At 46.6% G+C, this 63,761-nt stretch overlaps 3 protein-coding genes and 2 pseudogenes across 3 annotated transcripts; 2 read left to right on the top strand and 3 right to left on the bottom strand.

The window, feature by feature from the left end:
* Window positions 1–706: 706 nt before the first annotated feature.
* On the top strand, window positions 707–14,981 carry LOC112266283 (annotated as a pseudogene).
* Window positions 14,982–24,876: 9,895 nt separating this feature from the next.
* On the top strand, window positions 24,877–29,671 carry LOC112242113 (alpha-crystallin A chain). Its single transcript, XM_024410081.2, has 3 exons — window positions 24,877–25,273; window positions 27,099–27,221; window positions 28,647–29,671. Exons 1-3 carry the CDS (start codon window positions 25,076–25,078, stop codon window positions 28,857–28,859), a joined length of 534 nt encoding a protein of 177 aa, XP_024265849.2. The 5' UTR covers window positions 24,877–25,075; the 3' UTR covers window positions 28,860–29,671.
* A 9,974-nt stretch (window positions 29,672–39,645) lies between these two features.
* LOC112267644 (serine/threonine-protein kinase SIK2) lies at window positions 39,646–51,025 on the bottom strand. The gene is made up of 13 exons (XM_042314375.1): window positions 50,932–51,025; window positions 50,429–50,605; window positions 49,855–49,971; window positions 49,019–49,082; window positions 48,299–48,460; window positions 45,968–46,092; window positions 45,558–45,681; window positions 44,120–44,355; window positions 43,658–43,958; window positions 42,418–42,759; window positions 41,874–42,081; window positions 41,498–41,640; window positions 39,646–41,014 (listed from the first exon to the last, which is right to left on the bottom strand). The coding sequence occupies exons 2-13, from the start codon at window positions 50,573–50,575 to the stop codon at window positions 40,428–40,430; spliced, it is 2,556 nt and encodes an 851-aa protein (XP_042170309.1). The 5' UTR covers window positions 50,576–50,605; window positions 50,932–51,025; the 3' UTR covers window positions 39,646–40,427.
* Window positions 51,026–51,069: 44 nt separating this feature from the next.
* LOC112266284 lies at window positions 51,070–53,956 on the bottom strand (annotated as a pseudogene).
* A 192-nt stretch (window positions 53,957–54,148) lies between these two features.
* On the bottom strand, window positions 54,149–63,512 carry LOC121844352 (heat shock transcription factor 2 binding protein). Its single transcript, XM_042314374.1, has 8 exons — window positions 63,356–63,512; window positions 59,683–59,830; window positions 59,452–59,555; window positions 58,855–59,004; window positions 56,827–56,971; window positions 56,233–56,350; window positions 55,740–55,843; window positions 54,149–55,019 (listed from the first exon to the last, which is right to left on the bottom strand). The coding sequence occupies exons 1-8, from the start codon at window positions 63,500–63,502 to the stop codon at window positions 54,766–54,768; spliced, it is 1,170 nt and encodes a 389-aa protein (XP_042170308.1). The 5' UTR covers window positions 63,503–63,512; the 3' UTR covers window positions 54,149–54,765.
* Window positions 63,513–63,761: the final 249 nt, after the last annotated feature.

The raw sequence follows: 63,761 nt of genomic DNA, 5'->3' as shown, positions 1-63,761 counted from the left end.
ATAACCCTGGGTCTTTAGGCAATACAAATTAGCTGGACACACACAATTACCTCCATTAATGATTAGCCCTTCTGAACAGGGGTCATTTCTTTCAATTGTAGTGCCTCACGCCTAGCAACTCCGGTATAGGAGCCAATCTGGCATTTGGCCTTTCTCATATTTTAAGTGATTGTTTTTTTCATTGACCTGAGGATGTTCACTGACTTAAACATCAAACGTGTTGAGGTAGTGCGTCTGCCTGAGTCATTTGTACCTGAACTGTGGGGCTCCCAGTACCAGTCTTCAGAGGGACGTACAGCATGGCATGGTGGTGTCAGGTGTGCAGCTTAATATGCACCTCACTAGGCCTCTTGGGGTCAAACGTTTTAGATTTTTTTTTGTGTCATTTTTGTCAGGAATGTTCTTAATGTCTTCCTGACTGTAATTAGTTTGAAGTCGTCAGTCTGTCCAGCAGTGTGTATAGTATGAGACAGACAACAGCAGCAGCTCCTCCATTCCCTCAGACCGCTAGGTGGTGTTGAAACGTTGTCTGGACGTTGGACTCTTAAGTAGCCCCAAACCACTGATACAGGGTCAGATCACTTATTGTCCAGCTAACGGTTACAATTAGGACTGGGGTAAGGGGAATATGATCCTAGATCTGTGCTTACGAGCAGGACAGAGGCTACGTGCCATTTACTAGCCCATGTGCCATTTAACTTCCTAGGTGAGACATGCCTGCGGTCCCCTCCCTTAAAGACAGCAGCATCCTGGGCCCTGTGTGCCCGCACGCTGCCAGGCTACGCGTCACCAACGGCAATGGGGACGCCAACGGATCCTCCAAGGTCCAGGAAGGGCTGTTACAACTCCCAACCAAGGGGGGCATCAGAGACAAGCTAGAGGTGGACGTGACTGGAACCATCCAGGCGGTGGGGGAGAGGAAGTGGATCCGTCCCGACCTTCCCAGCCGGTGCACCTGGAGACTGGGGGGCAACCACGCCGACTCCCCCCACACCCATCCTCAACAGTAAGACTGGTGACCCTAACCGTAACCCTCAACAGTAACACTGGTGACCCTCAACGGTAAGACTGGTGACCCTCAACGGTAAGACTGGTGACCCTCAACGGTAAGACTGGTGACCCTCAACGGTAAGACTGGTGACCCTCAACGGTAAGACTGGTGACCCTCAACGGTAAGACTGGTGACCCTCAACGGTAAGACTGGTGACCCTGGTGACCCCTCAACGGTAAGACTGGTGACCCTCAACCGTAACCCCTCAACAGTAAGACTGGTGACCCTCAACGGTAAGACTGGTAACCCTCAACGGTAAGACTGGTGACCCTCAACGGTAAGACTGGTGACCCTCAACGGTAAGACTGGTGACCCTCAACGGTAAGACTGGTGACCCTCAACGGTAAGACTGGTGACCCTCAACGGTAAGACTGGTGACCCTCAACGGTAAGACTGGTGACCCTCAACGGTAAGACTGGTGACCCTCAACGTGAGACTGGTGACCCTCAACGGTAAGACTGGTAACCCTCAACTGTAAGACTGGTAACCCTCAACGGTAACACTGGTCACCCTAACCGTAACCCTCAACAGTAAGACTGGTAACCCTAACCGTAACCCTCAACAGTAAGACTGGTAACCCTCAACAGTAAGACTGGTAACCCTCAACGGTAAGACTGGTGACCCTCAACGGTAAGACTGGTGACCCTCAACGGTAAGACTGGTGACCCTCAACGGTAAGACTGGTAACCCTCAACGGTAAGACTGGTGACCCTCAACAGTAACACTGGTCACCCTCAACAGTAACACTGGTCACCCTCAACAGTAACACTGGTCACCTTAACCGTAACCCTCAACAGTAAGACTGGTAACCCTCAACGGTAAGACTGGTAACCCTCAACGGTAAGACTGGTAACCCTCAACGGTAAGACTGGTGACCCTCAACGGTAAGACTGGTGACCCTCAACGGTAAGACTGGTGACCCTCAACGGTAAGACTGGTGACCCTCAACGGTAAGACTGGTGACCCTCAACGGTAAGACTGGTGACCCTCAACGGTAAGACCCTGGTGACTGGTGACCCTCAACGGTAAGACTGGTGACCCTCAACGGTAAGACTGGTGACCCTCAACGGTAAGACTGGTGACCTTTTATGTTATTCCTTCCATCCGTCTCCTCCTCGACTCATTTCCACTTTAATCCATTATCCATCTTTTAGTCAGATTCATGTCAATGTGGTATTCATCAACGTCGAGTTAGTCAGTGACATAATAAACTCCCCTCTTCCAGGACCAAAGCTCCTAAAATCCTCACCAACATCCTCCGGAGGATCGGTGACACCCCGCTGGTGCGCATGAACAAGATCCCCAAGACCTTCGGCCTCAAGTGTGAAGTCTGTGAGTTTATCAGGGAGTCTTTTCTCAGAACCCTTTTGAGATGAATGGTTGAACCTTAACTTGCTACATGGGTGCAAATGTTTCCCACTCAATGTTTCAGCCTTGTTTGTGCACTTTTCTCACGGAGAGTTACCAATTTATTCGTGCCACCATGATAAAACCTATCCCAGAACCTTGCATTATCTGCCAGTCAGACATAGTCCTGAGAATACTGTTCAGACAGTATTCAAGGCTGTCTTCCCTCCACGTCTCTTTCTGTTGAGGCAGACATAGTCCTGAGAATACCGTTCAGACAGTATTCAAGGCTGTCTTCCCTCCACGTCTCTTTCTGTTGAGGCAGACATAGTCCTGAGAATACCGTTCAGACAGTATTCAAGGCTGTCTTCCCTCCACGTCTCTTTCTGTTGAGGCAGACATAGTCCTGAGAATACCGTTCAGACAGTATTCAAGGCTGTCTTCCCTCCACGTCTCTTTCTGTTGAGGCAGACATAGAACACAGGCAGTCAAAAACCTTTTTCATTGGTTGGCTTAAGAAGTCGTGTGAATTGGATTTACTTTGGGGCGTCTGTGTTCAGCTGACTTCTTTTGTAGATTTCTTCATGCTTGACTCCATGATCCCATTTGGGACTTATTGACAGTTATATTGTATCGAATGTAACAGTTTAATTATATTGTTGGCTTCGACTTTTGCACAGAAAATGACCCCACTTGTGCTCCATACATTTTATGGTACAATGGAACCAATGGAATAGCTACAAAAGTGCAAACTCTAAACTAAATGAGATGAACATGTTTGACCCAGGTCTGGTTACATTATGAGATGTTTTCAGATAAGGTGGTCTTTTAATTCAGAATTAAAAACATTTGAATCTGTGTGTGTGATCCAGTGTGTACCGTTCTGTTTTGTCTCTGTGCAGTGGCCAAGTGTGAGTACTTCAACGCGGGCGGCAGTGTGAAGGATAGGATCAGTCTGCGTATGGTGGAGGATGCAGAGAGGGCTGGACATCTGAAACCAGGAGACACCATCATAGAACCCACCTCAGGCAATACAGGTAACTGTGTGTGTCTCAGTTCAATGAATAGGAATGTGTCTCACTAGTGGTAGATTCACTGAAGTGTGTGTGTCCCTGTGTGTGTGTCCCTGTGTGTGTGTGTGTGTGTGTGTCCCTGTGTGTGTGTGTGTGTGTGTGACAGGTATCGGTCTGGCTCTGGCTGCAGCTGTGAAGGGTTACCGCTGTATCATTGTCATGCCTGAGAAGATGAGCATGGAGAAGGTAAGACTGCTGTACGTCTGCCTCATCAATCTCCCCTCTGGGACTTTCACAGAACCTATTTGATTGTGAAGTCTGCACAAGTGGTCATGAAACCGCTGCCTGTGTGTGTGTCTGCATGCACCCAGGTGGATGTTTTGAGAGCCCTGGGCGCAGAGATCGTCCGTACTCCCACCAGCGCTCGTTTCGATTCGCCAGAGTCTCACGTGGGCGTGGCTTGGCGTCTGAAGAACGAGATCCCCAACTCTCACATCCTGGACCAGTACCGTAACCCTAGTAACCCCTGGCCCACTATGACACCACAGCGGAGGAGATACTGGAGCAGTGTGATGGTGAGACAGACTTCCTCTCGGCTCCCTCCCTCTATTCCTCCCTCTCTTGTTCTCTTGTTCCATCTCTCTTGTCTTGCTGGCATTCTCTCTTTCTCTTAAAATACTGTGATTGAAGAAAATTTGTTCAGAGATTAAGTTATTTAGAAATGTAAATTCATTTTCTATACGCTTTCTACCTGGTTTAGGTTCAGACTGGAGGATTTCTTTCACAGAATAAGTAATAATAAATATATAACAAAACACTTCTTTTTATTTTATTACTCAGACACCTGCTACCCATTCAAAACCTCGTCGTCATCCACTAGCTGAGAATCGCTGTTATACAAGTGTGTCTGAATAAGGTTCAACTCGTGGTTTTGGTCAACAGCAAAGCATTGTCTGAGCAGTTGTGTGGGCTTGTAGCCCTGATAGAGTCACTGTTCATGATCTGTATGAGCTAACCTGACACCCTCCACGTCTGTGACCTGGCAGGGAAAGTGGACATGCTGGTGGCAGGCGCTGGCACAGGCGGCACCATCACTGGTATTGCCCGCAAACTGAAGGAGAGGTGCCCAAACATCCAGGTGAGTGAACTCTGGGTGTCCACCTGGAATCAATTCCCATCCCCAGGTGGCTTCTGACTAGGGTTGGGGACAGTTCAATTGAAATTGCTATTCAAGTATGGAAAGATCCATACAAATAGAATCAGTCTCAACTTGGATCTTCACATTCACTACTTCAACATGATGGAATAGAAACGGTTCTGGTTCTGATCACAGGCTATGGCCGTCCTTACTGGGTGTTAACTTGTGTCTGGTGTGGTTCTGTCTGGTCTTGTCTGTTGTGGTTCTGTGTGGTTCTGTCTGGTCTTGTCTGGTGTGGTTCTGTCTGGTCTGGTGTGGTTCTGTCTGGTCTGGTGTGGTTCTGTGTGGTGTGGTTCTGTCTGATCTTGTGTGGTTCTGTCTGGTCTGGTGTGGTTCTGTCTGATCTTGTGTGATTTGGTGTGGTTCTGTCTGGTCTGGTGTGGTCTGGTCTGGTGTGATTCGGTATGGTTCTGTCTGGTCTGGTGTGGTTCTGTCTGGTGTGGTTCTGTCTGATCTTGTGTGATTCGGTGTGGTTCTGTCTGGTCTGGTATGGTTCTGTCTGTGTGTGTGGTCAGATCATCGGTGTGGACCCTGAAGGCTCCATCCTGGCTGAACCAGAGGAGCTGAACAAGACAGACAAGACCCAGTACGAGGTGGAGGGCATCGGATACGACTTCATCCCCACTGTACTGGACCGATCAGTGAGTCAGATGGACACACACAAACACACACACATAAACACACACACACACTACCTCACCAGGGTGTGTCTACCTGTAGGTGGTGGATAGCTGGTACAAGTCCAACGATGAGGAGTCCTTCAACATGTCCCGTATGCTGGTCAGAGACGAGGGCTTGCTTTGTGGTACGTTTGTCACCGTTCTGTTTCTCTGTCATTCATCTCACTGTCACCAGTGGTGACTCTGGCCGTGTTCCAGGTCATCCGTATTGCACATCAAATGAAGGTGGTTCCTGAGACATTCAGTACTTCTCCAGGGACTGGGATATCTGCACATTCCCACTTCAATAAAGACCACCTGGAACGCACACTATGTCATGTTCTGATTTGTGGGTTGACCTGGCCACGGGTCGTCATGCCAACCAGTGTGCCTGTCTCTTGTCCCCTGTGCCAGGTGGCAGCTCGGGCACGGCCATGGCAGCAGCGGTGAGGGTGGCCAAGGACCTGAAGGAGGGCCAGCGGTGTGTGGTCATCCTGCCAGACTCCATCCGCAACTACATGTGAGGAACCAGGGTCTAGAATATACTGTTATATTATGACTATAATATACTGTAGTCCTATAGTGAATCTAATGATCTGTCAGCGTTTAGCTTAGCCTGGCCCCTTGTGGCCATGTCTGAATATTGCAGCTGTTGCCTCGTGGGAATCACTGATTCATGATCCTCTCTTTAATCTGAACCATTTACAGCTGTTCCTAGTGGATGAAGTAACTAACAACCCTTCTCTTTAATCTGAACCTTTAACAGCTGTCCCTAGTGGATGAAGTAACTAACAACCCTTCTCTTTAATCTGAACCTTTAACAGCTGTTCCTAGTGGATGAAGTAACTAACAACGACTTCCGGCGCATGCAAATACTTCCGGCGCCGACAGAGATGGCCGCCTCGCTTCGCGTTCCTAGGAAACTATGCAGTTTTTTGTTTTTTTACGTGTTATTTCTTACATTGGTACCCCAGGTCATCTTAGGTTTCATTACATACAGTCGAGAAGAACTACTGAATATAAGATCAGCGTCAACTCACCATCAGTACGACCAAGAATATGTTTTTCGCGACGCGGATCCTGTGTTCTGCCTTACAAACAGGACAACGGAGTGGATTCCATGCAGCGACCCAAAAAAACGACTCCGAAAAAGAGGGAAACGAGGCGGTCTTCTGGTCAGACTCCGGAGACGGGCACATCGTGCACCACTCCCTAGCATTCTTGCCAATGTCCAGTCTCTTGACAACAAGGTTGATGAAATCCGAGCAAGGGTAGCATTCCAGAGGGACATCAGAGACTGTAACGTTCTATGCTTCACGGAAACATGGCTCACTGGAACGACGCTATCCGAGGTGGTGCAGCCAACGGGTTTCTCCACGCATCGCGCTGACAGAGACAAACATCTTTCTGGTAAGAAGAGGGGCGGGGGCGTATGCCTTATGACTAACGTGACATGGCGTGATGAAAGAAACATACAGGAACTCAAATCCTTCTGTTCACCTGATTTAGAATTCCTCACAATCCAATGTAGACCGCATTATCTACCAAGAGAATTCTCTTCGATTATAATCACAGCCGTATATATCCCCCCCCAAGCAGACACATCGATGGCTCTGAACGAACTTTATTTAACTCTCTGCAAACTGGAAACGATTTATCCGGAGGCTGCATTCATTGTAGCTGGGGATTTTAACAAGGCTAATCTGAAAACAAGACTCCCTAAATTTTATCAGCATATCGATTGCGCAACCAGGGGTGGAAAGACCCTGGATCATTGTTACTCTAACTTCCGCGACGCATATAAGGCCCTGCCGCCCCCCTTTCGGAAAAGCTGACCACGACTCCATTTTGTTGAACCCTGCCTACAGACAGAAACTAAAACAAGAGGCTCCCACGCTGAGGTCTGTCCAACGCTGGTCCGACCAAGCTGACTCCACACTCCAAGACTGCTTCCATCACGTGGACTGGGAGATGTTTTGTATTGCGTCAGACAACAACATTGACGAATACGCTGATTCGGTGTGCGAGTTCATTAGAACGTGCGTTGAAGATGTCGTTCCCATAGCAACGATTAAAACATTCCCTAACCAGAAACCGTGGATTGATGGCAGCATTCGTGTGAAACTGAAAGCGCGAACCACTGCTTTTAATCAGGGCAAGGTGTCTGGTAACATGACCGAATACAAACAGTGCAGCTATTCCCTCCGCAAGGCTATTAAACAAGCTAAGCGTCAGTACAGAGACAAAGTAGAATCTCAATTCAACGGCTCAGACACAAGAGGCATGTGGCAGGGTCTACAGTCAATCACGGACTACAGGAAGAAATCCAGCCCAGTCACGGACCAGGATGTCTTGCTCCCAGGCAAGACCAGCTGGCCGGTGTGTTTACGGACATATTCAATCAATCCCTATACCAGTCTGCTGTTCCCACATGCTTCAAGAGGGCCACCATTGTTCCTGTTCCCAAGAAAGCTAAGGTAACTGAGCTAAACGACGACCGCCCCGTAGCACTCACATCCGTCATCATGAAGTGCTTTGAGAGACTAGTCAAGGATCATATCACCTCCACCCTACCTGACACCCTAGACCCACTCCAATTTGCTTACCGCCCAAATAGGTCCACAGACGATGCAATCTCAACCACACTGCACACTGCCCTAACCCATCTGGACAAGAGGAATACCTATGTGAGAATGCTGTTCATCGACTACAGCTCGGCATTCAACACCATAGTACCCTCCAAGCTCGTCATCAAGCTCGAGACCCTGGGTCTCGACCCCGCCCTGTGCAACTGGGTACTGGACTTCCTGACGGGCCGCCCCCAGGTGGTGAGGGTAGGCAACAACATCTCCTCCCCGCTGATCCTCAACACTGGGGCCCCACAAGGGTGCGTTCTGAGCCCTCTCCTGTACTCCCTGTTCACCCACGACTGCGTGGCCACGCACGCCTCCAACTCAATAATCAAGTTTGCGGACGACACAACAGTGGTAGGCTTGATTACCAACAACGACGAGACGGCCTACAGGGAGGAGGTGAGGGCCCTCGGAGTGTGGTGTCAGGAAAATAACCTCACGCTCAACGTCAACAAAACTAAGGAGATGATTGTGGACTTCAGGAAACAGCAGAAGGAACACCCCCCTATCCACATCAATGGAACAGTAGTGGAGAGGGTAGCAAGTTTTAAGTTCCTCGGCATACACATCACAGACAAACTGAATTGGTCCACTCACACAGACAGCATCGTGAAGAAGGCGCAGCAGCGCCTCTTCAACCTCAGGAGGCTGAAGAAATTTGGCTTGTCACCAAAAGCACTCACAAACTTCTACAGATGCACAATCGAGAGCATCCTGGCGGGCTGTATCACCGCCTGGTACGGCAACTGCTCCGCCCTCAACCGTAAGGCTCTCCAGAGGGTAGTGAGGTCTGCACAACGCATCACCGGGGGCAAACTACCTGCCCTCCAGGACACCTACACCACCCGATGTTACAGGAAGGCCACAAAGATCATCAAGGACATCAACCACCCGAGCCACTGCCTGTTCACCCCGCTATCATCCAGAAGGCGAGGTCAGTACAGGTGCATCAAAGCTGGGACCGAGAGACTGAAAAACAGCTTCTATCTCAAGGCCATCAGACTGTTAAACAGCCACCACTAACATTGAGTGGCTGCTGCCAACACACTGACACTGACACTGACTCAACTCCAGCCACTTTAATAATGGGAATTGATGGGAAATGATGTAAATATATCACTAGCCACTTTAAACAATGCTACCTTATATAATGTTACTTACCCTACATTATTCATCTCATATGCATACGTATATACTGTACTCTATATCATCGACTGCATCCTTATGTAATACATGTATCACTAGCCACTTTAACTATGCCACTTTGTTTACATACTCACCTCATATGTATATACTGTACTCGATACCATCTACTGTATCTTGCCTATGCTGCTCTGTACCATCACTCATTCATATATCCTTATGTACATATTCTTTATCCCCTTACACTGTGTATAAGACAGTAGTTTTGGAATTGTTAGTTAGATTACTTGTTGGTTATTACTGCATTGTCGGAACTAGAAGCACAAGCATTTCGCTACACTCGCATTAACATCTGCTAACCATGTGTATGTGACATAAAATTTGATTTGATTTTATTTCTCTTTTTTTTCAGGACCAAGTTCCTGAGTGACAAGTGGATGTTCCAGAAAGGCTTCCTGAAGGAGTCAGACATCATGGTAAACAAGCCCTGGTAGGTCTGAACAAACCCCGCTGGGTCTGTCTCTCTGAATAAACCCTGCTGGGTCTGTGTCTCTGAATAAACCCTGCTGGGTCTGTGTCTCTGAATAAACCCTGCTGGGTCTGTGTCTCTGAATAAATCCGGGTGGGTCTGTGTCTCTGAGCAAACCCTGGTGGGTCTGTGTCTCTGAATAAACCCTGGTGGGTCTGTGTCTCTGAACAAACCCGGGTGGGTCTGTGTCTCTGAACAAACCCGGGTGGGTCTGTGTCTCTGAACAAACCCGGGTGGGTCTGTGTCTCTGAACAAACCCGGGTGGGTCTGGGTTCTGTGTCTCTGAATAAACCCGGGTGGGTCTGTGTCTCTGAATAAACCCGGGTGGGTCTGTGTCTCTGAATAAACCCTGGTGGGTCTGTGTCTCTGAATAAACCCTGGTGGGTCTGTGTCTCTGAATAAGCCCAAGTGGGTCTGTGTCTCTGAATAAACCCGGGTGGGTCTGTGTCTCTGAATAAACCCGGGTGGGTCTGTGTCTCTGAATAAACCCGGGTGGGTCTGTGTCTCTGAATAAACCCTGGTGGGTCTGTGTCTCTGAATAAGCCCAAGTGGGTCTGTGTCTCTGAATAAACCCGGGTAGGTCTGTGTCTGAGCATGTCTTCATCTAGTGCTTCATTGTCTATTTGTTTGTAGTTTTCTCTTAAAGGTGCAATATGTAGCTCTATGGGCGACCTGACCAAACTCACATAGAAATGTGAGTTATAGATCTGTCATTCTAATTGGAAGCAAGTCTAAGAAGCAGTAGATCCGTTCTATGTGCTATTTCTGTGCTTCCTGTCCTTAAGTGTAGATTTGCGTCTTTTTACTTTCGGTTTGGTACACCAGGTTTAAACAGTTAAATACTGTATATTTTGTTTATTGAAAATAGGTTTCACAGCGGTTTAGATGGTGGAATGATTTTGCACATTGCTTGTTTTGTCACAAACTGATAACAGGTGTAAATTGTAGAGTTTTAGCAACCAGGCAATTGTGGGGTGATGTCTGTATATTATGCCTTTTAAAGGTTGTATTAAGTTTTTATTTATTTAATTGGTCGTCTATTTCTCTCTCTCTCTCTTCCTCCCCAGGTGGTGGAACCTGAAGCTGCAGGGGTTGAACCTCTCTGCCCCTCTGACCGTCCTGCCCACGGTCAGCTGTCAGAAGACCATCAAGATCCTGAAGGAGAACGGCTTTGACCAGGCCCCTGTAGTGGACGAGGCTGGGTGGGTGTCCTCCTCTACTGTCTCATCTCCTGCCTCTTTCATTAACCAGAGGCTGTTTCCCAAATGGCACCCTATTCCCTTCATAGGGCACTAATGTTGACCATGTAGGGAATAGGGTGCCATTTTGGACATATCCATTATCTTTGTGTCACTTACTAGTTCATGGTGAAGAAATTAAATGATTGTAGAGAATCTGAAGATATCTTCCATTGAAATAACCCTGGAATTCAATTCATTGAATTCATTGTTGATTTGTAAATGTTGTAGACCCATGTTTCACCTGTGGACACTGACCATCTGTTTCAAGTCATTCAACTGTTCTGGTGACATTATCCATGGGTAGTGTTGTTCTGCTGCTAAAATAACTGTGTGTGTGTAGGCTGGTCCTAGGAATGGTTACTTTGGGGAACATGCTGGCCTCTGTGCTGGCTGGGAAGATCAAACCCTCAGACCCAGTCAACAAGGTGATCTACACCCAGTTCAAACAGGTCAGTCTCACACACACACACTCACACACGTGTTTGCAGGCACACACTTTTTCTGTAAGTAGTGCAAATAGGTCTCACACACACTGAAATCACCCATGTTTGTTTATATGATGAAACGGTCCTGTCTTATTTTACGTCTGACTGATAACCTCACGTCTCATCCTATTCTCAGATCCGTCTGACTGATAACCTCTCGTCTCATCCTATTCTCAGATCCGTCTGACTGATAACCTCACGTCTCATCCTATTCTCAGATCCGTCTGACTGATAACCTCACGTCTCATCCTATTCTCAGATCCGTCTGACTGATAACCTCTCGTCTCATCCTATTCTCAGATCCGTCTGACTGATAACCTCACGTCTCATCCTATTCTCAGATCCGTCTGACTGATAACCTCACGTCTCATCCTATTCTCAGATCCGTCTGACTGATAACCTCTCGTCTCATCCTATTCTCAGATCCGTCTGACTGATAACCTCACGTCTCATCCTATTCTCAGATCCGTCTGACTGATAACCTCTCGTCTCATCCTATTCTCAGATCCGTCTGACTGATAACCTCTCGTCTCATCCTATTCTCAGATCCGTCTGACTGATAACCTCTCGTCTCATCCTATTCTCAGATCCGTCTGACTGATAACCTCTCGTCTCATCCTATTCTCAGATCCGTCTGACTGATAACCTCTCGTCTCATCCTATTCTCAGATCCGTCTGACTGATAACCTCACGTCTCATCCTATTCTCAGATCCGTCTGACTGATAACCTCACGTCTCATCCTATTCTCAGATCCGTCTGACTGATAACCTGACGTCTCATCCTATTCTCAGATCCGTCTGACTGATAACCTCACGTCTCATCCTATTCTCAGATCCGTCTGACTGATAACCTCACGTCTCATCCTATTCTCAGATCCGTCTGACTGATAACCTCTCGTCTCATCCTATTCTCAGATCCGTCTGACTGATAACCTCACGTCTCATCCTATTCTCAGATCCGTCTGACTGATAACCTCACGTCTCATCCTATTCTCAGATCCGTCTGACTGATAACCTCACGTCTCATCCTATTCTCAGATCCGTCTGACTGATAACCTCACGTCTCATCCTATTCTCAGATCCGTCTGACTGATAACCTCACGTCTCATCCTATTCTCAGATCCGTCTGACTGATAACCTGGGGAAGCTCTCTCGTATCCTGGAGACGGACCACTTTGCCCTGGTGGTACACGAACAGATCCAATGTAAGTCTTTCTGCCTGCTATAATGGTGAACATGTTGCGATAAGAGGAGTGAAGGTTCGTTGACCTTTTCTGAGGGCAGTAACAAGGTGGTAAGGTGGCTGGTCTGAACCCATTTAAACCAGTCTGGTTTAATGTCTGCTGTGTGCATGTGACTGATATACAGCGCATTTGGAAAGTGTTCAGACCTCTTGACTTTTTCCACATTTTGTTACGTTACAACCTTATTCTAAAATGGATTAAATAAATAAAAAGTCTGGTCAATCTACACTCTATCTCATAATGACAAACTGAAAACTGGTTTCAAGAAATTTTAGCACATTTATAACAAACAAAAAACCTTATTTACATAAGTATTCAGAATTTTTGCTATGAGACTCGAAATTGAGCTCAGGTCCTTGCTGTTTCCATTGAATCATCCTTGAGATGTTCTACAACTTGATTGGAGTCCACATGATTTGGAATGACACACACCTGTCTCTACGTAAGGTCCCAGACTTGACAGTGCACGTCAGAGCAAAAACCAAGCCATAAGGTCGAAGGACTTGTCTGTAGAACTCAGACAGGATTGTGTCAAGGCACAGGTCTGGGTAAGGCGACCAAAAAATGTCTGCATCATTCTTAAATGGAAGAAGTTTGGAACCACCAAGACTCTAACTAGAGCTGGCCGCACGGCTAAACTGAGCCTTGCCAGGGAGATAACCAAGAACCCGATGGTCACTCTGACAGAGCTCCAGAGTTCCTCTGTGGAAATGGGAGAACCTTCAAGAAGGACAACCATCTCTGCAGCACTCCATCAATCAGGCCTTTATGGTAGAGTGGCCAGACGGAAGCCACTCTTCAGTAAAAGGCACGTGACAGCCCGCTTGGAGTTTGCCAAAAGGCATCTAAACAAGATTCTCTGATCTGATGAAACCAAGGTTGAACTCTTTGGCCTGAATGCCAAGTGTCACGTTTGGAGGAAACCTGGCACCATCCCTAAGGTGAAGCATGGTGGTGGCAGCATCCCTAAGGTGAAGCATGGTGGTGGCAGCATCATGCTGTGGGGATGTTTTTCAGCGCAGGGACTGGGAACGAGGGAAAGATCCTTGATGAAAACCTGCTCCAGAGCATTCAGGACCTCGGACTGGGGCGAAGGTTCACCTTCCAACAGGACAACGACCCTAAGCACATAGCCAAGACAACGCAGGAGTGGCTTCGGGACAAGTTTCTGAATGTCCTCAAGTGGCCCAGCCAGAGCCCGGACTTGAACCCGATTGAACATCTCTGGAGAAACCTGAAAATAGCTGTGCAGCGATGCTCCCCATCCACCCTGACAGAGCTTGAGAGGATCTGTAGAGAAGAATGGGAGAAACACCCCAAATACAGGTGTGCCAAGCTTGTAGCCTCATACCCAAGAAGACTCAAGGCTGTAATCACTGCTAAAGGTGCTTCAACAAAGTACTGAGTAAAGGGTCTGAATATTTATGCAAATGTGATTTAAAAGAATAAACTTTCTTAGCAAACATTTCTAAAAACACTGTTTTTGCTTTGTCATTAGGGGGCATTGTGATGTCATTATGGGGTATTGTGATGTCATTAGGGGGTATTGTGTGTAGATTGAGGAGGCGGGATAAAACTATTTAATACATTTTAGAGTAAGGCTGTAACGTAACAAAATGTGGGAAAAGTCAAGGGGTCTGAGTACTTTACAAATGCACTGTATGTGCCAGTCTCAAAGTCCTCCGTTGTTTGGTCCCAACATTGATTTGGGCCTGCAACCAACCATAACCCCACCCTCCCCTCGTCCAATGATGGCTGTAAGAGGGAGCTAATGCCACCCTCTCTATCCTTCCCTCTCCTACTCTCAGACTTGACGGACGGCTCCCCCAGCCTGAAGCAGATGGTGTTTGGTGTGGTGACGGCCATCGACCTGCTCAACTTCGTCACGGCCAGGGAGAAGAGGGAGAGGTCCTTCTCTGAGTGCAGTGACCTGTGACCGTGTCCCCGTGACGGCTGGGTCATGTGCGCACAAACACCTCGTGTACACACACACATGGAACACGTTAATTACACCTACAGCTCACAGCCATACACAAACACACTGTGATATTAACGACAATATATAAAGAATGAGGTCGTATGAACTTGATTGGTGGACAAACTGTTGTTGCTGCTTTCTCATGACATGTGAGTCATTTAGCAGATGCTCTTATCCAGAGCGACTTACAGATAGTGAGGACATACTGTTTCTCCCCAACTGGTCCCCGTGGGAATCCAACCCACAACCCATTTTCATACTGTTTCTCCCCAACTGGTCCCCCGTGGGAATCCAACCCACAACCCATTTTCATACTGTTTCTTCCCAACTGGTCCCCCGTGGGAATCCAACCCATTTTCATACTGTTTCTCCCCAACTGGTCCCCCGTGGGAATCCAACCCACAACCCATTTTCATAATGTTTCTCCCCAACTGGTCTCCCGTGGGAATCCAACCCACAACCCATTTTCATACTGTTTCTCCCCAACTGGTCCCCGTGGGAATCCAACCCACAACCCATTTTCATACTGTTTCCCCCAACTGGTCCCCCGTGGGAATCCAACCCACAACCCATTTTCATACTGTTCCCTCCCCAACTGGTCCCCCGTGGGAATCCAACCCACAACCCATTTTCATACTGCCCCCCCCCCAACTGGTCCCCCGTGGGAATCCAACCCACAACCCATTTTCATACTGTTTCTCCCCAACTGGTCCCCGTGGGAATCCAACCCACAACCCATTTTCATACTGTTTCTCCCCAACTGGTCCCCGTGGGAATCCAACCCACAACCCATTTTCATACTGTTTCTCCCCAACTGGTCCCCGTGGGAATCCAACCCACAACCCATTTTCATACTGTTCCCCCCAACTGGTCCGCCGTGGGAATCCAACCCACAACCCATTTTCATACCGTCCCCCCTGGTCCCCGTGGGAACTGGTCCCCCCCCAACTGGTCCCCGTGGGAATCCAACCCACAACCCTAGCATTACAAGTGCAATGCATTCATATGAAAGTCTTAAATCTTTGCTATATTTTGTGAGCTTGATCATAGAATGTAGACACTGCCTACAGAGGGAATTGCCATGTTACTTTGTAATGTGTATTTAATTGATCAGACTGTACCCCATCCCATGTACTGAATCAATAATTGTGAAACCAATCTTTACTGAAAAAAAATGGTTTTAATTGTGAAAACATCAATCAACGCATTTCAACGCTATGCATAATGACACAACCCTGCACAATTACAACAGGTTTGGGAAACAGACCTGTATGTTGATGGTTTTAATTGTGAAAGCATCAATCAACGCATTTCAACGCTATGCATAATGACACAACCCTGCACAATTACAACAGGTTTGGGAAACAGACCTGTATGTTGATGTGTTTTTTAAAGGTTCAATGCATCTGTTTTTATCTGGATATCAAATCATTTCTGGGTAACAAATAAGTATTTTACTGTGATTGTATTAAATTAAAACATGTAGTTTCTTAGCAAAGAGCAATTTCTCAAGCAAGACTTTAGCTAGGACAGTTTGGGTGTGGTCTGAGTGGGGAGAGAAACTCAAAACTAGCTGTTATTGGAAGAGAGGTATGGAACATTTTTCTGTTGGTCTATTAAAAAAAAATGTGATGTCACAATGGAAAGTCTAACCTCCCGCCCATACAAACCTGCTGATTAGAAGGCCCTGTGTAGATTGCATTTTCAACCAGCAACTATCAGGAAATAACACTGTCAGTTTCATCAGCTGTATGATATTAAACACAGGAAAAACAGAATTTTTAGAGTGTTTTTTTTCTGTGTTTATATGCTGTCGCACCAAAACAGGCTGTGATTTCAAACAGCTCTTACCCTACAAGGGCATCAGAATGTTCGCGATTTACATTCAAGTTATTTAGCAGACGCTCCTATCCAGAGTGATTTACAGTAATGAGTTATTTAGCAGACGCTCCTATCCAGAGTGATTTACAGTAATGAGTTATTTAGCAGACGCTCCTATCCAGAGTGATTTACAGTAATGAGTTATTTAGCAGACACTCCTATCCAGAGTGATTTACAGTAAGGAGTTATTTAGCAGACGCTCCTATCCAGAGTGATTTACAGTAAGGAGTTATTTAGCAGACGCTCCTATCCAGAGTGATTTACAGTAAGGAGTTATTTAGCAGACGCTCCTATCCAGAGTGATTTACAGTAAGGAGTTATTTAGCAGACGCTCCTATCCAGAGTGATTTACAGTAATGAGTTATTTATCAGACGCTCCTATCCAGAGTGATTTACAGTAATGAGTTATTTAGCAGACGCTCCTATCCAGAGTGATTTACAGTAATGAGTTATTTAGCAGACGCTCCTATCCAGAGTGATTTACAGTAATGAGTTATTTAGCAGACGCTCCTATCCAGAGTGATTTACAGTAAGGAGTTATTTAGCAGACGCTCCTATCCAGAGTGATTTACAGTAATGAGTTATTTATCAGACGCTCCTATCCAGAGTGATTTACAGTAATGAGTTATTTATCAGACGCTCCTATCCAGAGTGATTTACAGTAATGTTTATTTAGCAGACGCTCCTATCCAGAGTGATTTACAGTAATGAGTTATTTAGCAGACACTCCTATCCAGAGTGATTTACAGTAAGGAGTTATTTAGCAGACGCTCCTATCCAGAGTGATTTACAGTAAGGAGTTATTTAGCAGACGCTCCTATCCAGAGTGATTTACAGTAAGGAGTTATTTAGCAGACGCTCCTATCCAGAGTGATTTACAGTAAGGAGTTATTTAGCAGACGCTCCTATCCAGAGTGATTTACAGTAATGAGTTATTTAGCAGACGCTCCTATCCAGAGTGATTTACAGTAAGGAGTTATTTAGCAGACTCTCCTATCCAGAGTGATTTACAGTAATGAGTTATTTAGCAGACGCTCCTATCCAGAGTGATTTACAGTAATGAGTTATTTAGCAGACGCTCCTATCCAGAGTGATTTACAGTAATGAGTTATTTAGCAGACGCTCCTATCCAGAGTGATTTACAGTAATGAGTTATTTAGCAGACGCTCCTATCCAGAGTGATTTACAGTAAGGAGTTATTTATCAGACGCTCCTATCCAGAGTGATTTACAGTAATGAGTTATTTAGCAGACGCTCCTATCCAGAGTGATTTACAGTAATGAGTTATTTAGCAGACGCTCCTATCCAGAATGATTTACAGTAATGAGTTATTTAGCAGACGCTCCTATCCAGAGTGATTTACAGTAATGAGTTATTTAGCAGACGCTCCTATCCAGAGTGATTTACTGTAAGGAGTTATTTAGCAGACGCTCCTATCCAGAGTGATTTACAGTAATGAGTTATTTAGCAGACGCTCCTATCCAGAGTGATTTACAGTAAGGAGTTATTTAGCAGACGCTCCTATCCAGAGTGATTTACAGTAATGAGTTATTTATCAGACGCTCCTATCCAGAGTGATTTACAGTAATGAGTTATTTAGCAGACGCTCCTATCCAGAGTGATTTACAGTAATGAGTTATTTAGCAGACGCTCCTATCCAGAATGATTTACAGTAATGAGTTATTTAGCAGATGCTCCTATCCAGAGTGATTTACAGTAATGAGTTATTTAGCAGACGCTCCTATCCAGTGATTTACAGTAAGGAGTTATTTAGCAGACACTCCTATCCAGAGTGATTTACAGTAAGGAGTTATTTAGCAGACGCTCCTATCCAGAGTGATTTACAGTAAGGAGTTATTTAGCAGACGCTCCTATCCAGAGTGATTTACAGTAAGGAGTTATTTAGCAGACGCTCCTATCCAGAGTGATTTACAGTAAGGAGTTATTTAGCAGACGCTCCTATCCAGAGTGATTTACAGTAATGAGGGCAGACTTTTTCAGTCAATCTAATGTATTTATAAAGCTCTTTTATATCTGCAGACGTCACAAAGGCCTTATACAAAAAACTCAAAGAGCAAGCAATGCAGATGTAGAACATATTAAATGTACTGTACTCTTCAACGATGAAAAATCTGAGGTTGTGTTCTGGAATGGTCAAATATGTCTAGCTAGTAACTACCAAAATATCATTTTTTACATATGTCTAGCTAGTAACTACCAAAATATCATTTTTTACATATGTCTAGCTAGTAACTACCAAAATATCATTTTTTACATATGTCTAGCTAGTAACTACCAAAATATCATTTTTTACAAATATGTCTAGCTAGTAAGTACCAAAATAGCCTTTTTGACAAGATCATATGAAATAGAATGATTGATATGCCAGTATAATACAAAGTCAGAGATAATTTGGTGTGCCAACAATGTATTTGTATGGTTGTTTATGCTTTTCACTTTGGATGTATCAGAGTAAAAAGTCCTATCGGGATTTGTGTGCTATAAAATCACTTTATAATCTTATGAAAAATAAAGTTGTTAAAACATCTCTGAATTTATATTTGCTATGCAATCATTTTGTGTGTAGAATGTGTATAGTGCAGCGCCAGCTGTGCCATCAGAGACTCTGGGTTCGCGCCCAGGCTCTGTCGTAACCGGCGGCGACCGGGAGGTCCGTGGGGCGACGCACAATTGGCCAAGCGTCGTCCGGGTTAGGGAGGGCTTGCCCGGTAGGGATGTCCTTGTCGCATCGCGCACCAGTGACTCCTGTGGCGGGCCGGGCGCAGTGCGCGCTAACCAAGGTTGCCAGGTGCACGGTGTTTCCCCCGACACATTGGTGCGGCTGGCTTCCGGGTGGATGCGCGCTGTGTTAAGAAGCAGTGCGGCTTGGTTGGGTTGTGTATCGGAGGACGCATGACTTTCAACCTTCGTCTCCCGAGCCCATACGGGAGTTGTAGCGATGGGACAAGATAGTAGCTACTAAAACAATTGGATACCACGAAATTGGGGAGAAAAAGGGGTAAAATTCAACAAAAAAACACAAAAAGAATGTGTATAGTGAAAATGTATGAGCTTTTAATAGTAGTTTGAGATTCCATTGTGATTAAGATAAATGGTACTCTAATTATGTTGACCCTAAGCCATTACCTGTTTAGAATGTACAAAGTGGCTGCGTGGTCGAATTCTCTGGACATCTCTTCTCGATAGCTAAACAACCGAACCTTCTGTGATAAAATGTGTAGCCGAGCTGTGCATATGAATAACAGTATCAGCAGTTACACCACCCTACCACTAGGCGACAGTGAAAGAGCATAGATTTGGTTGGTCTAACATTCTATGTATGACTGCTCTCGAGTCTGCTTGGGCTTGCAACAATTTCATTATTTAAGGTACTGTTTAGGGTTTTAAAGGGTACATCCATTTTTGGACTTTTAATTAATTACATTTCTTGAATACAATTTATAAATGCCCCATGAGCTTAGTTCAACTGACACTCTACCAGGGGTATCCAACTCTTACCCTACGAGGTCCAGAGCCTGCAGGTTTTCTGTTCTACCTGATAATTAATTGCACACACCTGGTGTCCCCGGTCTAAATCAGTCCCTCATTAGAGGGAAACAATGAAACAGGCTTTGTGGTCCAGAGTTGAGTTTGAGGGCTCTATATCATCCAAACATGGTTAAAACCATAATATTGATAACATGGATGGTGAGTCCTCGCATAATTGTCAGTCTTGTAGGCTAGAAATGTCCTTCAACCATGCAAACAGCAAGCTGTTTAGTTATTACATGTTAACACATTATGACCAATCCAAATCACACTTCAAATAGCAATGGAACATATAAGCTCATTCATCATTTCAACCATTGAAATATAGACCGCTCATTGAGTTTTGAATAACAGTGACTTATTAATGCCTAAACTAGTCAATTCCTGAAGTATTCTAGCTACTGTACAACTAGCTATAGTAAGGGTAGGCAACACTGCTCCTGGAGTGCCAGCTTATAATGTTGATTTAACCAGCCTGGAAGATCAGGTGTGTTGATGTTAGGCCATCACTGAACTGACCAATTAGCTCAGTTGGCCAGGTGTGTTGATGTTAGGCCATCACTGAACTGACCAATTAGCTCAGTTGGCCAGGTGTGTTGAAGTTAGGCCATCACTGAACTGACCAATTAGCTCAGTTGGCCAGGTGTGTTGAAGTTAGGCCATCACTGAACTGACCAATTAGCTCAGTTGACCAGGTGTGTTGAAGTTAGGCCATCACTGAACTGACCAATTAGCTCAGTTGGCCAGGTGTGTTGAAGTTAGGCCATCACTGAACTGACCAATTAGCTCAGTTGGCCAGGTGTGTTGAAATTAGGCCATCACTGAACTGACCAATTAGCTCAGTTGGCCAGGTGTGTTGAAGTTAGGCCATCACTGAACTGACCAATTAGCTCAGTTGGCCAGGTGTGTTGAAGTTAGGCCATCACTGAACTGATCAATTAGCTCAGTTGGCCAGGTGTGGTGAAGTTAGGCCATCACTGAACTGACCAATTAGCTCAGTTGGCCAGGTGTGTTGAAATTAGGCCATCACTGAACTGATCAATTAGCTCAGTTAGCCAGGTGTGTTGAAGTTAGGCCATCACTGAACTGACCAATTAGCTCAGTTGGCCAGGTGTGGTGTCAAGCTGGAACACTATCCTGCAGTGCCTGCAGCCCTCCAGGAACAGGGTTGCTTACCCCTGAGCTAGAGCAAGCACACAGGCCCTAAGCAAGGCCTCTAACGGCTTCCTTCCTTCTATCTATCCAGCCTTCCATCCTTCCTTCTTCTCTCCTTCCATCTTTCCTTCCTTCCTTCCATCCTTCAGTAGCAGTGGTTCAGTGAATCACACTTATGTGGTGAATAACCGTTCCAGAGGTCCAAACCCCCAATTTAGCTCACTGTGCTAAAACAGTCTTGTTGTGCACAGGAGACCTGGATTCAAACCTTGTCTACCACATTTCCTTCCTGTCCTATTTCGCTATCATTTTGTGATCACCTAAAGGAAGGAATACAAATCAGACTGTAATGGTAACGTACACAGTCGGCATGTATAAAAGGTGCAGTGAAATGCTTCTGTGCTAGCTCCCTCAACATTCCAGTACACAAATCAATATCACACCCTCAGGTTAGCCTCAGGTTAGCCTCAGGTTAGCCCCAGGTTAGCCTCAGGTTAGCCCCAGGTTAGCCTCAGGTTAGCCTCAGGTTAGCCCCAGGTTAGCCTCAGGTTAGCCCCAGGTTAGCCCCAGGTTAGCCCCAGGTTAGCCCCAGGTTAGGGTTAGCCCAGGTTAGCCCCAGGTTAGGTTACACACCACTGTTCCAACCAGAGCTGACGATGAATAGCCTGACCTGTCTAGCATACTGTAGGATATACACAGACCAGGGCTTCTATTGTCTGGCTCATTGATAAAACCCTCTCTGCCCCTAAACCTGCTGACAGGGCTGTAACAAGGCCCAACCCCGCTACGTCCGGCACCCCTATCCTCTCCTCCATCCCCTGGCCTCCATCCAGCCCCACAACATCCCCTAGGCGCTCGGCCCTGGCCGAGGCCGGTTGGTCTTGGCGGGTGCGTCTGTGGGCTGGAGAAAGGGCCTGGCCGGTGCTTTGTGTAAGCCTCTGTGCTGGACCGGGTGAAAGCCCAGGGGGATTAGGTTAATACAGCAGGGGCGAGGCCCGGAGGGAAGTCACCGGCAGAGGGATCAGAGCCATGGGAACTGGGGGTGGGTGCAGTGGGCGTGGAGGGGTCTGTTTGGGTGCATAGCTCCTCTCTCTGAGTTCTTAGGCTTTTAATACACACATACTGGTTCAGACAGACACACACACACACAATTGTTCAGACACAAACACACAAATGGTTCAGACACACACACAGGTTCAGACACACACACACACTGTTGCTTTAGAAACAATTTTGCACGCTACTTCACACAAACACAATGATACAGACACACACACACACACACACACACACACACACACACACACACACACACACACACACACACACACACACACACACACACACACACACACACACACACACACACACATACAGTGGGGCAAAAAAGTATTTAGTCAGCCACCAATTGTGCAAGTTCTCCCACTTAAAAAGATGAGAGAGGCCTATAATTTTCATCATAGGTACACTTCAACTATGACAGACAAAATGAGAGGAAAAAATCCAGAAAATCACATTGTAGGATTTTTTATGAATTTATTTGCAAATTATGGTGGAAAATAAGTATTTAGTCAATAACAAAAGTGTATCTCAATACTTTGTTATATACCCTTTGTTGGCAATGACAGAGGTCAAATGTTTTCTGTAAGTCTTCACGAGGTTCACACACACTGTTGCTGGTATTTTGGCCCATTCCTCCATGCAGATCTCCTCTAGAGCAGTGATGTTTTGGGGCTGTTGCTGGGCAACACGGACTTTCAACTCCCTCCAAAGATTTTCTATGGGGTTGAGATCTGGAGACTGGCTAGGCCACTCCAGGACCTTGAAATGCTTCTTACGAAGCCACTCCTTCGTGTGTTTGGGATCATTGTCATACTGAAAGACCCCGCCACGTTTCATCTTCAATGCCCCTGCTGATGGAAGAAGGTTTTCACTCAAAATCTCACGATATATGGCCCCATTCATTCTTTCCTTTACACGGATCAGTCGTCCTGGTCCCTTTGCAGAAAAACAGCCCCTCTAGCATGATGTTTCCACCCCCATGCTTCACAGTAGGTATGGTGTTCTTTGGATGCAACTCAGCATTCTTTGTCCTCCAAACACGATGAGTTGAGTTTTTACCAAAAAGTTCTATTTTGGTTTCATCTGACCATATGACATTCTCCCAATCTTCTTCTGGATCATCCAAATGCTCTCTAGCAAACTTCAGATACTGCTGTTTCCCCTGCTGTTTCCCCTGCTGTTTCCCTGCTGTTTCCCCTGCTGTTTCCTCTGCTGTTTCCCCTGCTGTTTCCCTGCTGTTTCCCCTGCTGTTTTCTCTGCTGTTTCCTCTGCTGTTTCCCCTGCTGTTTCCCTGCTGTTTCCTCTGCTGTTTCCTCTGGTGTTTTCCTGCTGTTTCCCTGCTGTTTCCTCTGCTGTTTCTCTGCTGTTTCCCTGCTGTTTCCTCTGCTGTTTCCTCTGCTGTTTCCTCTGGTGTTTCCCTGTTGTTTCCCTGCTGTTTCCCTGCTGTTTCCTCTGGTGTTCTGTTTTTCCTCTGCTGTTTCCCTGCTGTTTCCCTGCTGTTTCCCTGCTGTTTCCTCTGCTGTTTCCCTGCTGTTTCCCTGCTGTTTCCCTGCTGTTTCCCTGCTGTTTCCCTGCTGTTTCCTCTGCTGTTTCCTCTGCTGTTTCCCTGCTGTTTCCTCTGCTGTTTCCCTGCTGTTTCCCTGCTGTTTCCTCTGCTGTTTCCTCTGCTGTTTCCCTGCTGTTTCCTCTGCTGTTTCCTCTGCTGTTTCCTCTGCTGTTTCCTCTGCTGTTTCCCTGCTGTTTCCCTGCTGTTTCCCCTGCTGTTTCCTCTGCTGTTTTCCCTGCTGTTTCCCCTCTATTTTACATTCCATACTGGTCAATGGGACAAATACCCATCCTCACAATGTTTGACCGCTGTTGTTGTGATGTTGACCTCTCCACGCCCTCACACAGCCACCCCCAGACTGTATTGTGACTGAAGTCTGCTCTTCATCCCAACAAAGTACCAGAACAATAGTGTGTTTGTGTGTATGTGTGTGTGTGCGTGTGTATGTGTGTGTATGTGTATGTGTGTGTGTATATCTGTGTATATGTGTGTATATGTGTGTGTGTGTGTGTGTGTGTGTGTGTGTGTGTGTGTGTGTGTGCGTGCGTGCGTGCGTGCGTGCGTGCGTGCGTGCGTGCGTGCGTGCATGCGCGTGTGCGTGCGTGCGTATGTGTGTGTGTATGTGTGTGAAAGACAGAGAGAGAGAATGAGCATGTCGGTGCTCCACACCCAGACAGATTTAATTCCCATCCCCCGTATCCAGTGTCAGAAACCCCACCAACCACAGGAGGCTGCTGAGGGGAGGACGGCTCATGATAAACCATGTTTTTGATTTGTTCAATACCATTCTATTTATTCTTTCCAGCGATTACTGTGAGCCAGTCCTCCCATATTAAGGTGCCACCAACCCATTTCTTTTCACCCCGACCTCCTGATTCTCTCTCCGTCTCCCCCTTTTCCTCCCCCTCTTCCTCCCCCTCTTCCTCACCCTCTCCACAGGCCAAGCCTCGGCTTGTTTTGTCAGAACCTTGTCGTCCGGTTGGCGCTGGCACAGGTCCCGCCACGTTACGAGGGCCAGGCTGTAGCTGGACGGGCCAGCGGGCACTCCACCCACCGATTCTGCTGACTGAGCCCGTCCCACCATGAGATAATGCCATTCCACAGAGATCCGCACTAAAGCCCCTCTTTTCTGCCCCACAGGTATATAAAGAGGGGCGGCTGCAGAGGAGAGGACACGCACCACTTGGGACCCCTACTCCTCTCTACTACTACTGCTACTACTACCTCTAGTCCTCCCTCACGCCTCTCTCTCTCTACTCCTAACAGAACACAGGCACTAGCGAGCCGAGCTAAAGCAGAGCAGCAGGAAACCGTCTGTATTGAGTTTGGGCCCGTCGAGCTAAAACCTAACCTACGCTAGTATGGATATTGCCATCCAGCACCCCTGGTTCAGACGTGCCATGGGCTCCATGTATCCCGCTCGTCTCTTTGACCAGTTTTTCGGGGAGGGCATGTTCGACTATGACCTGTTCCCCTATGCTGCCTCCACCATCAGCCCCTACTACAGACAGTCGCTGTTCCGCAACTTCCTGGACTCCACCAACTCTGGCATGTCTGAGGTAACAACTAACCTGTTCAACCTGACTGATTGATCACTGTGCTCAGCATTGGAAGTGTTCAGTCTGGTTTACCAGGCTAAGCTGCTCTGTCCTCTGGGGAAGAATAGGATCCACTAAGACCTATTCATTCACCATCATTCTAAATCTGTAGTCCCTTTAGTTTAGTTCAAACTACCCAAATGTATGATTTGCATGTTTCTTGTTGTCTATCTTTATGGATAGAAAGCAGACTTGGTTGTCAGTGTTTGATGGGGAAAGATGTAATACTTCATAGACAGAAGATGTTGTCCTAGCTAACAGAGAGAGCTTGTGTGTCCTTGGGGGAATCAAATCATCCACAGGTCGTTGCTGTAAATGAGAATGTGGTCTCAGTCAACAGACCTGGTAAAATAAGGGTAAAATTAATCAATTGAAACCGAGTTATTAGGGTCATGATGCATTGGTTACATCCTCTACAGTGTCATTGGTTGAACAGTATGCTGTTTTCCTATAAAAAAGACGATTCGCAAAATGGACTGAGATTGGACAGATTTGACTCGTACTGTAATTGGCCCTAATGTAGCGCTAGCCAGATCTGTTATTGAATGGCTATGACAGCAGTAGCGCTAGCCAGATCTGTTATTGAATGGCTATGACAGCAATAGCGCTAGCCATATCTGTTATTGAATGGCTATGACAGCAGTAGCGCTAGCCATATCTGTTATTGAATGGCTATGACAGCAGTAGCACTAGCCAGATCTGTTATTGAATGGCTACGACAGCAGTAGCGCTAGCCAGATCTGTTATTGAATGGCTATGACAGTAGTAGCACTAGCCAGATCTGTTATTGAATGGCTATGACAGCAGTAGCGCTAGCCATATCTGTTATTGAATGGCTATGACAGCAGTAGCGCTAGCCATATCTGTTATTGAATGGCTATGACAGCAGTAGCGCTAGCCATATCTGTTATTGAATGGCTATGACAGCAGTAGCGCTAGCCATATCTGTTATTGAATGGCTATGACAGCAGTAGCGCTAGCCATATCTGTTATTGAATGGCTATGACAGCAGTAGCGCTAGCCATATCTGTTATTGAATGGCTATGACAGCAGTAGCGCTAGCCATATCTGTTATTGAATGGCTATGACAGCAGTAGCACTAGCCAGATATGTTATTGAATGGCTATGACAGCAGTAGCACTAGCCATATCTGTTATTGAATGGCTACGACATCCTGCTATCCTATACAGCTGTAGTAGATGTTGCTGATTGTCATAAGAGAGTACAGAGAACAGAGAGGTCACATACCAATACTACTGGAGCTGTAAACAACGATAAGAAGTGCATTTTGCAGTTTGCAAGACTATTGCAAGTATGTTGAAAATGAGCGGCAAATGGAATGCACTAATCTTGAGTGATTCTCAGCAGGGAAGAGCTCAGAGACTGCTGCAGTGTTATCCACAAAGTCTAAACCAAGTCTAAACCAAGTCTAGACCAAGTCTAAACCAAGTCTAAACCATGCTCTGTCCTGCCCATAATATACTGACTCATTCCATTACTAGCTCAAACTGCATTTCAACTTGGGTTATATGCCAGGATGTCAGAATTTCGATGTCCAAACAACATCTAGTGTTTTGGTGACTAGTGACACACATTTTATTTTGCAGCATCTATACTCACTTCAGAAATGGATACTCTTCTTCATATCTCTCTGAGATATGACAACATATAGAACTGAACTGATATGGGAAAAAAATACATTTCAGAAGATGAGCGTCACTGTGGTTACCAGGTTCCCGCCACCCGTGACCTTTAACCTTCAACTCCTTTCCCTCTATCTCTCCAGGTCAGGTCCGACAGGGACAAGTTCTCGGTCTTCATGGATGTGAAGCACTTCTCTCCTGATGAACTCAACGTAAAGGTGACTGATGACTATGTGGAGATCCAGGGAAAGCATGGAGAGAGACAGGTGAGACCTCCCACCATCGGTGACCCCTGGTTGGATGGGTTAAGATTCCATCCCATCTAAGCAGCACACACCCTAATCTCTCTGGACGGACAGGCTGAGCTAGCTCAAAACTACCACTGTGACTTGTGGTAGTACACCCGCTCCTGAGTTCAAACACAATCCCTCTACTATGGCTTGGAACACCAACGCCTGGTTTCTCACATGTGCACATATATATCAGTGGGGGCTGCTGACGGGAGGACGGATCATAATAATGGCTGGAACGAAACGAATAGAATGGAATCAACACCTGGAAACCATGGAAACCATGTGTTTGATGTATTTGATACCATTCCACTGATTCCACTCCTGTCATTACCACGAACCCATCCTCCCCAATTACCAACCTCCTGTGACATACTGTCTATACTGTACATGTATAGTGTGAGTGCCTGCACGCCTGTCACATGGAAACACCCTGTGGCAGTAGTTGAAGCAACAAGCGCACCAGATACTGTCATCACTGTGCTTTCCAGGTCAGTGCATTCATCCTTAGGCAGGTTGCTCCTTCCATCTACCTAGACAGAGCCACTGCTACAACAACCAGCATTAATCAGCCACGTCCTCAAAGAGATGCTAACAAGATGTGTTATTAGATTCAACATTTTGAGTCAGAGGAGAATTTCTCAACCTAATTCATGTGTGTCGAGCACACCCACCCACAGCCTTGTTTTGTTTACTCTGGGAATTGGTCGGCTTACGAGCATTACCCCTCATACGAATTCAATTCGACCCTTTTCTAGGCCCATGTTCAGCCAGGATGAAGTCCAACAACCAAGCAGTTACGTGTCCTCAGATGAAACTATACACACTGACACACTTTGCTGGGAAAAACATCTCCAATGATAGGGATTCCTACATAAACAATGGGACACATTGTTTGGGGTCATTTCATTTTCTGGGGCCACACGGTGACACAGAACAAATGTGATGTATGTTAGTCATAGAGGTGAACGTGACCCACAATGTTTTGAGTTTTCCTTTGTAAGAGTTAAGAGTCATTAAATTAGATTACAATATGCTACTTATCTCTCTCTTTTCTCTCTCTTCTCTCTCTCTTCTCTTTCTCTCTCTCTCTCTCTTCTCTCTCTCGTCATTTATTTTCATTCTGGATGTTAGTGGCCTCCAGGGACAGGCTGAGTGGGGGAGCCGTTGTAACTAAGGAACGTTTTGCTTTCTCTTACGTCCTTTCTGCGTCATTCCCAGCAGCCGCACATGTTTTTTTCTTAGAGTGCTGAATTCATATGGTTAGGCCTGTATCTGACAGTGTGAAGGGATAATGATTTAAAAAGCACCATAAAAACGTTCATCATTTTCCATCTAAAGTGTTGAACGTGGACACTACATCCTTACTCTCATCCTCATTTGTCTCTCTCTTGTCTCCAGGACGACCACGGTTACATCTCACGTGAGTTCCACCGCCGCTACCGCCTCCCCTCCAGCGTGGACCAATCGGCTATCTCCTGCACACTGTCCACCGACGGCCTCCTGACCCTTTGTGGCCCAAAGGTCACCGGTGGCGGTGGCGACCTCGGCCGTGGCGACCGCAGCATCCCCGTCACCCGCGACGACAAGACTAACGCCTCCCCCTCCTCTTAAGAAGACGTGGGTGGCACTGGGGATGCGGGGGGTGTCGAAGGGCGGAAGGGGGCATGCAGGGGGGGGGCTTCTCTTCCAAATAAAACAGCCGTGTGGCTGGGGCAGGGTGCGGGGGCTGAACAACACATTCCTTTACCCCCAAAGTCTCCCCACCCCCTCGCCCCTCCCCTCACCACCCTACCCCAATCCCTCTCTCCCTGACTCCACACTTAGAAGATATCAGTGTATTTCTAGTCTAATATTTTCTCATTTTTTAGACTGTGCTAGACTATTATGGCAGTGTTAATATTCTGCCTCTGATTATGACTCATGACCCATGAGGATGGATAAAGAGAGGGATGGTTGGGGCTTGGGGGACAACAAAACAAAAGGATTTAAGAGGGGGTCACATGACTTAACCCTGGCTTTCTACTTCCTGTGTAAACAAACAACAAATCGGTCACCCCAGGGGTACCGTGGGTAATATTTCACCCAGTGAGGAAGCTGCCGTCTTTCTCCTGGCTGTACTGAAGGGCTTTACTGAGCAACTCTTTCTAAGAGAAAGAGAGGGAGGGGGAGGATAGGGGGAGTTAGGGTTAAGTACGTACCATTGTCTGGTCCTATAGGACTGCTGTAGTACTGAAAAGGGCTTCCATCATTGGGCTTATACCACCACCTGGCTTTTTTCCATTCCTGTGTCGTGACTTTTTCCAAACCCTTCTCTCTTGTCCTTTGAGTATTTCCTGTCCTGTAGCGTTAGCCCTGTTCAGCTGATATCTGCTCACTACCTGAGAAGTAGAAACAATAAAACTGTAATATTAACCAAGAAGCAACCCCTTGTCTGTACGTTCTCTGTTTCATCAAGTATTCATTGGACGTGAACGTATCCGTTGCGCAGGTCAACCGCAAAGCTACTGAGCAAAACTAGACCACATATTCATTGTAATAGAGCTGAGAGTGTTTACTCTCTAAGAGCTGTGATTAATCTGATCCCCTTCTTAATCAGTCACCTAAATAAGTATGAAATAAGTGGCACGAGAGCAATAGAGTAAGACAGAGAGAGAGAGACTGAGACAGAGAGAATGAGACAGAGAGAGACAGACAGAGAGAGATGAGACAGAGAGAAGAATGAGACAGAGAGAGACTGAGACAGAGAGAATGAGACAGAGAGAGACAGACAGAGAGACTGAGACAGAGAGACAGAGAGAATGAGACAGAGAGAGAGACAGACAGAGAGACAGACAGAGAGAATGAGACAGAGAGAGACAGAGAGACAGATGAGACAGAGAATGAGACAGAGAGACTGAGACAGAGAGAGACAGACAGAGAGACTGAGACAGAAAGAGAATGAGACAGAGAGAGAGACAGAGAGAATGAGACAGAGAGAGACAGACAGAGAACTGAGACAGAGAGAATGAGACAGAGAGAGACAGACTGAGACAGAGAGAATGAGACAGAGACAGAGAGAGACTGAGACAGAGAGAATGAGACAGAGAGAGAATGTGAGAGAGAGACTGGGACAGAAAAACAGAGACAGTGAGAAAGAGAGACAGAGATAAAGATAAGGGAGTGAGAGGAAAAGAAATAGCAGAGCCAGGGTCAGTAGTACCAGTGGTGTAAAGTACTACTTAAGTAGTTTTTGGGGTATCTGTACTCTACTTTACTATTTATATTTTACAACTTCTACTTTACTACATTCCTAAATAAAATGATGTACTTTTTGCTCCCTGACACCAAAAGGACTTTTACATTTTGAAAGCTTAGCAGGACAGGAAAATGGCCCAATTCACACACTTATCAACATAACATCCCTACTACCTACTAACACACACACACACACACACACACACACACACACACACACACACACACACACACACACACACACACACACACACACACACACACACACACACACACACACACACACACACACACACACACACACACACACACACACACACACACACACACACACACACACACACACACAAAAATGTGTATGTGATATAAAACAGAGAGGTCTACTGAATATTGACTGGTTTTCATCAAGCTGTCCACTCAAGAGGAAGCTTCTCACTGTAACCAGTGCCTGTAATCTGGTTCAGGTTATCAATCAATCTACCTGGGTGTTTACAAACACTACAGGAACAAGATCAACCACATGTATCGATCACATTTTTACTAATACTGTAAAACTTTGTTCTAAAGCTGTAAATGTGCCCATTGGAGCAGTGATCACAATATAGTGTCTATATCCAGGAAACCGAACAGCTGGGCCTAAAATAATGTATAAGAGATCATACACAAGATTTTGCTGTGACTCTTATGTGGATGATGTAAAAAACAAAATTGTTGGTCTGATGTGATTAATGAGGAGCATCCAGACGCTGCACTTGATGAATTTATGAAATGTCTTCTTCCAATTATTGATAAACATGCACCTGTTAAGAAACTGACTGTTAGAACTGTTAAGGCTCCATGGATTGATGAGAAATTTAAAAACTGTATGGTTGAAAGAGATGGGGGCAAAAGGAGTGGCTAATAAGTCTGGCTGCACATCTGACTGGCTAACTTACTGCAAATTGAGAAATTATGTGAATAAACTCAACAAAAAGAAGAAGAAACTGTATTATGAAGCCAATATCAATGATATAAAGAATCTACTGAGGATGGTAGCTGACTCTAAACCACTCCTATCTGTCATATCTTTAATCTGAGCCTAGAGGAAAGTCTTTGTCCTCAGGCCTGGAGGGAAACCAAAGTCATTCCGCTACCCAAGAGTGGTGAAGCAGTTTTACTGGTTCTAACAGCAGACCTATCAGCTGGCTGCCAACTCTTAGCAAATGGTTGGAAAGAATTGTGTTTGACCAAATACAATGCTATTTCTCTGTAAACAAATGAACAGTCTTTCTGCAGAAAAGGGCACTCAACATGTAAATTGATAAGAAGATTGTGGGAGCTGTAATGTTAGTGCAGACTTTGATATTATTGACCATAATCTGTTTTCAACCTCTGCCATATTGTGGATTCAGAGCTATCTATCTAATAGAAGTCAAAGGATTTTCTTTAAAGGAAGCTTCTCTAATGTCAAACATGTAAAGTGTGGTGTACCGCAGGGCAGCTCTCTAGGCCCTCTACTCTTTTCTATTTTTACCAATGACCTGCCACTGGCATTAAACAAAGCATGTGTGTCCATGTATGCTGATGACTCAACCATATATGCATCAGCAACCACAGCTAATGAAGTCACTGAAACCCTTAACAAAGAGTTGCAGTCTATTTTGGAATGGGTGGCCAACTGGTCCTGCATATCTCTAAAACTAAGAGCATTGTAATTTGGTACAAATCATTCCCTAAATTCTAGACCTCCGCTGAATCTGGTAATGAATGGTGGGGCTGTTGAACATGTTGAGGAGATTAAATTACTTGCCGTTACTTTAGATTGTAAACTGTCATGGTCAATGGTATATATGCAATGGTTGTAAAGATGGGGAGGTGTCTGTCCGTAATAAAGAGATGCTCTGCTTTTTTGACACCACACTCCAAAAAGCAAGTTCTGCAGGCTCTAGTTTTATCTTATCTTGATTATTGTCCAGTCATATGATCAAGTGCTGCAAGGAAAGACCTAGTTAAACTGCATCTGGCCCAGAACAGAGCGACATGTCTTACTCTTCATTGTAATCAGAGGGTTGGTGTAAATATAATATATAAATGCATGCCAGTCTCTCTTGGCTAAGATTTGAGGAGAGACTGACTGCATCACTTCTTCTTTTTAGAAGAAACATTGTGTTGAAAATCCCAAATTGTTTGCATTGTCAATTTACACACAGCTCTGACACACACACACTTACGCCACCAGACATGCCACCGGGGGGTCTTTTCAGAGTTCCCAAATCCAGAACAAACTCAACAAAATGTACAATATTATATAGAATCATTATTGCATGGAACTTCCTTCCATCTCATATTGCTCAAATAAACAGCAAGCCTGGTTTCAAAAAACAGATAAAGCAACATCTCACGGCACATCGCCTCTCCCCCTATTTGACCTAGATAGTTTGTGTGTATGTATTGATATCTAGGCTACGTGTGCCTTTAAAAAAACACTTTTATATAGTTCTGTTCGTGTCTATTAATGTTCTGTATATTGTCATGTTTCATGTGGACCCCAGGAAGAGTAGCTGCTGCTTTTGCAACAGATAATGGGGATCCTAATAAAATACCAAATACCAAAAGAAAGTGACAGGAAACACCACATATTCGTTTAACCATTAAATAACCAAATAAATGACAATAGGAAAGGGGGATACCTAGTCAGTTATACAACTGAATACATTCAACTGAAATGTCTCTTCCGCATTTAACCCAACCCCTCTGAATCAGAGAGGTGCGAGGGGGGGGGCCTTAATCAACATCCATGTCATCGCGCCCGGGGAACAGTGGCTTAATTGCCTTGCTCAGGGGCAGAATTACTCATTTTCACTTTGTCAGCTCGGGGATTTGATCCAGCAACCAAGGCAGTATGACAGATTTTTATCTTGTCAGGTCAGCTCGGGGATTCGATCCAGCAACCTTTCGGTTACTGGCCCAACGCTCCTGCCCACCAGGCTACCTGCATTAGGTCATTAGGGCTAGGCGTAAGGCTCTGCTTCTTCAGGGGAGCTCTCTGCCAGAGCAAGGCTCAATTATTATAATAATAACAAACTACAGGCAGTGAGGGAGGTATAGCAATACCAACCCCTGACTGGAACCAAAGCAGAGCCAGACAGGTGGAGGTGGGCTGGTGGTGGTGGGCCAGCTGAAAACAGACAACCAAAGCAGAGCCAGACAGGTAGAGGTGGGCTGGTATTGGTGGGCCAGCTGAAAACAGACAACCAAAGCAGAGCCAGACAGGTAGAGGTGGGCTGGTATTGGTGGGCCAGCTGAAAACAGACAACCAAAGAAGAGCCAGACAGGTGGAGGTGGGCTGGTATTGGTGGGCCAGCTGAAAACAGACAACCAAAGCAGAGCCAGACAGGTGGAGGTGGGCTGGTGGTGGTGGGCCAGCTGAAAACAGACAACCAAAGCAGAGCCAGACAGGTAGAGGTGGGCTGGTGGTGGTGGGCCAGCTGAAAACAGACAACCAAAGCAGAGCCAGACAGGTGGAGGTGGGCTGGTGGTGGTGGGCCAGCTGAAAACAGACAACCAAAGCAGAGCCAGACAGGTAGAGGTGGGCTGGTGGTGGTGGGCCAGCTGAAAACAGATAACCAAAGCAGAGCCAGACAGGTAGAGGTGGGCTGGTATTGGTGGGCCAGCTGAAAACAGACAACCAAAGCAGAGCCAGACAGGTAGAGGTGGGCTGGTATTGGTGGGCCAGCTGAAAACAGACAACCAAAGCAGAGCCAGACAGGTGGAGGTGGGCTGGTGGTGGTGGGCCAGCTGAAAACAGACAACCAAAGCAGAGCCAGACAGGTGGAGGTGGGCTGGTGGTGGTGGGGCAGCTGAAAACAGACAACCAAAGCAGAGCCAGACAGGTAGAGGTGGGCTGGTATTGGTGGGCCAGCTGAAAACAGACAACCAAAGCAGAGCCAGACAGGTGGAGGTGGGCTGGTGGGCCAGCTGAAAACAGACAACCAAAGCAGAGCCAGACAGGTGGAGGTGGGCTGGTGGGCCAGCTGAAAACAGACAACCAAAGCAGAGCCAGACAGGTGGAGGTGGGCTGGTGGTGGTGGGCCAGCTGAAAACAGACAACCAAAGCAGAGCCAGACAGGTGGAGGTGGGCTGGTGGTGGTGGGCCAGCTGAAAACAGACAACCAAAGCAGAGCCAGACAGGTGGAGGCTGGGCTGGTATTGGTGGGCCAGCTGAAAACAGACAACCAAAGCAGAGCCAGACAGGTGGAGGTGGGCTGGTGGTGGTGGGCCAGCTGAAAACAGACAACCAAAGCAGAGCCAGACAGGTGGAGGTGGGCTGGTGGTGGTGGGCCAGCTGAAAACAGACAACCAAAGCAGAGCCAGACAGGTAGAGGTGGGCTGGTATTGGTGGGCCAGCTGAAAACAGACAACCAAAGCAGAGCCAGACAGGTAGAGGTGGGCTGGTATTGGTGGGCCAGCTGAAAACAGACAACCAAAGCAGAGCCAGACAGGTGGAGGTGGGCTGGTGGTGGTGGGCCAGCTGAAAACAGACAACCAAAGCAGAGCCAGACAGGTAGAGGTGGGCTGGTATTGGTGGGCCAGCTGAAAACAGACAACCAAAGCAGAGCCAGACAGGTGGAGGTGGGCTGGTGGTGGTGGGCCAGCTGAAAACAGACAACCAAAGCAGAGCCAGACAGGTGGAGGTGGGCTGGTGGTGGTGGGCCAGCTGAAAACAGACAACCAAAGCAGAGCCAGACAGGTGGAGGTGGGCTGGTGGTGGTGGGCCAGCTGAAAACAGACAACAGAGAGCCAGACAGGTGGAGGTGGGCTGGTGGTGGTGGGCCAGCTGAAAACAGACAACCAAAGCAGAGCCAGACAGGTGAGGTGGGCTGGTGGTGGTGGGCCAGCTGAAAACAGACAACCAAAGCAGAGCCAGACAGGTGGAGGTGGGCTGGTGGTGGTGGGCCAGCTGAAAACAGACAACCAAAGCAGAGCCAGACAGGTAGCTGGTGGTGGTGGGCCAGAAAACAGACAACCAAAGCAGAGCCAGACAGGTGGAGGTGGGCTGGTGGTGGTGGGCCAGCTGAAAACAGACAACCAAAGCAGAGCCAGACAGGTGGAGGCTGGGCTGGTATTGGTGGGCCAGCTGAAAACAGACAACCAAGGCAGAGCCAGACAGGTGGAGGTGGGCTGGTGGTGGTGGGCAAGCTGAAAACAGACAACCAAAGCAGAGCCAGACAGGTGGAGGTGGGCTGGTGGTGGTGGGCCAGCTGAAAACAGACAACCAAAGCAGAGCCAGACAGGTGAGGTGGGCTGGTGGTGGTGGGCCAGCTGAAAACAGACAACCAAAGCAGAGCCAGACAGGTAGAGGTGGGCTGGTATTGGGCCAGCTGAAAACAGACAACCAAAGCAGAGCCAGACAGGTGGTGGGCTGGTGGTGGTGGGCCAGCTGAAAACAGACAACCAAAGCAGAGCCAGACAGGTGGAGGTGGGCTGGTGGTGGTGGGCCAGCTGAAAACAGACAACCAAAGCAGAGCCAGACAGGTGGAGGTGGGCTGGTGGTGGTGGGCCAGCTGAAAACAGACAACCAAAGCAGAGCCAGACAGGTGGAGGTGGGCTGGTGGTGGTGGGCCAGCTGAAAACAGACAACCAAAGCAGAGCCAGACAGGTGGAGGTGGGCTGGTGGTGGTGGGCAGAAAACAGGTGAGCCAGGTAGGTGGTGTGCTGAAAACAGACAACTGGAGCCAGACAGGTGGTGGGCTGGTGGTGGTGGGCCAGCTGAAAACAGACAACCAAAGCAGAGCCAGACAGGTGGAGGTGGGCTGGTGGTGGTGGGCCAGCTGAAAACAGACAACCAAAGCAGAGCCAGACAGGTGGAGGTGGGCTGGTGGTGGTGGGCCAGCTGAAAACAGACAACCAAAGCAGAGCCAGACAGGTAGAGGTGGGCTGGTATTGGTGGGCCAGCTGAAAACAGACAACCAAAGCAGAGCCAGACAGGTGAGTGGGCTGGTATTGGTGGGCCAGCTGAAAACAGACAACCAAAGCAGAGCCAGACAGGTGGAGGTGGGCTGGTGGTGGTGGGCCAGCTGAAAACAGACAACCAAAGCAGAGCCAGACAGGTGGAGGTGGGCTGGTGGTGGTGGGCCAGCTGAAAACAGACAACCAAAGCAGAGCCAGACAGGTGGAGGTGGGCTGGTGGTGGTGGGCCAGCTGAAAACAGACAACCAAAGCAGAGCCAGACAGGTAGAGGTGGGCTGGTGGTGGTGGGCCAGCTGAAAACAGACAACCAAAGCAGAGCCAGACAGGTGGAGGTGGGCTGGTGGTGGTGGGCCAGCTGAAAACAGACAACCAAAGCAGAGCCAGACAGGTGGAGGTGGGCTGGTGGTGGTGGGCCAGCTGGACAACCAAAGCAGAGCCAGACAGGTGGAGGCTGGGCTGGTATTGGTGGGCCAGCTGAAAACAGACAACCAAAGCAGAGCCAGACAGGTAGAGGTGGGCTGGTGGTGGTGGGCCAGCTGAAAACAGACAACCAAAGCAGAGCCAGACAGGTAGAGGTGGGCTGGTGGTGGTGGGCCAGCTGAAAACAGACAACCAAAGCAGAGCCAGACAGGTAGAGGTGGGCTGGTATTGGTGGGCCAGCTGAAAACAGACAACCAAAGCAGAGCCAGACAGGTAGAGGTGGGCTGGTAAGCTGAAAACAGACAACCAAAGCAGAGCCAGACAGGTGGAGGTGGGCTGGTGGTGGTGGGCCAGCTGAAAACAGACAACCAAAGAGAGCCAGACAGGTAGAGGTGGGCTGGTAAGCTGAAAACAGACAGCAGAGCCAGACAGGTGGAGGTGGGCTGGTGGTGGTGGGCCAGCTGAAAACAGACAACCAAAGCAGAGCCAGACAGGTGGGCTGGTGGTGGTGGGCCAGCTGAAAACAGACAACCAAAGCAGAGCCAGACAGGTAGAGGTGGGCTGGTGGTGGTGGGCCAGCTGAAAACAGACAACCAAAGCAGAGCCAGACAGGTGGAGGTGGGCTGGTGGTGGTGGGCCAGCTGAAAACAGACAACCAAAGCAGAGCCAGACAGGTGGAGGTGGGCTGGTGGTGGTGGCCAGCTGAAAACAGACAACCAAAGCAGAGCCAGACAGGTGGAGGTGGGCTGGTGGTGGTGGGCCAGCTGAAAACAGACAACCAAAGCAGAGCCAGACAGGTAGAGGTGGGCTGGTGGTGGTGGGCCAGCTGAAAACAGACAACCAAAGCAGAGCCAGACAGGTGGAGGTGGGCTGGTGGTGGTGGGCCAGCTGAAAACAGACAACCAAAGCAGAGCCAGACAGGTAGAGGTGGGCTGGTGGTGGTGGGCCAGCTGAAAACAGACAACCAAAGCAGAGCCAGACAGGTGGAGGTGGGCTGGTGGTGGTGGGCCAGCTGAAAACAGACAACCAAAGCAGAGCCAGACAGGTGGAGGTGGGCTGGTGGTGGTGGGCCAGCTGAAAACAGACAACCAAAGCAGAGCCAGACAGGTGGAGGTGGGCTGGTGGTGGTGGGCCAGCTGAAAACAGACAACCAAAGCAGAGCCAGACAGGTAGAGGTGGGCTGGTGGTGGGCCAGCTGAAAACAGACAACCAAAGCAGAGCCAGACAGGTGGAGGTGGGCTGGTGGTGGTGGGCCAGCTGAAAACAGACAACCAAAGCAGAGCCAGACAGGTTGAGGTGGGCTGGTGGTGGTGGGCCAGCTGAAAACAGACAACCAAAGCAGAGCCAGACAGGTGGAGGCTGGGCTGGTATTGGTGGTGGGCCAGCTGAAAACAGACAACCAAAGCAGAGCCAGACAGGTGGAGGTGGGCTGGTGGTGGTGGGCCAGCTGAAAACAGACAACCAAAGCAGAGCCAGACAGGTGAGGTGGGCTGGTGGTGGTGGGCCAGCTGAAAACAGACAACCAAAGCAGAGCCAGACAGGTGGAGGTGGGCTGGTGGTGGTGGGCCAGCTGAAAACAGACAACCAAAGCAGAGCCAGACAGGTAGAGGTGGGCTGGTGGTGGTGGGCCAGCTGAAAACAGACAACCAAAGCAGAGCCAGACAGGTGGAGGTGGGCTGGTGATTGGTGGGCCAGCTGAAAACAGACAACCAAAGCAGAGCCAGACAGGTGGAGGTGGGCTGGTGGTGGTGGGCCAGCTGAAAACAGACAACCAAAGCAGAGCCAGACAGGTGGAGGTGGGCTGGTGGTGGTGGGCCAGCTGAAAACAGACAACCAAAGCAGAGCCAGACAGGTAGAGGTGGGCTGGTGGTGGTGGGCCAGCTGAAAACAGACAACCAAAGCAGAGCCAGACAGGTGAGGTGGGCTGGTGGTGGTGGGCCAGCTGAAAACAGACAACCAAAGCAGAGCCAGACAGGTAGAGGTGGGCTGGTGGTGGTGGGCCAGCTGAAAACAGACAACCAAAGCAGAGCCAGACAGGTGGAGGTGGGCTGGTGGTGGTGGGCCAGCTGAAAACAGACAACCAAAGCAGAGCCAGACAGGTGGAGGTGGGCTGGTGGTGGTGGGCCAGCTGAAAACAGACAACCAAAGCAGAGCCAGACAGGTGGAGGTGGGCTGGTGGTGGTGGGCCAGCTGAAAACAGACAACCAAAGCAGAGCCAGACAGGTGGAGGTGGGCTGGTGGTGGTGGGCCAGCTGAAAACAGACAACCAAAGCAGAGCCAGACAGGTAGAGGTGGGCTGGTGGTGGTGGGCCAGCTGAAAACAGACAACCAAAGCAGAGCCAGACAGGTAGAGGTGGGCTGGTGGTGGTGGGCCAGCTGAAAACAGACAACCAAAGCAGAGCCAGACAGGTGGAGGTGGGCTGGTGGTGGTGGGCCAGCTGAAAACAGACAACCAAAGCAGAGCCAGACAGGTAGAGGTGGGCTGGTGGTGGTGGGCCAGCTGGAAACAGACAACCAAAGCAGAGCCAGACAGGTGGAGGTGGGCTGGTGGTGGTGGGCCAGCTGAAAACAGACAACCAAAGCAGAGCCAGACAGGTAGAGGTGGGCTGGTGGTGGTGGGCCAGCTGAAAACAGACAACCAAAGCAGAGCCAGACAGGTAGAGGTGGGCTGGTGGTGGTGGGCCAGCTGGAAACAGACAACCAAAGCAGAGCCAGACAGGTAGAGGTGGGCTGGTGGTGGTGGGCCAGCTGAAAACAGACAAGTCATACAGAGCAACAGCAATAAACAGCAAAGACCAGTAATATATTTTTTAATTCCTTTGTTATTAAGAAATGATCCAACAACGTATCAACAAGTATCCAACTACAAATCCAATTTACAATGTTCGACAAATACAAACAACGTATTACAGAGAGTCTGGTCCACTCAATACAATAGTCTTCTTGTTTGTTCAAAAGGCACAAGGCGGGTCTGAATTCAAACTGCATGAGAAAACACCTATTTTAAGTCGTCTTCCTCATGCCAACTGCACTGAATCAAAGACAGTTTATGGAAGACGACAGGGAGACAACAACTACCACTTAACTGAGTTTATAATAGGATAATAGGAGAATACTGGGAGTTGTGCTTCCTGGAAAAGACTGCTGTCTCCACAGTAGGTCAATTATTGGTATTTTCAGTTCACATAACAACAGACATGACAGTTTGCAGTGCTAGTAGGAAAAGAGAAGTGCAATGTCTTATTTAAGACAATGTTTGAAGAGGTAGAGTTTCAGTTGTTTTCGGAAGATGGGCAGGGACTCTGCTGTCCTAGCTTTAGGGGAAGCTCATTCCACCATTGGACTCACAGTCCATCCTAAGTAGGTCCCACTGATGTCATCCTTCTTTATTAACGTCCACTGTTGACAGAGCATCGTGGCATTGAGTCATTGGGGACATCAGTCTGAGGCCCAGTTCCACTTCTCCAGTCTCTCTCTCTGAGTCCAAATGTTAGCCTTGAGACCGTTGCTGTCCAACAGCTGCTAGGCCTGTAGTCCTGGGTGTTTCCTACGGTCCGTACGCAGGATCCATTCTCCCTACTGGGCATGGAGGCAGACGTGGCTGGCGCTGGAGCTGGGGCCGCCTGGAGGTCTGGGAGTGGGTATAGAGGCGGTGGTTGGCCCAGGGCCTTGGCTGAGGCTGGGAGTCAGAGTGGGAATACAGTAACTGAGGCTGAGACTGGGGGTCTGGGTAGTTGTGGGGGTGGGGGTGCAGTAGCTGAGACTGGGGTTCTGGGTAGTTGTGGGGGTGCAGTAGCTGAGACTGGGGGTCTGGGTAGTTGTGGGGGGGGGGTGGGAGTGGGGTTGCTGTAGCTGAGACTGGGGGTCTGGGTGGTTGTGGGGGTGAGGCTGCAATAGTTGAGTCTTGAGGTCTGGGTGGTTGTGGGGGTGGACGTGGGGGTGTAGTAGTTGAGACCGGGGGTCTGGGTGGGGGTGTAGTTGTTGAGACAGGGGTTCTGGGTGGGGGTGCAGTAGCTTAGGCTGAGACTGGGGTTTCGGGTGGGGGAACTGGGGCTGAACAGGGAGGTGAGGAGCGTCAGAGAAGGGTGGGGTGTGGTTCTCAACCCGAGGAGAGCTGATATGGAGGTGCGTCTCCAAGAGGTGGCCAGCCGACGCCACCATGGCTGAAGAAGAGAAGGAGGAAGAGGAAGAGGAAGGGGATAAGTCTAGCGGTTGCTCTGAGCATAGAGATAGGTAGGATTGTGGTTGTGGGTGTGTCTTTTGGTGTAGCTGTGAGTGTAGCTGTGAGTGTGGTTGTAGTTGTGGGTACAGTTGTGACTGTGGGTGTAGTTGTGAGTGTAGCTGTGAGTGTGGTTGTAGTTGTGGGTATAGTTGTGACTGTGGGTGTAGTTGTGGCTGTGGGTGTAGTTGTGGGTGTAGTTGTGGCTGTGGGTGTAGTTGTGGGTGTAGTTGTGAGTGTGGGTGTAGTTGTGAGTGTAGTTGCTGGTGTAGTTGTGTCTGTGGGTGTAGTTGTGAGTGTAGTTGTGGCTGTGGGTGTAGCTGTGAGTGTAGTTGTGGGTGTGGGTGTAGTTGTGGGTGTGGTGAGTGGTTCTGTTGAAGGGAGGGTGTGAGGAAGTCATGTGACAGTGTGTGTGTGGAGAACAGACCAATGGGAGGACGAGGAGGAGCGGGAACGTTAGGAGGGACGGGAGGAGACAGGAAGAGGTGTGGTGGCGGGGAGGAAGACGTGGGGTGGCGTGGAGGAAGAGGTGTGGTCGGGTGGAATTGGCACAGTGGAATCTGGATCACTCTGGGGGAAGACACAGAGAAGAGTCAGTAGAACAACAGGTGTCTAATATTTTCAAATACTTGGGCTGCACTTCATTTAGTTTGCTCCAATACAATGGAACCGGTTGCAGGTGCAACGTCCAAGACAAATCAAGCAAATGTTTAAAAGCTTTTGACAAATGTATTTAACCCACATCAAAATGGCTTGATAATAATTTGAGTCACAATGATAAGAAACAAAAGGGTCTGCCTCACGTCTGCTGCTGGAAGCCCTCCTCTGACAGTGGTGTGGTGGGGACACAGTGGGACAGGTCTCGCCCTCCCCAGGCAGGGGGGCAGGGTGCAGGGCCAGAGGCTGGGGGGGACCACCCGTGCCGGACCCCGGGGCTCTTCATCTTGTTCAGTCCCAGCAGGCCCTTGGCGCTGGCGTCCCCCCTCAACTTCTGGCGGAACACCCTCAGACCTGGAACAGAGGTCAAAGATCACGACATCATAAACCTTCATGAAAGCCACCAAGAATAGATCTACAACTACATTTTTAATAACGGTTACAGAATGATGCTCATTTTAGAGAGCAGTTTGTGTGTGCAGACTGACAGGTATCTTAATATCTTGTGGAGTTCCTCAAGGATCCATTCTAGGACCTTTGTCGTTTCTGATCTACATCAAAGATGATTAAAACTCAAGAGATGTCTCCAATGTGTAAGACAGGAGCTAATTACAGTATACATAAGAAGGTTTTCTTCTTTCCATCTGTCATACTTGATCTGTGCTTTAATTTTGAAGTGGTCGTCCATACCTTGTGTTAGAGCGCCGGTGTCCATGTCGGAGGCTCGGCGGCCCTCCTGGAAGCTGGGTACGGGGAGGCTATCCTGGGGAGGGGGCTGCAGGGTGGACGACAGGGCCAGATGACCGGTGGTGCCCAGTAACTGATAGGGGCCGTCAACAGTGCTGGGCACGGTAGAGGACAGGGCCAGGGGGGACTCTGTGGGGCTATAGGTCCCAGGGCCATCCACAGTGGTGACAAGTAACATATAGGGGTCCTCAATTGGGCTGGACAGGCTGGGACTGGCAGAGAAGGAAGAGGAGGAAGAGGAGAAACTATCTGAGGAAGCTTGGTCGGATGAGTTTACCACAGCACCTGTAGATGAGGAGAGAGTAGGGAAATTTAGCCCTGTAACTTTGTGACAATGTGAAAGTGGGCTATGTATAGTGGTGTGTCTATAGTGGTGTGTATAGTGGTATGTGTATAGTGGTGTGTCTATAGTGGTGTGTATAGTGGTGTTTATAGTGATGTGTCTATAGTGGTGTGTATAGTGGTGTTTATAGTGGTGTGTCTATAGTGGTGTGTGTATAGTGGTGTGTGTATAGTGGTGTGTTTATAGTGGTGTGTCTATAGTGGTGTGTCTATAGTGGTGTGTCTATAGTGGTGTGTATCGTAGTGTGTCTACAGTGGTGTGTGTATAGTGGTGTGTCTATAGTGGTGTGTCTATAGTAGTGTGTATCGTAGTGTGTCTATAGTGGTGTGTGTATAGTGGTGTGTCTATAGTGCTGTGCGTAGTGGTGTCTATAGTGGTGTGTCTATATAGTGGTGTGTGTATAGTGGTGTGTATAGTGGTGTGTCTATAGTGGTGTGTATAGTGGTGTGTCTATAGTGGTGTGTCTATAGTGGTGTGTCTATAGTGATGTGTCTATAGTGATGTGTCTATAGTGGTGTGTGTATAGTGGGGTGTAGTGGTGTGTCTATAGTGGTGTGTATAGTGGTGTGTATAATGGTGTATACCACTATACCACTATATAGTGGTATAGTGGTGTGTCTATAGTGGTGTGTCTATAGTGGTGTGTCTATAGTGGTGTGTATAGTGGTGTGTCTATAGTGGTGTGTGTGTGTATAGTGGTGTGTATAGTGCTGTGTGTATAGTGGTGTGTATAGTGCTGTGTGTATAGTGGTGTGTGTACCTCATGCAAATGTTTGTATCTAAATGAACATAGTTCAGATTTGTGCGTGTGCATGTGCATGTGTGTGTCTCAGTACTCACAAGATGGGCTGCACTGCTGGAGGCTGGCAGAGACCTCAGCCAGAGTGTGTCTGTGGGAGGGGTCTAAGGAGAGGGTTGCTGCCCCTCCCTCCTCTTGCAGCTCCCCTTCCTGTGGCTCCTCCCCCTGGTTTCCATGGTGATCCTGATCACTAATGCAGGTCGGTAGCAGAGTGTCGTGGTCAGGGTTGGGGGTCACCTTTTCGGTGCTCTGGGGCAGTCTGAGGGAGCGGAGCTCTTTCACCTTCTCCAGCATGAGACGGTAGATAGCAGAGAAGTGGTTGTAGCTGCTGCTCTGAAGAGACTATAGAGAGAGAGAGAGGGAGAGAGAGAGAGAGAGAGAGAGAGAGAGAGAGAGAGAGAGAGAGAGAGAGAGATATTGAAATTACAGTAGGAAATGTAGCTACACAGATATGGAGTTACACATAGGACTCACACTAGTTTCTTAGTATTTCTCACACTTACCTCAATGGTCCTCTGCCGGTCGATGCCCAGGGTCTGCATGAGGCCAAGTACCGGCTCGCTGTAATTCTCCCCCAGACAGGGCTCTGCATCAGGGGCAGGGGTCGGCTGGGGCGTCTCTGGAGGGGCTGCCGTGGCCGGGGGGTCCGACTTCATCCAGCGGTGCTTCTTGATCCGGGCCACCGTGATCCGCTTGGCCGGTTCAATTACTAACATCCTCCGCACCAGGTTCTCACAGTCTGATGGTATGGAGGGAGATAAGGGACAAAATGAAGAGGGTTTCAGAACCGGCTGAGGTCACCGCTGTAGTTCGATTGGTTTTAGTGTGTTATGACCTAAGGAAACGTTGTGTTGGTGGTGACAACAGCAGTGCTTAGTTGATGTAACACAACATGGATTTATAACATCTATAATCATATCTAACGTTGTCTGTGAATGGGTCCGAAATGGCACGCTATTATCAAGGGCTGGGAATTGCCAGGGACCTCACAATGCAATATTATCACCCTACGATATGTATTGAGAGGTGATGTACCAAACATATTGCTCACTATATGTCTGCTGCAGAGAGACAAGAGAGAACGTGAGAATATGATATTTGATCAGTCATGGAAATAGAAGTGCTGAAAACATGTTGGCTTACTATTTAAAAAGAAGATGCAGAACAAGCTATAGGATGAAAAATACCAGAGTTATGGCACAGGTACAGTCAACTAGCACTAGCTAACACTACCTAGCAATAACAAACAAAATATATACAGTACTAGTCAAAAGGTTGGACACGCCTACTAATTCAAGGGTTTTTCCTTATTTTTACTATTTTCTACATTGTACATCAAAACTATGAAATAGCACATGGACTTGGTATTTTACCAAATAGGGCTATCTTCTGTTTACCACCCCTACCTTGTCACAACACAACTAATTGGCTCAAACGCATTAAGGAAAGAAATTCCACAAATTAACAAGGCACACCTGTTAATTGAAATGCATTCCAGGTAACTACCTCATGAAGCTGGTTGAGAGAATGCCAGGAGTGTGCAAAGCTGTCATCAAGGCAAAGGGTGGCTACTTTTAAGAATCTAAAATCTAAAATCTATTTTGATTTGGTTAACACATTTTTGGTAACTACATTCCACAGTGTAGAAAATAGTAAAAAATAAAGAAAAATCCTTGAATGAGTGGATGTGTCCAAACTGTTGACTTGTACTGTATATACACCTTTTTTAATCTATACTTGGAGTCAAAGTATCGATATAATATCTTCCAAAATAATATTGCGATATGTAACTGTATTGATTTTCGCCCGATCACTACTCTAATCTATACACGCACTAACGTATTGCACTACTACAGAGTAGCATACAAAATAGGGAATAGGGTGCGGTTTCAGCCTTGTGCCGTGAGAATCTGTCATGTCACCAGTCCTGCAGGACAGTACCTTGGGACATGTAGAAGGGGATTCTGAAGCGGCCCTCCCGGACCCTCTGTCTGAGCGCGGGGAGGGAGGGGCCGTCAAAGGGCAGGACGCCACACACCAACACGTACAGCACCACGCCCAGACTCTGAACACCAAAAGAGGGGAGCGAGATGAGCACTACAGTCCTGCTACTTCCTACTACTATTAGTACTACTGTCACTACCAGATAAAGATATAGAATTCATGATGAATCATCTCTGCACCACAATAACCACCTATAAGGTTATTACAGTACAAGAGGCATTCTGAGATCTGAAAACATACAACCTTCATCTGCACTTTCATTCCCATGAAATTCCAATGGGTTAAAGAGAAATAATCAACCCAAAGCAAGAGAATAGGAGAGAAACCATCCCTTCCTGGTCCCTTACCCAGATGTCTAGAGGAGGCCCCTCATACTCAATCCCCTCAAACACCTCTGGAGCGGCGTAGGGCGGGGACCCACACCAGGTGGACAGAAATTGTCCTTCACTGAAGAAGTTCCCAAAACCAAAGTCTACAGGGAGGGAGAGGAAAAAGTCCATTAATATCAGAGGATACTATCCCTAAAGCCAGGGCTGTTCAATCCTGGAAAGCCAAAATATTTATGTTTTTCATCCTCTCCTTCTAATCAGGGACTGATTCAGACCTGGGATACCAGGTGAGTGCAATTAACTACCAGGTAGAACCGAAAAACAGAGATGTTTTGGCCCACTAGGACTGGAATTGAAAAGCCCTGCCTAAAGCCCTTGTGAATCCTCTGGAACATTCTCATTCATATCATAGGACACATATGCACATGACAAGGCCTGGGGTAAGGCCTTGTGTCATGACGTTGGCCTGGGGGTAGGTTTATGAGTCATAAATACATCTTCCCCTCTTTTTCCTCTCTCTACCCTACTGATGTGAAATTTGAAAACCCCTTGGTTAACATAGAGATTCTGGGAACATCAGAAGGTGGGGGAAATGAACTATATTCTGGTAATCCGACCAATTGAACATATGCGGTGGTACTTAATGAATATGATGTCAGTTCGGTTGTCATCTGGGATATTCTCATCAATGATACGATGACAAACTCTACAGTGGAAAGTCTGCATATTGTAGTTATCGGAGTCACGTGGAATTGTTGTTCAATTTAAATGTTTGAATATAAAATTATTGGTGAAGAGATGAAATGTAATTTTAGCTTCCAAATGAGAGATTTGGGTTTTCATAAGGTTAGTGCTCTGCTCAATCAGTGGCCCGCCCCTGTGAAGAGACATGGGTTATAGAACTTTTCAAACGCACCCTTCTCGCTCCACTATATAAAGCCTTGACGAAAATGTAACCTCCTGTTCCAAGTACATGAGGTCTGCAGCCTCTGCTTTAAAAGGACTAACATGTCAACTACAGAACTAAGCCAACCTCAGCGTGAGCTTTGGTTGCGAATGGTATGAACTTTGAACTCTTATTCACTACAGAAGTGATACCTCCTAGCCGTTGAGTTAGCCACAGCAGCTGCAAACGCGGGCTAGGAATGAACAGACAGAGTATCCCGTCTACCACACAACGACGTTACTACAACTTATCCAATTGACCACCAGAGACATTCTTCAAAGGACAAAGGACTCAGTTTGGCAACCCAGCCTTCCATCTACCACCAACCTACTGAAGCACAGCTCAGAGTAAATATTTATTGCATTTTCCTTTTCCAAATGGGCGGTAATTTAGGATGCATAAGATACTGTATTTACGATAGCACAGCTTCTTCCCTTTGTCCCTCAGTCTTCCTGCTCTTTCACTCAAACCCAGCCCCTTTTCTTTTGTGTAACCAGCTGTCATATCTGTTCTGCCCGCTAAGGATGTTTTCCTTTATGACGTAATTTGTAATCAAGGTATTATTCATTCTGTGTATAGGTAATTCTGTGTGATTAATTAGGTATTTAGTAAATAAATAATTAAACCCAATTTTGTATTGCTGATCAACTTGTTAGCCAGGGTTCGTGAAGATAACCAAGAATTTACAACTTTCAGATGAGACTGAAATAAGATGACGATTAATATTGACCGTTATTGATGTCAAATATTACTAGGTCTTTAAGAGTTTATTCGGAAGATAACAGCTCTATAAATATTATTTTGTGGTGCCCCGACTCTCTAGTTAATTACATTTACATGATTAGCTCAATCAGGTAATATTAATTACAGAGAAAGTATTTTATAGAATAGCAAGTCATATCACTTAATCCAGCATAGCCAAAGACACGACAATTGTTTACATTTTTTAAACCACCACCTTTAATAGAATCTAATAAAATATTATATAATATACAGTGCATTTGGAAATTATTCAGACCCCTTGACTTTTTCCACATTTTGTTATGTTACAGCCTTATTCTACAATTGATCAAATATATTTCCCCCTCATCAATCTACACACAATACCGCATAATGACAAAGTGAAAACAGGTTTTTAGAAATTTTTGCAAATTTATTACAAATAAACAATAGATATACCTTATTTACATTTTGGATTGATGAGGGTAAAAACTATTATATCAATTTTAGAAGAAGGCTATATTGTAACAAAATGTGGAAAAAGTCAAGGGGTCTGAATACATTCCAAATGCACTGTAGCTTAATTACTAACTAAAGCAATTCTATTTGGCCTGTTTTTTAAATATCCATCTTTCTGTGATTCAAGGTTGATTGATTTCCGAGCCTCTCCTTTCTGCCTGTACCTGCTACTTTGATGTCCATGTTGGAGTCCAGCAGAAGGTTCTCAGCTTTCAGGTCTCTGTGGACGATGTGGTTGCTGTGGCAGTAGTCCACCGCTGACAGGATCTGACAGAACTTCCTGCGAGCCTCACTCTCACTCAGCCGCCCCGACGACAACAAGTAATCTACAGAGGGTGGGATATAGGGAGAGGGGATAGAGGGTGGGTGGATGGGAGAGGAGGGGATAGAGGATGGGATGTAGGGAGAGGAGGGGATAGAGGATGGGATGTAGGGAGAGGAGGGGATAGAGGGTGGAAGGATGGGAGAGGAGGGGATAGAGGGTGGAAGGATGGGAGAGGAGGGGATAGAGGATGGAAGGATGGGAGAGGAGGGGATAGAGGATGGGATGTAGGGAGAGGAGGGGATAGAGGATGGGATGTAGGGAGAGGAGGGGATAGAGGGTGGAAGGATGGAGAGGAGGGGATAGAGGGTGGGATGTAGGGAGAGAAGGGGATAGAGGATGGGATGTAGGGAGAGGAGGGGATAGAGGGTGGAAGGATAGGAGAGGAGGGGATAGAGGGTGAATAATGAGGAATGTAATTGATTGGTTGGTTCAGATTGTTTGATTGAATCATTGTAAATCATTTGTGATCAAGTACACATGTGCACACACACAAACACACTGTTCTAAGAGATGGCACCAAGCATCATGGACACCTCTAGAGCGATACCCTTCCACTTACCAAACATCTCTCCGTTCCTGGCATACTCCATCACCATGTACAACATGTCCTTTGTTTCCATGACCTGCAAGACACAAGAGAGGCACACTCACTGATAAATACAACTTAAATATACATTTCCCATGTCATTATTACATGTAATCCTGTGGAAGAGTGTGCCCAAAGCGTAAAGCGAGAATATGACAGCAGGGACCATATTAGAATCCTTAAAAACCATCACAAAAAAATCAAGTTAAAGATTCTCTGTTTTAAGAAATATTTGCTTTGAGACCATATTGGAAGTAGGGGTGGGTTGACGGGGTCGTCATTTTCCATTCTGAAAATCCCCATGTGACTCATAGAGCTGGGGGTGGCTGGGCTGAGGGCTGGGAAACATACACTTAACCCCTATTACAAGATAAACAACCTGACCTTTCAAAATCTTCCATGTAGAGAATGAGAGAGAGGGGGCAGAGAGAGAGAGAAAAGTAGTTCCACAACTCTATCCTCTACCTGATAGAGCTTGATAATGTGAGGATGGTTGAGGAGCTACCTGATAATGTGAGGATGGTTGAGGAGCTACCTGATAGAGCTTGATAATGTGAGGATGGTTGAGGAGCTACCTGATAGAGCTTGATAATGTGAGGATGGTTGAGGAGCTACTTGATAGAGCTTGATAATGTGAGGATGGTTGAGGAGCTACTTGATAGAGCTTGATAATGTGAGGATGGTTGAGAGCTACTTGCTTTGATAATGTGAGGATGGTTGAGGAGCTACTTGATAGAGCTTGATAATGTGCGGATGGTTGAGGAGCTACCTGATAGAGCTTGATAATGTGCGGATGGTTGAGGAGCTACCTGATAGAGCTTGATAATGTGCGGATGGTTGAGGAGCTTCATCACCTCAACCTCTCTGTAGATCTTCTTCAGGTCAGAGGGCTCCAGTCTCTTTTTATCAATGATTTTAATGGCCACCTGTGTGTACAGAAAGCAGATAGTTCATTTCGAAATGGCACCCTAACCCCTATACAGTGCACTACTTTTGACCAAAGCCCTGGACCCTGTTCAAAAGTAGTGCACTGTGAATATACAGGGAATAATGTGCCACTTCAGGCGCTGCCAAGGTCCCATTCCAGCCTGGTCACATATACTAGACGTAATATAGTAAATGTAAATCCGGGGACACTCAAATTAGTATGATATGATACTTTGGGATTTTGTCAAAGAGGCCCTTTATCCACTTCCCCAGAGTCAGATGGACTTGTTGATTCCATTTGTATGTCTCTGTGTCCAGTATGAAGTAAGAGGTCATTTTGAGAGCCAATGCTAACTATCATTAACACAATGACTGGAAGAGGTGGAGTTGAATATTGGAGATTAATGGTGTAGGGAATAAATGTTTCATATGCATTATGCATGCGTAATTACACACCTGGGTTTTTGTGACTTTGTGACAAGCCAGTTTAACTACAGCGAAGTTTCCCTTCCCCAGCGTCCTGATGATCTCGTAGAAACCGACCTGAACCGGCCCCCCGGGGCATGGCTGGCTCAGGGGAGAGCCATCGGATAAAACCACCATGGTGCAGAGGCACCCAGTGACTGGATAAACCTATTGTCCATTTCCCAGGATTAGAGTACCGTTATTAGGCCACTCCCGTAAACACAATTGAGAGAACATATTTTGTCAATATATAGGCTGCATATAGTAGGAAAGAAAAAATATACAATTGTGATATTAAATCTAGTAGTTCTAGGCTATAAATCTCAACACCTTCCAAAAAGTGTAATTCCATTTAACTATTTATGTGAGGAAAGACTATAGCCTACGTAACAGCGTAAGAGTTGAACAAACAGATATCCTTTAGCCAAAAAGTATTGAAATAAAAACAGACCATATCCTATTATTAATTTGCAAAACAAAATCATCTAATTTACCTTCACAGAAAATCTAGTTCAGTACATCCACCTATGTTGTTGGAATCCTCCGCCGTTCTAGAACAGTGTGCGCATCCAGGCTACTTCCCTAACTGCGCACAGACTCGATTTGTTCCTCATATTTTGTTAACGGGGATAAATCTGGTATGCAATAATCCACACAACCTCTGTAACTCAAACTCGGCTGGAAATCTTCTCCTGCCATAATGAACTAAAACACACTTAATTAACGTCAAGCTTGCATCAGAGATGCCGAGAAACTGTCCCGCGCGCTTCTCGTGGAGCGGGAAAGGTAGCTTGGAGCTGGACACCGTGACGCAAAAGTGGTCTTCACGAGGTTTGCACAATGAATAGGCTGTAGCAGCCGCTCAGCGTACAGTAACGCTAAACAATAACATTGAGCAGCAACGTCTCTTTATTGAATTAGACCATCAACGCTTCTAGTAGACTAGAGGCTCACTAGTCTCCTCCCTATAAGCAGTTTAACGAACAGGCATACCGTTAAGTGGGTCATGATGACCAATGTGGTGATGACTCATGAGCCAAGGCTAACATTGTTCAACTCAATTTGCGACACTCAGCAGCATGATATTTTGTTGGATTCTAGCCACCATTTAGTTGCTATGTCAATGTTGCATTGAGCTTGTATGATGCAACATACGTTGTATTGGAATTGTACTGTATATATGACAGAAAGGAAATAAACAAATTCAATACACTATAATATAATGGAATACAATACAAAGTAAACACACAGTACCCTGTGACATGTATAGCCTACTGTCTGGCCATGTAATGTAAATTGTGTCCTATGTCCCACTATTCAATAGGATGGTGGCTGTTAGGATGAAGCTTGCCCTGCTTCTGTTGTTACGGAACCCATGGGACCTTGTAACTTTGTAGTTGTTTTGTTGTTACGGAACCCATGGGACCTTGTAACTTTGTAGTTGTTTTGTTGATACTGAACCCCGGGGACCTTGTAACCTTGTAGTTGTTTTGTTGGTACGGAACCCCTGGTCCTTGTAGTTTGTAGTCGTTTTGTTGTTACTGAACCCCAAAATATTTAGCCTTGGAGTTGTTTTGTTGTTACTGAACCCCGGGACCTTGTAGCCTTGTAGTTGTTTTGTTGATGCTGAGAAGTAGGAAGTTGTTTAAGATGGAGAGTAAACACTGGGGAGAGGACCGTTAGATATACACAATGAGAGGGATTTGGAGTTGTTGATTTTGACATGCAACTTTATTGTAGGTCTAATGTCATTTTGATGCGTGATGATTCTGAAAGGAACCGTGGGTTCCGTAGTCGGCACAGAGTAAAAGTTCAATGTTTCTTGTCTCCTTTCCTTTCCTCAAAATACAGGAAATCGATCAGGAAGCAGGCTCCCAGCAGCACAGCCTTCATCTTCACATCCAGGTCCATTGGGAACACGATTCCAAAATGATCTGCGTCCGTGTAGACTTCGCGCAGGAAGCCGGACCACTGCTTACTGATGTGCCCTATCAACATTGAGTCATCCAGAGTCTTCACCTCAAATGTGACGTCTCTGCAACAACTACAGAAAAACAGCGGCCCTTTGATCCTCAGCTGAGGCTGTCTCCTCTCGTTCAGCACAGTGAGTTTGGGCAGGAACGGGTGACACTCCTGCACCACATACCCTATTGGAATACCGGGGGACTCTGCACCTCCAGGTCTTGCAGGCAGCAGGGGAAGCAGCAGTAGCTGCACGCAAGAGGGCGCGTCAGGGTCAACACCTCCTGCCCCAGGTTGTCCTGGATGTGAAAGGTGAAAGGTCGGCTGGGGCCAAAACACTGTAGGGTGCAGCAGTTGTTCTCCTCTTCCGCCAGAAACACTTGTTGCCCGATGCTGTTCTTCACATTGTAGGAATTTCTAACCTCCCAACCCAGCAGTTCGGCCAGATGAAAAGTCTGATGGACGAGAAGCTGGTCGACATGAATCAGGTATTCCAGTCCTGGGGGGCAGCCGGTGGGTCGGAGATCAGGCGGAGGGGCAGGCATCACCGCAGGGACCGGAGGGGGCACGTAGCCTGGGGGTACTGGCGGGATTCCGGGGTTTGTGGGCGCGGGGTAGACAGCATTAGGGTGTCCGAAAGGGGCAGGCATCATAGGAGGAGCTGAAGGGGTCACGTATCCAGGGGGTGGGAATCCAGGGTTTGTGGGAGCTGGGTAGACAGCATTGAGTGGTCCGAGAGAGGCAGACATCATCATATGAACCGGTGGGGCTGAAGGTGTCAGGTAGCTTGGGGGTGGTGGCACCACGGTGGGCGCTGGGTACACGGCATTGTGACCAGGCGGCACCTCTTTGGAGTAAGCTGGGGCCGGGGGTAACCGTCCTGAGTCGGTGTCGCCATGTCCTTTGGAGGCCATTGAAACGATGCACTTCCACGTTCTACAAGATCAAACAAGACATCAAAAAGGTTCTTCCTTATTTTATAACTACAAAAACAAGTTACACCTTTATAGCTTCACATGCTCTGACACATACATTTTCTACACGTTAGCAAGGTATTGGAAACACATCTCTTCTGAGTGTGAGCAAGTTCCTGTTGGTTCTTGAGAGGATTTGCAAATGACTATTATTAGCAGAGATCCTTAGCGGACACAGTCCAGCCCAGTCTTTTAGCCCTCTCATCTTGAGTGTACAGTAACACTTCAGAGATCCAACCATGTTGGGAATGGAGGTCGGTCAGAATATGAAAATGTTTTGTAACTTTGAAATGGACTGTAAACTCAACAGACTGAGGCTTGACTGTATATGTACAGAGACTTACTTGCTTCAATACCCTACAGCCTGGTGTACACGTGCCGAGTCAGCTTACTCAGTGTCACCCCCCTCAGACACTGAAAGGCTTATCCACTTTAGGTGGCTCCTAATGACCAGGCCAATCTCTACGTCATAATCTGTTTATCTGGGAGTCGGAGGCTCAGTTGGTAGAGCATAGTGCTTGCAGCACCAGGGTTGTGGGTTCGATTCCCACGGGGGACCAGTATGAAATGATATGCCTGTACTGTAAGTGGCTGTGGATAAGAGCGTCTGCTAAATGACTGACATGTAAACGTAGCTGGAGTTAGGGTCACGTGTGAGGTGGTCCAGGATATGGTGGTGGGAGAACAGGACAGTCAGACAGATTCATACACACAAACCGCCCCTAACCTGGTAAAAATAGGCGACATATCATATATAAATGAATGTTCATTTGGAAAAGTGTTGAATAACATTTTATTGTCTGTAACAATGGTAGAAAACAACACACTAAAATAAAACATCCTCCATTGTTACTTGACCTCAAGGTATTTGACCTAATGAAATAAGGCCATGGGTCTGATATGGTATTAGCTGGTATTAGGTCAACAGGCTAACAGGTAGAAACAGATCCAACTCACCTGACAACAGTAGATACAGATTTTAAACAAACAGACGGCTTCTCTGTAACATATGGCAAGCAGAAGTCATCCTTGCTTTGGACCATGTCAACACGTTTTAAATTTGACATACACAATTTTGTAGTTCTAATGTATGTTCTATGTATGGCTTATGAATGTGTTATGGAGCCCTTATGTACAGTTATGGGGTTCTACTGGTCCGGAACATCTGCTGTGGTGGGATAGGAACCAACCTGACTAAGTCCCTGGACCCGGGGGAAAACGAGAAAGGAACACGATGGCACCAACCTCTTCCACAGTGCATCATGGGAGCTCTCCTCAGTAGAGCTCTCTCTAATCAGAGAAACGTTTACTCTACAGTAGGAAAGCATCATCATCATCACGTGAGTGGGATGTGTCGCTAGTGCTGTGTGTTTCACTTTGGGTTGGATGTATTTATACATGTACTTGGTCAGAGGAGGAGGTGCCGTGGGGGTCCAGGAAGGAGGTGCGGAGGGAGCCCAGGTCATCCAGTGTCTCCTGGGCCGTCTGCCTCAGGGCCGGGTGGCGGCTGGAGGTGGCCAGCGTGCGTATGCGCTCCAGTGGAAGAAGGGGGTCGTCCAGCAGCAGCCCGGGCCCCACCAGGGCCTCCTCCAGCAGCACTGACTGGAGCAGCCGCAGGGCGTGGAGGCAAACCTCAGAGTCCCCGTCTCAGGAGGGGAAGAGGGGTCGGGAGAGAGGAGAAGAGAGAGCAAAAAGAGAGAGATAGAATGAAACAGAAAGGGCGAGGGAAGAGAGGATGGGCAGAATCAGAAAGAAACAGCATGAGAGGAAGGGAAAAGAGAGAGAGAGAGAGAGAGAGAGGGAGAGAGAAAGAAAGAGAGAGGAGAGAGAGAGAAAGAGAGAGAGAGAGGAGAGAGAGAGAAAGAGAGAGGGAGAGAGAAAGAAAGAAAGAGAGAGAGAGGAGAGAGAGAAAGAGAGAGGGAGAGAGAAAGAAAGAAAGAGAGAAGGAGAGAGAGAAGGAGAGAGATAGAAAGAGAGAAAAAGAGAGAGAGAGGAGAGAGAAAGAGAGAGAGAGGAGAGAGAAAGAGAAAGAGAGAGAAAGAGAGAGAGAGAGAGAGAGAAAGAGAGAGGAGAGAGAAAGAGAAAGAGAGAGAAAGAGAGAGAGAAAGAGAGAGAGATATACAGTCTTAATCCTCCTAACTGACCACAACAAGAGTCCTTCTTCGCTGATCTGAGTTAAACACACTGATGCCAGCTCTCTGACCTCTGATTCAGGCTCTGTATTTCGGACACACACTGGACTCTTGGACGATTAGCCCCATTTTGGGCAATAAGAGATCCAAATGAACAAACAAACGCTTTTGAATGCACACATTTTATAACACCACATACAAAGCACACAAGCCCACCCCTCACTCCCCTCTTACCTTCCAAAAGGGTCCAGATGAGAGAGAGAAGTCCTGGAAACTCCCTGATATACTTCAGTCCCTTTACACTGATACTGACATTATACAGAGCCATCAGCATCAACCTGTAACACAGAGAAACTACAATAACCATCATCATTCATCCACTTGCAGATAAGCTACAATGGCCATCCACATCCACCTGCAGAGAAACTACAATAACCATCATCATTCATCCACTTGCAGATAAGCTACAATGGCCATCCATATCCACCTGCAGAAAAACTACAATAACCATCATCATTCATTTACCTGCAGAAAAACTACAATAACCATTATCATTCCTCCACCTGCAGAGAAACTACAATGCCTAGTTAATTTATTATTGTAGGTATCATTTGATCTGGATTCAGATGGCTGTGTGTATTGATGTTGGGTCGGCCAACATAACTGCTGAGGAGAACGTGTGTGTATGATTATTAATGTGAGTGATTTAGAAGTCCTCCAGTCTTACACTTTGAGTTTGGGGAAGACCCCAGGCTTCAGGAGCTCCAGCAGCTGCATCAGAGTCTCCAGGAGGACGTGGGCGGAGCTGGACAGGTAGTCCCGCCCACACGTCACCGCCGCCACGTCTGAGTGGACAATCAAACAGCAGAGAGGTCACCGATTGGAGAGCTAAAGATGATAACGCTGAGCAGGCTGTGCCATTTATTATAAACTGGGTGGTTCCAGCCCTGAATGCTGATTGGCTGACAGCCGTGGTATATCAGACCATATTCCACGGGTATGACAAAACGTTTATTTTTACTGCTCTAATTACATTGGTAACCAGTTTATAATATCAATAAGGCACCTCGGGGGTTTGTGGTGTATGGCCAATATACCACGGCTAAGGGCTGTATCCAGGCACTCGTAAGAACAGCCCTTAGCTGTGGTATATTGGCCATATACCACACCCCCTCATGCTTTATTGCTTAATTATATGATGCAAGATATGTTATATAACACAGCATAGACTGGAATAACTCACAGTGAGATGGTGTAATTATAAACTGTGGTTATCAAAATACATTCAATAGACAGTTTGGATGGCATGCCGCACACTCACTGGTGACGACTCCGGCCAGCGCCAGAACAAACTGCTGCTCATGGGAGTTGGAGTCTTGCTGCTCGGCCTTGGCCTCCCCATCCAGAGACTTGACAAAGCTCTCCAGGGTCTGGCCCGCCACGCTCAGGAAGGACTGCAGCTTACCCTACAATTAGAGTAATGAGAAAGGGTCAGAGGTGGCCAGAGGGAAAGGGGAGGAATTAAGGAGGGTGATGGAAGAGGATAAAGGCAAAGAGAACCAGGACATGGACTGGAGTGGAAAGAGAACCAGGACATGGACTAGAGTTTAAAGAGAACCAGGACATGGACTAGAGTTTAAAGAGAACCAGGACATGGACTAGAGTTTAAAGAGAACCAGGACATGGACTAGAGTTTAAAGAGAACCAGGACATGGACTAGAGTTTAAAGAGAACCAGGACATGGACTAGAGTTTAAAGAGAACCAGGACCAGGACTGGAGTTTAAAGAGAACCAGGACCAGGACCAGGACATGGACTGGAGTTTAAAGAGAACCAGGACCAGGACATGGACTAGAGTTTAAAGAGAACCAGGACATGGACTAGAGTTTAAAGAGAACCAGGACCAGGACCAGGACATGGACTAGAGTTTAAAGAGAACCAGGACATGGACTAGAGTTTAAAGAGAACCAGGACCAGGACCAGGACATGGACTAGAGTTTAAAGAGAACCAGGACCAGGACCAGGACATGGACTAGAGTTTAAAGAGAACCAGGACATGGACTAGAGTTTAAAGAGAACCAGGACATGGACTATAGTTTAAAGAGAACCAGGACATGGACTAGAGTTTAAAGAGAACCAGGACATGGACTAGAGTTTAAAGAGAACCAGGACATGGACTAGAGTTTAAAGAGAACCAGGACCAGGACATGGACTAGAGGTTAAAGAGAACCAGGACATGGACTAGAGTTTAAAGAGAACCAGGACATGGACTATAGTTTAAAGAGAACCAGGACATGGACTAGAGTTTAAAGAGAACCAGGACATGGACTAGAGTTTAAAGAGAACCAGGACCAGGACCAGGACATGGACTAGAGTTTAAAGAGAACCAGGACATGGACTAGAGTTTAAAGAGAACCAGGACATGGACTAGAGTTTAAAGAGAACCAGGACATGGACTGGAGTTTAAAGAGAACCAGGACATGGACTGGAGTTTAAAGAGAACCAGGACATGGACTAGAGTTTAAAGAGAACCAGGACATGGACTAGAGTTTAAAGAGAACCAGGACATGGACTAGAGTTTAAAGAGAACCAGGACATGGACTGGAGTTTAAAGAGAACCAGGACATGGACTAGAGTTTAAAGAGAACCAGGACATGGACTAGAGTTTAAAGAGAACCAGGACATGGACTGGAGTTTAAAGAGAACCAGGACCAGGACTGGAGTGGAAAGAGAACCAGGACATGGACTAGAGTTTAAAGAGAACCAGGACATGGACTATAGTTTAAAGAGAACCAGGACATGGACTAGAGTTTAAAGAGAACCAGGACATGGACTGTAGTTTAAAGAGAACCAGGACATGGACTGGAGTGGAAAGCATCAGAGGCAGAGGAATAGGAATAGGTTCAGATGAGTGCTGACCCCTAAATCTTTTTTTAATCAGGTAGGCCAGTTTAGAACAAGTTCTCATTTACAACTGCGACCTGGCCAAGATAAAGCAAAGCAGTTTGACACAAACAACAACACAGAGTTACACATAAACAAACATAAAGTCAAGCTACTGTCATCATGGTATAGCTATCCAGTCCTCTCAGATCTCCACAGGTGTGATGAAGCTACTGTCATCATGTTATAGCTATCCAGTCCTCTCAGATCTCCACAGGTGTGATGAAGCTACTGTCATGATGTTATAGCTATCCAGTCCTCTCAGATCTCCACAGGTGTGATGAAGCTACTGTCATCATGGTATAGCTATCCAGTCCTCTCAGATCTCCACAGGTGTGTAAGCGGCTAGGAGTTGGTTTGGAATTGGGTGAAAGGTTTTGTAAGGTCTGTGGATGAATGCCTCTCACATCGGCCAGGATGTCTTTGACTGCCTCCTCCTTGCTGGAGGTGCTCCACAGCAGGGTGCAGGAGGCAGCCCCCAGCCCAGTACAGAACTCAGCCTGCTGCTGCAGCTGCTCCCGACTCTCCCATAGCTGCTCCCTCAGAACCAGCTTCTCCTGCAGGGGCATGCAGCAGACAGGTTAACATGATGACACACACACTTACACTCATACACACACACACTTACACTCAGACACACACACACTTACACTCAGACACACACACTTACACTCATACACACACACTTACACTCAGACACACACACACTTACACGCATACACACACACACTTACACGCATACACACACACACTTACACGCACACACACATACTTGTCCCAGGAACCATCTTCTCTGGGTCTACAAGTGAGGCCTTAAGACACACACAATGTTACCTAGGGAACAGGTTACCTCTCTCTCTTTAATATCTCTCCATCTCTCACCTCTCTCTCTTTAATATCCCTCCCTCTCACCTCTCTCTCTTTAATATCCCTCCATCTCTCACCTCTCTCTCCAATATCCCTCCATCTCTCACCTCTCTCTTTAATATCCCTCCATCTCTCACCTCTCTCTCTTTCTGACACTCGCTCTGTGCTGCGTCCAGGCGAGAGCGGAGGTGCAGACACTCCTGTCTCAGTTGCTCCTGCTCCTGACCAAGGCGCTCCTTCACTACACACACACACACAATTTTGCCTTTCACTGTTTAGGCTATTTCCCAATACAAACATTCATGTTATTCATTATCAGCCCACTTGTATGATAACATCCGCGTAGAGCCGTTTCAAGGGCAGCTTACTTGTCTCTGCAGCACGGGCTTTCTGCAGCATCTCAATCAGGTCTCCATTCACTACTTTGGGTAAGAACTCTCGGAGCTGCATGACCTCTGTAGTCAATCTCTCCAAGTCTCTTTTTCTGATTTGGACCAGGCCATCTCGGCTGTCAACCTAGAACAGAAAATCAATAGCCAGTCATGTGCATAAATGTTTTGTTACAGCTTTACTTGATTTTTGCAAGGTGTGGCTTATTTTTTGCCAATGTGCCAGGCAAATACACTACTGTTCAAAAGTTTGGGGCACTTAGAAATGTCCTTGTTTTTGAAAGAAAAGCACATTTTTTGTCCATTAAAATAACATCAAATTGATCAGAAATACAGTGCAGACATTGTTAATTAAGGCCAGCATCCATGAGCCGCCTCTTCACTGTTGACGTTGAGACTGGTGTTTTGTACTATGTAATTATGCTGCCAGTTGAGGACTTGTGAGGCATCTGTTTCTCAAACTAGACACTCTAATGTACTTGTCCTCTTGCTCAGTTGTGCACCGGGGCTTCCCACTCTTTATTTTCTGGTTAGAGCCAGTTTGCACTGTTCTGTGAACGGAGTAGTACACAGCGTTGTACGAGATCTTCAGTTTCTTGGCAATTTTTTGCATCGAATAGCCTTCATTTCTCAGAACATGAATAGACTGACGAGTTTCAGAAGAAAGGTCTTTGTTTCTAGCTATTTTGAGCCTGTAATCGAACCCACAAATGCTGATGCTCCAGATACTCAACTAGTTTAAAGAAGGCCAGTTTTATTGCTTCTTTAATCAGTCAACCATTTTCAGCTGTGCTACCATAATTGCAAAAGGGTTTTCTTAGCCTAATGTTCAGTTAGCCTTTTAAAATGATAAACTTGGATTAGCTAACACAACGTGCCATTGGAACACAGGAGTGATGGTTGCTGATAATGGGCCTCTGTACGCCTATGTAGATATTCTATTTAAAAAATCAGCTGTTTCCTGCTACAATAGTCATTTATAACAATGTCTACACTGTATTTCTGATCAATTTTGTATTATTTTAATGGACAAAAAATGTGCTTTTCTTTCAAAAACAAGGACATTTCTAAGTGACCTCAAACGTTTGAACGGTAGTGTATGTGTATGCAGTAGTCATATCTGTAGTCTCCCTAGGCACAAAGGGTGCCTTCACAATGTGAACAATGCTCCTCGTGCTGTTGCCCGAGGTCTGGGATTTCCTGAGACTATCATAGCTGTAATTTTAGGTGGTATGCAGTAGTCATAGCTGTAATATTAGGTGGTATGCAGTAGTCATAGCTGTAATATTAGGTGGTATGCAGTAGTCATAGCTGTAATATTAGGTGGTATGCAGTAGTCATAGCTGTAATATTAGGTGGTATGCAGTAGTCATAGCTGTAATATTAGGTGGTATGCAGTAGTGGTATGCAGTAGTCATAGCTGTAATATTAGGTGGTATGCAGTAGTCATAGCTGTAATATTAGGTGGTATGCAGTAGTCATAGCTGTAATATTAGGTGGTATGCAGTAGTCATAGCTGTAATATTAGGTGGTATGCAGTAGTCATAGCTGTAATATTAGGTGGTATGCAGTAGTCATAGCTGTAATATTAGGTGGTATGCAGTAGTCATATCTGTAATATTAGGTGGTATGCAGTAGTCATATCTGTAATATTAGGTGGTATGCAGTAGTCATAGCTGTAATATTAGGTGGTATGCAGTAGTCATATCTGTAATATTAGGTGGTATGCAGTAGTCATAGCTGTAATATTAGGTGGTATGCAGTAGTCATATCTGTAATATTAGGTGGTATGCAGTAGTCATATCTGTAATATTAGGTGGTATGCAGTAGTCATATCTGTAATATTAGGTGGTGTGCAGTAGTCATATCTGTAATATTAGGCGGTATGCAGTAGTCATATCTGTAATTTTAGGTGGTGTGCAGTAGTCATAGCTGTAATATTAGGTGGTGTGCAGTAGTCATAGCTGTAATATTAGGTGGTGTGCAGTAGTCATATGCTGTAGTCATAGCTGTAATATTAGGTGGTATGCAGTAGTCATAGCTGTAATATTAGGTGGAATGCAGTAGTCATAGCTGTAATATTAGGTGGTATGCAGTAGTCATAGCTGTAATATTAGGTGGTATGCAGTAGTCATAGCTGTAATATTAGGTGGTGTGCAGTAGTCATATCTGTAATATTAGGTGGTATGCAGTAGTCATATCTGTAATATTAGGTGGTGTGCAGTAGTCATAGCTGTAATATTAGGTGGTGTGCAGTAGTCATATCTGTAATATTAGGTGGTATGCAGTAGTCATATCTGTAATATTAGGTGGTATGCAGTAGTCATATCTGTAATATTAGGTGGTATGCAGTAGTCATATCTGTAATATTAGGTGGTATGCAGTAGTCATAGCTGTAATATTAGGTGGTATGCAGTAGTCATATCTGTAATATTAGGTGGTATGCAGTAGTCATAGCTGTAATATTAGGTGGTATGCAGTAGTCATATCTGTAATATTAGGTGGTATGCAGTAGTCATATCTGTAATATTAGGTGGTATGCAGTCATATCTGTAATATTAGGTGGTGTGCAGTAGTCATATCTGTAATATTAGGTGGTATGCAGTAGTCATATCTGTAATATTAGGTGGTATGCAGTAGTCATATCTGTAATATTAGGTGGTGTGCAGTAGTCATATCTGTAATATTAGGTGGTATGCAGTAGTCATATCTGTAATTTTAGGTGGTGTGCAGTAGTCATATCTGTAATATTAGGTGGTATGCAGTAGTCATATCTGTAATTTTAGGTGGTGTGCAGTAGTCATAGCTGTAATATTAGGTGGTATGCAGTAGTCATAGCTGTAATATTAGGTGGTATGCAGTAGTCATATCTGTAATATTAGGTGGTGTGCAGTAGTCATATCTGTAATATTAGGTGGTATGCAGTAGTCATATCTGTAATTTTAGGTGGTATGCAGTAGTCATATCTGTAATATTAGGTGGTATGCAGTAGTCATATCTGTAATTTTAGGTGGTGTGCAGTAGTCATAGCTGTAATATTAGGTGGTATGCAGTAGTCATAGCTGTAATATTAGGCGGTATGCTGTAGTCATAGGTGTAACATTAGGTGGTATGCAGTAGTCATAGCTGTAATATTAGGTGGTATGCTGTAATCATATCTGTAATATTAGGTTGTCATTTAAGAGTCCCTGTATGCATACAGTTCACTAGAAGCAGACCATCTTTGCTAGCTCTGAAATAGTTATTGCAGGTCTGGCATCTAGTGGACAAATCTGAAAATTACAATGTAAATGTCAGGACAAGGACGGACAGAACTTTCAGGTAAATTATCTCTTCACGCGACAAATAACGGACTCGCTCCTGACCAGACCGAAATAGTAACCTAATCCAACATTACTCGACCTACAAGTCTAGCTGACAGTGACTCTTCAACTTTGTTTGCTGAGATGGTTGTTACAAAGAGAGAACTTACTTGTGAATAAGTAGTAACTTCATCGTCATGTAAGTACCTGTGTATTCGTGTGTGGTTAGCTCTTGTTAGCTAATTACAGTAGCCAGCGTAGCTAGCAAACGTGCAGCTTCATGGAAGCTAATCTGCGAGCTCAATATTTTTGTTTTACTGTAGTGATAGTCAAAAATATGATATAAATACCTTTCCTTTCTTGCACAAAGCCCACATCTTTGTGTCTATGAATTGAGTCATTTTGAATTCCTCTGAGGTTTGTTTTGAGATGAGTTTAGTGCACTTGCCACTAGTGATGGGCATTCCGAGTCTTTTCGGTGAGCAGAGTCGGCTCATTTGGCTCCGTTCAGGTAAAAGAGTCGGCTCATTGGGCTCCGTTCAGGTAAAAGAGTCGGCTCATTGGGCTCCGTTCAGGTAAAAGATTCGGCTCATTTGGCTCCGTTCAGGTAAAAGAGTCGGCTCATTTGGCTCCGTTCAGGTAAAAGAGTCGGCTCATTTGGCTCCGTTCAGGTAAAAGAGTCGGCTCATTTGGCTCCGTTCAGGTAAAAGAGTCGGCTCATTTGGCTCCGTTCAGGTAAAAGAGTCGGCGCATTTG

Source organism: Oncorhynchus tshawytscha, unplaced genomic scaffold (assembly GCF_018296145.1).
Source record: "Oncorhynchus tshawytscha isolate Ot180627B unplaced genomic scaffold, Otsh_v2.0 Un_contig_3643_pilon_pilon, whole genome shotgun sequence".
Lineage (NCBI taxonomy): Eukaryota > Metazoa > Chordata > Actinopteri > Salmoniformes > Salmonidae > Oncorhynchus > Oncorhynchus tshawytscha.
This window is presented reverse-complemented; position numbering and strand designations above follow the sequence as displayed.

Bases quoted from the DNA above. Each gene is read 5' to 3' on its own strand.
- LOC112267644 (XM_042314375.1), bottom strand. From the start codon at position 50,575: ATGGTGGTTTTATCCGATGGCTCTCCCCTGAGCCAGCCATGCCCCGGG. The intron at 44,356-45,557 runs GTACTGTCCTGC...CCATACCATCAG, and splicing joins CCCCTTCTACATGTCCCAAG to ACTGTGAGAACCTGGTGCGG. The intron at 41,015-41,497 runs GTCTGTTCTCCA...TCTCTTCTTCAG, and splicing joins TCCTCCTCGTCCTCCCATTG to CCATGGTGGCGTCGGCTGGC.
- LOC112242113 (XM_024410081.2), top strand. From the start codon at position 25,076: ATGGATATTGCCATCCAGCACCCCTGGTTCAGACGTGCCATGGGCTCC. The intron at 25,274-27,098 runs GTAACAACTAAC...CTATCTCTCCAG, and splicing joins CCAACTCTGGCATGTCTGAG to GTCAGGTCCGACAGGGACAA. The intron at 27,222-28,646 runs GTGAGACCTCCC...TCTTGTCTCCAG, and splicing joins GAAAGCATGGAGAGAGACAG to GACGACCACGGTTACATCTC.
- LOC121844352 (XM_042314374.1), bottom strand. From the start codon at position 63,502: ATGAGCCGACTCTGCTCACCGAAAAGACTCGGAATGCCCATCACTAGT. The intron at 59,556-59,682 runs GTAAGCTGCCCT...GTGTGTGTGTAG, and splicing joins AGCCCGTGCTGCAGAGACAA to TGAAGGAGCGCCTTGGTCAG. The intron at 59,005-59,451 runs GTGAGAGATGGA...ATGCCCCTGCAG, and splicing joins AGTGTCAGAAAGAGAGAGAG to GAGAAGCTGGTTCTGAGGGA.